Here is a 60,948-nt window from a genome sequence, read left to right as displayed (position 1 = left end):
AATTGTCAACTTGTTGCGTAATGGTTCACATATATTTCCCCGTATATTATATATATTTCACATGCGGATTTATACAGTATGCTTGAACATATTAATTGTGTCTTGGGTATATTTTTAGATGCAAGACATATGTAAAATCGAAAATTGGTACTGAGGGATTCTTTGACGAAGAAATTGAAATCATACGCGCATTCTCATTGGTTTGTCGTATTTTCGCACATAACATTCATCGATAGGGGGACGAGTCTTCTTGCAGGTTACGGAAAGGGGCGAGTAGTGACGAATGACTTTGAACCATAGAAATTGCATGTTAAGCTTTACAATGACAAATACATTACTGCATATGCATAACATTACGCCTGGGTTGCGCGTACAGAGATAGTTCTTATCAGTTCTACGTTCTTGTATCGGAGTTCAAAATCCAGGTCGCCTTGTTCAAGAACACTGCCATGTTGGTGTTATTACTGTTGTTCTCCCTGCTTCAATATGGCCGCACATTTGACCCTGGGTGCAGCTTCATGAACGGTCAGTGTGTGTACAGTATCACGCTCGGCCACGAGGGTCAGTGCGACGCTCAGACCACTGCCGCCACCACCGCCTCCACCTCCTGCTGTCGTGCTGTAGAAGGTGACGTCGCGCTGATGAAGGCGTCCATGGCGCTGATGACGAAGCAGATTACACAGCTTCAGAATGATGTAGGTTATGTTATGAGCCTGAACGTGACGTACGCTGCGCAGTTTCAGAATACCGTAGATTATATTATGAGACAATTCGTGACGTACGGTGCACATCTTATGGCAGGGGCGGTAGGGTAGCCTAGGGGTTAAAGCGTTCGCTCCTCATGCCAAAGACCCGGGTTCGATTCCAGAAAAGGGTACAATGTGTGAAGCCCGTTTCTGGTGTCCCCAGCCGTAATATTCAGGAATATTGCAAAAAGCTGCGTAAAACGATATTCACTCATATATATTCATATATAGTAGGTTATATCATGATATACATACACATCTGCAGAAAACGGGAGGTTAAGTTATGAGACAACACCTGGCCCATTCACGGGAACTCAGAGGTCAAGTCTATGTTAGGGTAAGACAAGTATTTATGTCAGTCAGTAAATGAGTTGGGTCCTATCCCTTATTTCCATGTTCATCTATGAGGAAATCCAGCGCTTCACATATTGTTTTCTCAGTAAATTTCAGACGATATTTGCTTCCATTTTTGACAAATTGTCCTGTACCTTTGAAGATAGTGATGTAAGACAGTCACGTGCACGAAATTAATTTCAATATGGATAACTGTCTGTGCGGCCGAGGCCCCAAGATTGGATTGATGAGATCCGAGTGTCTTATCAGACGGTAAGTCGGGGGCACGATTCGCTGTGCAGAGTTGCGTCCCATGGGTACGCCAGAAACCTATGATTGTGGGTCCGAATCCCGGTTCGCCCCGATGATGTTTCTAGGTTTGTCAGCACCATACCCGTGCTCGTGGGTTTCACCGAAGTGGTAAACGTCTGAGACCTGCATCACTTCGGGCTTTCCTCCCACATTAAGCTGACACCCCTGATATAACTGGAATGCTGTTAAAAGCGACGTTAAACCTAACTCACTCACTCACTAATAATCTAGACGGTAAGTCAATTATTAAACGATGTCGGACCTCAAATACCTGGGTCGGGTTTGATTCCCATATGTACTGTCTACTTTTTCACCTTCACACATATGCGCATAATTTCAGACTGATGTAAACTTGGCCTCTCACCATGGAATCTCCAGCACGGCTCAGCTCCAGCGAGCTCTGCTGGAGACGGAGTCTGAGCTTGACAACGTAACCAAGCAAGCAGTCGTTGAGATCACGCGTCTACGCCAGGAGCTGGACGCTTGTAGGAAGAGACCGGACTGCCCTGGCCGACCACGTACAACTACCACCACAACGCCAACTCCCGCAACTACCGCAACTATCGCAACTATGGCAACTACCACAACGACTACCACACCCGGTGGGTCTCACGAACTCCTCCTGTAGCCGATATCCTCTAGGTTTTCCTGGACAGAAGTAGCCAAGCGCTGGTTTGATTATTTACACCGCACTTTGCAGCTTTGATATTGCTGACTGGCATAAAACAAGATTCACTCATATTTTTGGAATTTCAGTTGAAGAGAAGTTATATATTTCGTATTTATTTTTCTTGTGTAATTAATTTTCAATGATATAATTCTTTAAGATGTCAACCCCAACCAAGCACCGCATTAACTACTTCCTGAAAGAGTAGACACGGGTAGCCTGTGGCCCAAGGCGGTACGACCGCCTCCCTGGTCTAGTGGTAGTGCTTCCGCCCGGAGAGCGGTTCGATCCCCGACCACGTCATACCAAAAGACGTCAAAAGGTGGTATTTGTTGTTACCCTGTCTGGCGCTCGGCATAAAGGAAAAAACAAGGACTGTTCGGCTCGGAGTATACTATGTGTGAATTGGATATTCATGTTAAACTGCGGCATGTTATCATAGTGGGCTTGCACTATAAAACCGTATTAGTCCGGACCAGTACTAGCAGCTACTCAGCCCCACACATACACGTGCATGCACGTCGCTATATAAGTGTAACAAGCTTGAACGCGACGTTGAGCCACAGGTCACCCCAGGTCACAATTATGCGTCCCTCAATCATGCCAGGTTCGCTGAACATGGGTTCGAATCGCTATGACTATTATACTTGGTTTGTGTACACCATAACCGTGGCCTCCGAAACAACTATGTTTTACTCCCTTGTTACTTGGGGGAAGCAGTCTGAGGCCCCGCGATTCCCTGCAGAGTTGCGTCCCTTGACGTCCAGAAACTTTCGCTCTGATTTAGATTTAAGGTTTGTCAGCACCACAATGGTAAATGTCTTAGACCTGCATCATATCGCCCCCCCCCCCCCCCCCCCCCCCCCCCCCTCCTGTCTACATGGGCGCTCAACCCAACTCACTCACTCACTCCGGAATGATAAACGAAGGATACATGCATGCGACTCCGCTCGAATATGAGCGCTTTAATACACAATTCACCTTTTCATGACAGTCATTATCAACTACCACACCACCTACTGCGACTTCGAGGACAACGACAACTGCGGGTACAACCAGTCCAGCCGAGGCGTGTCGAAATGGTACCGCGGGGAGGGCAAACTATCCTCTTTAACGGGGCCTGTGAGTGACCACACCCTAGGCACCCCTAGTGGTAAGAATGAGGGGATACGAGTACCTGGTTCTAAACACCTTGGGCGCGTCGCAAGCCACGAATCGCTTAGAGTAAGCAACTTAATCGCTCATCCCGGGGTCTGCAACAGTTCGAAGCCCTTGCGCACTCTTCCAAAATGTCGTGTGTGTGTGTGTGTGTGTGTGTGTGTGTGTGCGCGCGCGCGTGCGTGCGTGTGTGAGAGCCTATGTGTAAGACGCACATGTGTGTAAGGATGTGAGTGTGTGTGAGTATGTGTGTGTGTATGTATGTTAGTGCGTGTGTGTGTATGTGGATGTGTGTGTGTGTGCGCATGTGTGTGTATGTAAGTGCGTGTCTGTATAGGGCGCACGCGTGTGTGTATGTGGATGTGTGTGTCAGTTTGTGTGTGTGTATGTGTGAGTATGTCTCTGTGTGTCAGTATGTGCGTGTGTGAGTGCGTGAGTGCGTGTGTGTGTTTGTGTGTGTGTGTGTGTGTGTGTGTGTGTGTGTAGGGCGCACACGTGTGAATGTGTGTGAGTATGCGAGTATCTGTCAGTATGTGCGTGTGTTGGGCGCACGCATGCATTTGTCAGTATGTGTGTGTTTGTACGTGTGTGCGTGCGTGCGTGCGTGCGTGCGTGCGTGCGTGCGTGCGTGCGTGCGTGCGTGTGTATTGATGGAGGAATGGGGGAACGTGTATTTGGCACTGATGATAAGTGGTATTAGGTACAACAATATGCATTCCATAGCTGCCAGAAAAAGCATTGTCCTTGGTTTCCCTCACCTTACCTGTGCCCATTCCGCGATATGACCAATATATTGCCGAAAGTAGCCTTACACCCTTTACTGATGTCTATATTATATACATGGATTGTAAACCTGCTTTGTTGAAAACCCATGCTTTTCGTTAGAGGCGAATATCGGGATCGGGTGGTCAGGCTCGCTGACTTGGTTGATGTAGTCATCGATTCCCAATTGCGTAGATCGATGCTCATGATGTCAGTCACTGGATTGTCTCGTCCAGATTCGATTTTATACAGACCACCGTCATATACTGAAATATTTCTGATTGCGGCGTTAAACAACAAACAAACCAACAAATGTCGAAAACCGTGGTTAAATGGGTTTAGAACCCGGAAATCCTCTTGATATTTTACTGACTTTGGATAGTATGTTTTTTTTATCCTACCTGTGAACAACACAGTCAATCACATCCTACCGAAATACGGCGTTCTGACGAAAACTTAGAACTGAATTCGAAACGGTTATTTCTCATTATGACGAACGTCGTCACATTTCGTATGTAGTTTTCTAATGTAGTTTCCGTTTTCATATTTCCATACGTACATTACTGTTTAATTAAATGTATGTTCAAAATTATATTCCAGGCGTGTATATGTATATAGATGCTTATAAATCGGCCCAGTGGTATGCACCTCAGACGGTCAGTGCCCTGCTGGAGTCGCCTGTGTTCGCCCCCTCATCCAGCTACTGTCTCCGCTTCTGGTACAACATGTTTGGGGCGAACATAGAGGACCTCCACGTCTATGTCAAGGTAAGCATTGGGACTGGCCTTTAAGCTGACCATGGATACAGTTTCCTGTTTGGGGGAGGGGAAGTCCTTTGTGTCGGTACGTGTTCTGATGGGGGATGAGAATGCGTGAGGGAATTTGGGTGTAAGAGGTAAGAATAGGGGAAGGGGTAGGGTGGGGGAGTTTGGGTGTGTTTGAAGGCGCTGGGATGGGATAGGGGAATTCCGTTGTGTGTGTAGGCGCTGGGATGGGGCAGGGTTAGGGTTAGGGTTAGGGGAGTTTTGGAGTGTTTGTAGGCGCTGGGATGGGGCAGGGTTAGAGTTTTGGGAGTTTCAGTGTGTTTGTAGGCGCTGGGATGGGATAAGGGAATGTGTTTGTAGGCGCATGCTTTGTCCGAGTAAACGGAAGTCACGTCACAGAGCGCAAGCTAACCTCAGCTCAATCGAACAGCTATATTCTATCAATTTTGATTTTGTTTGAATTGCTTTACAAACTCATAATAAAGCATGTCTGTGAGATAAATTCGTTGTAACAGGATCACTCGGGGTACACATGGTTTTATACTTGGAGGCGAGTGGTATAAAACCTTACGAGGTACCTTTATAACCCCATGAACCCCTCGTGATCCTGCTACAACTTATAATAAATTCGAGGTTTTCTGAAAGGTTGGCGGTGGTCTTGGTAACCCAGTGTGGACGCGGTCCAAAGGCAACTCTATCATGTGGCTGATGGGACAGGTGGACCTAGACTCTGAATATACCTCTAGGCCGTTCCATGTACGTACATCCCAGCACGTTAAGATAATAGCGGAAGTGATTATTCTGCTTATTATCTGACATCAAGACTATCCATGTACGCACAACACAACGCGTTAAGCTAGGTGTGAAAGTGTATATTGTGTTTGCTCGCTCACATGAAGATCATTCCATGAATGAATGCGGGATCGGGTGGTCAGGCTCGCTGACTTGGTTGATGCATGTCATCGTATCCCAATTGCATGGATCGATGCTCATGATGTCTGCTCACTGGATTGTCTGGTCCAGACTCGATTATTTACAGACCGCCGTCATATAGCTGGAATATTGCTGAGTGCGGCGTTAAACAAACAAACAAACAAACAAACAAACATGAATGAATGAATGAATATCGTTATTTCTTCCAGATAAATCCGAATATTCTCAACATATGAAAATCAAGTAATCAAATAATTAAATAATAAGTAATGAAACATACTGAGGGCTATAAACAGTAAGAAATATTGGTAATATTAGTACACGTTGTTCAGGATATTTTTAATGATATATAAATACTTTGAGAATTCTATAATAGTGCCATCCCGTGTTATGTCATGAATGGCATTGTTATCTTCATCAAGAAAGAATGCCAAATGATCATGTTCCACCATAATCTCTATTTACCTAAGTGGTATGGACAAGCCGTGATATAACTGAATTACTGTTTTAAGCGGCAGCAGACCCAGATCACTCCCCGGGTCCAGACATAAAGAGCCGGGTCTAGCTGCTTAGAATGTTTGTGCAGGCATAATGTGACACAGTATTTCATGATTATATATTTCACTTCAACACAACAGCACCGACATCCTTGTGGTTTGCAGTGTTTAAAGCACAGTAAACAAGTGGTCGATAGCATGAACATCATTCCGAGTCGTCGAGTCCGGGTGATTGGCAATCAATCAACTGTCACATGCTGTCAAACATTGCCACATGGCTGAATATGTCATACAATGCACAGACAATATAGCGTTTGTTATTTTCACAAATATGCTCTCAGATAGTGTTTGAGGCAACATCACGAAGTTACATGACGAAGCCTACCAGCACATACAAATACGACCCCGTCTACCACGACACGAAAGGCGACATCGCCATCGACGACGTGCTCGCCTATAACACAACTTGTAAAAGTAAGATAAGTTTCATCATCCACTTGACCGACCCTAATCATTGATAATCGGAGCTTTTAAGTCTGAGTTGCAGGTTATATCACAGTGGAGAAATCTATGGGCAGTTACATCCATGATCTTAGTCATAAAGATTATCAGATATTATATAAAAGTATATTTCATAATGTCATTTCATGTTTAATTGTAGTTGTGAACGATGCAGTCGTTATTTCAACATGGGCGATGGATTTGAAAAGATTCAACACACAGCAAGGACGCAGACACAATACTGACACAGCCAGGACAAACGCTGCCACGACCAGGGCACTGACTAGACACTGACACAGCCTGGACACTGACTAGACACTGACACAGCCAGGGCACTGACTAGACACTGACACAGCCTGGACACTGACTAGACACTGGCGCAGCCTGGACACTGACTAGACACTGGCACAGCCTGGACACTGACTAGACACTGACACAGCCAGGGCACTGACTAGACACTGACACAGCCAGGGCACTGACTAGACACTGGCACAGCCTGGACACTGACTAGACACTGACACAGCCTGGACACTGACTAGACACTGGCGCAGCCTGGACACTGACTAGACACTGGCGCAGCCTGGACACTGACTAGACACTGGCGCAGCCTGGACACTGACTAGACACTGGCACAGCCTGGACACTGACTAGACACTGACACAGCCTGGACACTGACTAGACACTGACACAGCCTGGACACTGACTAGACACTGACACAACCTGAACACTGACTAGACACTGACACAACCTGAACACTGACTAGACACTGACACAGCCTGGACACTGACTAGACACTGACACAGCCTGGACACTGACTAGACACTGGCGCAGCCTGGACACTGACTAGACACTGGCGCAGCCTGGACACTGACTAGACACTGGCGCAGCCTGGACACTGACTAGACACTGGCGCAGCCTGGACACTGACTAGACACTGGCGCAGCCTGGACACTGACTAGACACTGGCGCAGCCTGGACACTGACTAGACACTGGCGCAGCCTGGACACTGACTAGACACTGACACAGCCTGGACACTGACTAGACACTGGCGCAGCCTGGACACTGACTAGACACTGGCGCAGCCTGGACACTGACTAGACACTGGCGCAGCCTGGACACTGACTAGACACTGGCACAGCCTGGACACTGACTAGACACTGGCACAGCCTGGACACTGACTAGACACTGACACAGCCTGGACACTGACTAGACACTGGCGCAGCCTGGACACTGACTAGACACTGACACTGGCAGGACACATACTATACACCGACAGACCAAAGGAGACTGTCACGACGCATGGTAGACACTGACTCAAATTGAAATTGACACAACCTGGACACTGCTTAGTTACTGACACAACCTGGACACTGCTTAGTTACTGACACAACCTGGACACTGGTTAGTTAATGACACAACCTGGACACTGGTTAGTTAATGACACAACCTGGACACGGGTTAGTTAATGACACAACCTGGACACTGCTTAGTTACTGACACAACCTGGACACTGCTTAGTTACTGACACAACCTGGACACTGGTTAGTTAATGACACAACCTGGACACTGCTTAGTTAATGACACAACCTGGACACTGCTTAGTTACTGACACAACCTGGACACTGGTTAGTTAATGACACAACCTGGACACTGCTTAGTTACTGACACAACCTGGACACTGGTTAGTTAATGACACAACCTGGACACTGGTTAGTTAATGACACAACCTGGACACTGGTTAGTTACTGACACAACCTGGACACTGGTTAGTTACTGACACAACCTGGACACTGGTTAGTTACTGACACAACCTGGACACAGCCTAGACACTGACACAACCTGGACACTGCTTAGTTACTGACACAACCTGGACACTGGTTAGTTAATGACAGAACCTGGACACGGGTTAGTTAATGACACAACCTGGACACTGGTTAGTTACTGACACAACCTGGACACTGCTTAGTTACTGACACAACCTGGACACTGGTTAGTTAATGACACAACCTGGACACTGGTTAGTTACTGACACAACCTGGACACTGGTTAGTTAATGACACAACCTGGACACGGGTTAGTTAATGACACAACCTGGACACGGGTTAGTTAATGACACAACCTGGACACTGCTTAGTTACTGACACAACCTGGACACTGCTTAGTTACTGACACAACCTGGACACTGGTTAGTTAATGACACAACCTGGACACTGCTTAGTTAATGACACAACCTGGACACTGCTTAGTTACTGACACAACCTGGACACTGGTTAGTTAATGACACAACCTGGACCCTGCTTAGTTACTGACACAACCGGGACACTGGTTAGTTAATGACACAACCTGGACACTGGTTAGTTAATGACACAACCAGGACACTGGTTAGTTACTGACACAACCTGGACACTGCTTAGTTACTGACACAACCTGGACACTGGTTAGTTAATGACACAACCTGGACACTGGTTAGTTACTGACACAACCTGGACACTTGTTAGTTAATGACACAACCTGGACACTGCTTAGTTACTGACACAACCTGGACACTGGTTAGTTAATGACACAACCTGGACACTGGTTAGTTACTGACACAACCTGGACACTGGTTAGTTAATGACACAACCTGGACACTGGTTAGTTACTGACACAACCTGGACACTGGTTAGTTAATGACACAACCTGGACACTGCTTAGTTACTGACACAACCTGGACACTGGTTAGTTAATGACACAACCTGGACACTGCTTAGTTACTGACACAACCTGGACACTGGTTAGTTAATGACACAACCTGGACACTGGTTAGTTACTGACACAACCTGGACACTGGTTAGTTAATGACACAACCTGGACACTGCTTAGTTACTGACACAACCTGGACACTGGTTAGTTAATGACACAACCTGGACACTGCTTAGTTACTGACACAACCTGGACACTGGTTAGTTAATGACACAACCTAGACACAGCCTAGACACTGACACAACCTGGACACTGCTTAGTTACTGACACAACCTGGATACTGGTTAGTTAATGACACAACCTAGACACAGACTAGACACTGACACAGCCTGGACACTGACTAGACACTGGCACAACCTGGACACTGTTTAGACACTGACACAATCTTGACACTGACTAGATAATGACACATCCTGTACACAGATTCGACACTGACACAGGCAGGACACTGACAAGACACTGACACAACCTGGACACCAACTAGGCACTCACACAGGCAGGACACAGAGCAGACCCCTACACAACAGGACACAGTATTGACATATCCAGGACACAGCCAAGACAATGACACAGCCAAAACACAGATTCGACACTGAAACAACCAGGAGACAAACTGTTCACGGAAACAGGAAGGACACAGATATAGTCAGGACACTAACACAGCAGGGACAAGCGGGAAAGTTTTCAGGAGCTATATCCTATTTTCAGACCTTCCCGAGTGCCCTCCTGGTTCCTTACTGCGGACGGGGAACGACAGCCGTTCTTGCTACACCTTCCACACATCGGCCGCGTTTTGGTTCAGAGGCCACGTGAAGTGTAAAGAAGAGAATGCCCGCTCCCATTTGGTTGCCATCAACTCTAAGGAGGAACAGGATTTCCTTGTCAACATCATCAAGAGAGATGCAGGTGTCGATAAATGACAAGAATGTGTTACTTTAGTCTGGGCCCTATGGGAATGCAGGTCAGAGTAGTCCCCATATACCTCACACTTGTAAGAGCTGATGTGCCGCCTCCGTGGTCTTGTGGTAGAGCGTCCGCCCGGAGAGCGGAAGGTCCGGGGTTCGATCCCCGGCCGCGTCATACCAAAAGACGTTAAAAGATGGTACTTGTTGTTACCCTGTCTGGCGCTCAAAATTAAGGGGCTAAAACAAGGACTGGTCGGCTCGGAGTCAGTATACTGTGTCTGAATGGGGTATTCATGTTAAACTGCGGCATGGTATCTCAGTGAGCTAGCACTATAAATCGGCATCAGTCCGGACTAGTACAAGCAGCCACACACACACACGTGCAAGCACGTCGCTATATAAGTGCAATAATCTTGGACGCGACGTTAAACCCAATTTCACCTCACCTGTAAGAGCTGATTGAATGGCAATCTGGTGGTCAGGCTTCGTGACTTCGCTGATCTTGCGTCACCGTGGACAGTGGATCGTTTCTACATCCCCACCACACACCATCACCGCCACAATAACAAGTGAATAGATACATGTTTTTCACTAAATGCCCTAAACACAGTTGTGTTGTGAGGCCCTAATTATAAGACGGTATTGGTATTGAAGCATTGCCCACACATGTTCTGAGAAACAGCGTTTGCGTGGATGACTAGAAAGACCTTACCAGTGTGTCATCACCCCAAATGCCGTGGACCAATGCTGTTTGTAATGGTTCAGAGATAATCCCAGCTTCGCTGTTGCTGTAACGGCTTAAAACTTCACTCACTTACTCTCTCCTTTCCAAAATAGCCCTGACGGCAGCCGGCACTGCCGGCTTCTTCACCTCGGGCAACGACGAAACGATGGAGAAGCATTTCCAATGGACGGGGGCGGAGATTTCCAACAACGCTACCTATACCAACTGGTATCCAGGGCAACCAAACAACGTGGGCGCCATGCAACATTGCTTACTGATGGAATATCCCAACGCGGACTATCAGTGGGGAGATGTTGAGTGTGACACCGCACACCCCTACATATGTGAAGTGGACCTGCCGAACGCCACGCACCAACCAGGGCCGTCTCTGTGACGTGTGGAATATCGATCCAAATAAAACAATAATTTCAATTTGTTAATTTTTAACTACGTTAGTGCATGTCCACGATGATCTTACTTACTGAACGGTATCAATATTGTTACTGGAATTATCATAATGACTGATATATACTCATGAGCATTAATTAAAGCACCACACGCTATTTTGTGAGTGAGTGAGTTGTGTTTAACGCCGCTTTTAACATTATTCCAGTTATATCACGGCGTGTCAGCTTAATATGGGAGGAAAGCCCGAAGTGATGCAGGTCTAAGACGTTTACCACTTCGGTGAAACCCACGAGCACGGGTATGGTGCTGACAAACCTAGAAACATAATTGGGGCGAACCGGGATTCGACTCACAATCATAGGTTTCTGGCGTGCCCAAGAGACGCAACTCTGCACAGCGAATCGCGGCGCCTTAGACGACTGGCCCGCTATTTTGGATATGTGACTCATTAAAAAATGACTAGTGTGATTCATCGTCGGGAACATGACTAAAGAGAAAGCCGGGCACTGCCATCACATTAGTAATGAAGCTGACACCGGCAATTATGCGAAGAAGTCTAGAAAAGGTGAGGTGAGGTGAAATTGGGTTTAACGTCGCGTCCAAGATTATTGCACTTATATGGCGACGTGCATGCACGTGTATGTGTGTGTGTGGCTGCTTGTACTAGTCCGAACTGATGCCGATTTATAGTGCTAGCTCACTGAGATACCATGCCGCAGTTTAACATGAATACCCCACTCAGACACAGTATACTGACTCCGAGCCGACCAGTCCTTGTTTTAGCCCCTTAATGTCGAGCGCCAGACAGGGTAACAACAAGTACAATCTTTTAACGTCTTTTTGTATGACGCGGCCCGGGATCGAACCCTGGACCTTCCGCTCTCCGGGCGGACGCTCTACCACAAGACCACGGAGGCGGTCTCTAGAAAAGGTAATTTCAACAACGTTAACGTTGAAAAGTATCAGCACCCAGTCCACACCACGAATCGGACTGTCACATTATGTTGTGAAATACGATGATTGTCAACCCAGGAATCACTGACTGCAATCGGCATCTGGAGTACCCTCCCTCTCACGGGTGACATTCGCCAGTCGTCTCCTCATGGTGCTGATCAGACGTCTGATATTCAACATTGGGATCCTCTGTCATTCCTGGTTCAGTGGCTTCGTCAGTTCGAAATTATTCCTGTTTTGAACTCGATAGTCCCTGGCTCTCACTAAGCGTCCAAGATAATCCCAAATGTGTTCAGTTAGGTTCAGATCAGGGTTTTGTCCTTATTTTTCGGAATTTGATTTTGAATCAGGTGGTGCTTAATTAATGATCGTGTGTATACATTCGGCTTTATCTATATCAGTATGTTCTGAGAAAACAGGACACAGACTGGACGAGACACCTGCCGAATCTAACCTTCACAACCACACCTTAAATGGAGCATTTGTCTTGTATCTTCATCCAGATGAAACATCATCATGGTGAGCCACGCAGTGATTCCAATGCCCAGTACACAATGCGTGTGGTAAGAACCGACTACAATCAACCTTATTAAAGAAGGTTTCAGAAGATCCGTGTTAGAATTGGTATTCAGTAACCGATGCTTGTAGTAAGAGGTGGTCAGGCTCATTGACTTGATTGATACATGTCATCGCATCCCAATTGCGTTATTCGATGCTCATGAGTGAGTGAGTATGGTTTTACGCCGCTTTTAGCAATATTCCAGCAATATCACGGCGGGGGACACCAGAAATGGGCTTCACACATTGTACCCATGTTGGGAATCGAACCCGGGTCTTCTGCGTGACGAGCGAACGCTTTAACCACTAGGCTACCCGACCGCCCCCGATGCTCATGATGCTAATCACTGGATCGTCTGGCTCAGATTCGATCATTTACACTATAATCCTGCGCCTCTACTGTTTATGTTTGAACGTCCCATTCTCTGATGTGCTGATATGAGCATTGGCCATTGCAATGAAACAAACCTTTAGTAGCTAGAGAAAGTGACGAATTATTAATATTAAAAGTGAAAGTTGACTGAATATATGTCATATCTCAGACTCTTCTGAAGTTGACCCATGCGTAAGTCTATATATAGCTCCCGTGTTAATGTCTATTTTTAACCTGGAAATCCCAGGTTATAGGGCTACTGCGTTCTTACATGATATATGTGTGTTGACGGAAGCATGGTTTACAGGAAACCGAACGAAGCAAATATTGTGAGTATCGTCTGTAATATTATAGTCCACGATAGCATTTTGTATTGCTGAATGGTCATTCAGACCGTGATTCGGGAAGAAGTTGGTACACGCACCTAGCATGATCACAGCCATGTTACTGCTGACAGCGGCGGTTAACCACACCGAACAACGAACACTGTGGGCCTGCGTCTCTACTGTTTGAACCTCCCCATTGTTTGATGTGCTGATGTCTGAATTACCCATGAGGAACTTTCGTTGCTGCTGAACGCGACGAATTATTAATATTAAAAAAGGAAATTACTTTATATATTTTCCTTTTGACATATGTGCATGCTGACGTGTGTACGTATTTCCGTTCTTGTTGAGTGTAGAAACTGCGAGAGTTTGACAACGTCGCTACAATTATTTTCCATTTGACATATGCTTCAGTAGTTGTGTATTTATACGCTAGATCAAATATGTTAAATGTGCCTGTTTGTTCAGGTCTTTGGAAAATTAAATATTATTTTTTAAAAATCAATTCAATCTTATAGTAAATCTTGTAATTTGGGATAATTCAAAACTGTACTTTGGAAACATGCAACATATATTCCATTTCAATTCATTTACTATTTTCAAAATTTCACAAGGAACTAATAATCATTACTAGACGTGAATTATCTGTTATCAAAACGTCTTTAGATTTTAATATTTACGATGTATTGAAGTCTCACATTCAGAAGTAAAATTTAAGGAAGAAAGAGACACTGACATTTATAAAGACGAAATTTTCCGAATGTAGTTTACACATACACACAAACACACAGACACACACGCAAACACACATACCTTCACATCTTATCTAACGACGCACGACGCATGTAGTTTACACACACGCGCACACAGACATACACACGCCACACACCAACACCACACACTCATACAACACACACACATCTTCACATCTTATCTAGTAACGCATGACGTATGTAGTTTACACACACACATCACACACATACCCACACACACACCACACATGCTCACTCACATACAGTCACACACAAACACACACACTCATACATACATACATACATACATACATACATACATACATACATACATACATACACACACACCCCACACACATGCATACACTCACACCACACATGCTCACACTCATACACACACTCATACATACACACACACACACTCTCGCACATCACACACACTCACACCACACACGCATACACTCTCACATACACCACACACATACACTCATACACACACTCACACATGTACATGTACATACACACCCACACACATACACCACCCACCACACACACAAACACACACACCCCACACCACACATACACTCTCACACACACTCACCACACACATACACACACTCATACATGTACATACACACCCACACACATACACCACACCCACACCACCCACCCACACACACCCCACACCACACATACACTCTCACACACACTCACACACACACATACACTCATTCATACATGTACATACACACCCACACACATACACCACCCCCACACCACACACCACCCCCACACAAACACTCCCCCCCCACACTCTCACACCCACTCACACACATACACACACCCCCCATCCACACACAAACACACCCCCCCCCCCCAAACACAACCCACACACCAACACACCCACAGCCCCCCAACACACCACACACCACCCCCACTCACACACATACACACCACACACCCACACACACCCACAACCCCCCCTCCTCCTCCCCCCCCCCCCCCCGGCGGGGGACACCAGAAATGGGCTTCACACATTGTACCTATGTTGGGAATCGAACCCGGGTCTTCGGCGTGACGAGCAAACGCTTTAACCACTAGGCTACCCGACCGCCCCCGATGCTCATGATGCTAATCACTGGATCGTCTGGCTCAGATTCGATCATTTACACTATAATCCTGCGCCTCTACTGTTTATATTTGAACGTCCCATTCTCTGATGTGCTGATGTGAGCATTGGCCATTGCAATGAAACAAACCTTTAGTAGCTAGAGAAAGTGACGAATTATTAATATTAAAAGTGAAAGTTGACTGAATATATGTCATATCTCAGACTCTTCTGAAGTTGACCCATGCGTAAGTCTATATATAGCTCCCGTGTTAATGTCTATTTTTAACCTGGAAATCCCAGGTTATAGGGCTACTGCGTTCTTACATGATATATGTGTGTTGACGGAAGCATGGTTTACAGGAAACCGAACGAAGCAAATATTGTGAGTATCGTCTGTAATATTATAGTCCACGATAGCATTTTGTATTGCTGAATGGTCATTCGGACCGTGATTCGGGAAGTAGTTGGTACACGCACCTAGCATGATCACAGCCATGTTACTGCTGACAGCGGCGGTTAACCACACCGAACAACGAACACTGTGGGCCTGCGTCTCTACTGTTTGAACCTCCCCATTGTTTGATGTGCTGATGTCTGAATTACCCATAAGGAACTTTCGTTGCTGCTGAACGCGACGAATTATTAATATTAAAAAAGGAAATTACTTTATATATTTTCCTTTTGCCACATATGTGCATGCTGACGTGTGTACGTATTTCCGTTCTTGTTGAGTGTAGAAACTGCGAGAGTTTGACAACGTCGCTACAATTATTTTCCATTTGACATATGCTTCAGTAGTTGTGTATTTATACGCTAGATCAAATATGTTAAATGTGCCTGTTTGTTCAGGTCTTTGGAAAATTAAATATTATTTTTTAAAAATCAATTCAATCTTATAGTAAATCTTGTAATTTGGGATAATTCAAAACTGTACTTTGGAAACATGCAACATATATTCCATTTCAATTCATTTACTATTTTCAAAATTTCACAAGGAACTAATAATCATTACTAGACGTGAATTATCTGTTATCAAAACGTCTTTAGATTTTAATATTTACGATGTATTGAAGTCTCACATTCAGAAGTAAAATTTAAGGAAGAAAGAGACACTGACATTTATAAAGACGAAATTTTCCGAATGGAGTTTACACATACACACAAACACACAGACACACACGCAAACACACATACCTTCACATCTTATCTAACGACGCACGACGCATGTAGTTTACACACACGCGCACACAGACATACACACGCCACACACCAACACCACACACTCATACAACACACACACATCTTCACATCTTATCTAGTAACGCATGACGTATGTAGTTTACACACACACATCACACACATACCCACACACACACCACACATGCTCACTCACATACACTCACATACAAACACACACACTCATACATACATACATACATACATACATACATACATACATACATACATACATACATACATACATACATACATACACACACACCCCACACACATGCATACACTCACACCACACATGCTCACACTCATACACACACTCATACATACACACACACACACACACTCTCGCACATCACACACACTCACACCACACACGCATACACTCTCACACACACCACACACATACACTCATACACACACTCACACATGTACATGTACATACACACCCACACACATACACCACCCACCACACACACAAACACACACACCCCACACCACACATACACTCTCACACACACTCACCACACACACACACACACTCATACATGTACATACACACCCACACACATACACCACACCCACACCACCCACACACACACACCCCACACCACACATACACTCTCACACACACTCACACACACACATACACTCATTCATACATGTACATACACACCAACAAACATACACCACCCCCACACCACCCCCACCCCCACACAAACACCCCCCCACACACACACTCTCACACCCACTCACACACATACACACCACACCCATCCACACACAAACACCCCCCCCCCCCCCCCCAAACACAACCCACACACCAACACACCCACAGCCCCCCAACACACCACACACCACCCCCACTCACACACACACACACCGCACGCACACCCCCCACAGCCTCCCCCTCATCCCATCCCCCCGGCGGGGGACACCAGAAATGGGCTTCACACATTGTACCCATGTCGCGAATCGAACCCGGGTCTTCGGCGTGACGAGCAAACGCTTTAACCACTAGGCTACCCGACCGCCCCCGATGCTCATGATGCTAATCACTGGATCGTCTGGCTCAGATTCGATCATTTACACTATAATCCTGCGCCTCTACTGTTTATGTTTGAACGTCCCATTCTCTGATGTGCTGATGTGAGCATTGGCCATTGCAATGAAACAAACCTTTAGTAGCTAGAGAAAGTGACGAATTATTAATATTAAAAGTGAAAGTTGACTGAATATATGTCATATCTCAGACTCTTCTGAAGTTGACCCATGCGTAAGTCTATATATAGCTCCCGTGTTAATGTCTATTTTTAACCTGGAAATCCCAGGTTATAGGGCTACTGCGTTCTTACATGATATATGTGTGTTGACGGAAGCATGGTTTACAGGAAACCGAACGAAGCAAATATTGTGAGTATCGTCTGTAATATTATAGTCCACGATAGCATTTTGTATTGCTGAATGGTCATTCAGACCGTGATTCGGGAAGTAGTTGGTACACGCACCTAGCATGATCACAGCCATGTTACTGCTGACAGCGGCGGTTAACCACACCGAACAACGAACACTGTGGGCCTGCGTCTCTACTGTTTGAACCTCCCCATTGTTTGATGTGCTGATGTCTGAATTACCCATAAGGAACTTTCGTTGCTGCTGAACGCGACGAATTATTAATATTAAAAAAGGAAATTACTTTATATATTTTCCTTTTGACATATGTGCATGCTGACGTGTGTACGTATTTCCGTTCTTGTTGAGTGTAGAAACTGCGAGAGTTTGACAACGTCGCTACAATTATTTTCCATTTGACATATGCTTCAGTAGTTGTGTATTTATACGCTAGATCAAATATGTTAAATGTGCCTGTTTGTTCAGGTCTTTGGAAAATTAAATATTATTTTTTAAAAATCAATTCAATCTTATAGTAAATCTTGTAATTTGGGATAATTCAAAACTGTACTTTGGAAACATGCAACATATATTCCATTTCAATTCATTTACTATTTTCAAAATTTCACAAGGAACTAATAATCATTACTAGACGTGAATTATCTGTTATCAAAACGTCTTTAGATTTTAATATTTACGATGTATTAAATTCTCACATTCAGAAGTAAAATTTAAGGAAGAAAGAGACACTGACATTTATAAAGACGAAATTTTCCGAATGTAGTTTACACACACACATACACACAGAGACACAAACACAGACACACACACACACGCAAACACACACACCTTCACATCTTGTCTAACGACGCACGACGCATGTAGTTTACACACACGCGCACACAGACATACACACGCCACACACCAACACCACACACTGATACAACACACACACATCTTCACATCTTATCTAGTAACGCATGACGTATGTAGTTTACACACATCACACACACTCACACCACACACACATACCCCCACACACACCACACATGCTCACTCACATACACTCACACACATACACATACACTCATACACACACTCATACAAGTACATACACACACACCCCACATACACTCTCACACACACTCACACACACACCACACACATACACACACTCATACATATACATACACCCCCACACACATACACCACCCCCACACATCACACCACCCCCACACAAACACCCCCCACACACCACACATACACTCTCATCCCCACTCACACACATACACACCACACCCACCCACACAAACACCCCCAGCCCCACCCCCACCCCCACCCTCAGCTCCCCCCACACCACCCACCACCCCCACTCACACACATACACACCCACACAGACGAAATTTTCCGAATGTAGTTTACACACAGACATACACACAGAGACACAAACACAGACACACACACACACACGCAAACACACACACCTTCACATCTTATCTAACGACGCACGACGCATGTAGTTTACACACAGGCGCACACAGACATACACACGCCACACACCAACACCACACACTCATACAACACACACACATCTTCACATCTTATCTAGTAACGCATGACGTATGTAGTTTACACACACACATCACACACATACCCACACACACACCACACATGCTCACTCACATACACTCACACACATACACATACACACACACTCATACATACATACATACATACATACATACATACATACATACATACATACATACATACATACATACATACATACATACATACATACATACACACCCCACACACATGCATACACTCACACCACACATGCTCACACTCATACACACACTCATACATACACACACAAACACACACACACACTCTCTCTCTCACACACACTCTCGCACATCACACACACTAACACCACACACACATACCCCCACACACACCACACATGCTCACTCACATACACTCACACACATACACATACACTCATACACACACTCATACAAGTACATACACACACACCCCACATACACTCTCACACACACTCACACACACACCACACACATACACACACTCATACATGTACATACACCCCCACACACATACACCACCCCCACACATCACACCACCCTCACACAAACACCCCCCACACACCACACATACACTCTCATCCCCACTCACACACATACACACCACCCCCACCCACACAAACACCCCCACCCCCACCCCCACCCACAGCTCCCCCCACACCACCCACCACCCCCACTCACACACATACACACCCACACCCACACACACACCCCACATCCCCCCCCCTCCCTCCCCCCCCCCCCCCCCCCCACACACACACACACACCTCTCTTATCTACCATAACGCAGAACTCACCTTTGGTATTACATTTAAGGTGCAAACTCAAGAAGGTATAACTTACATATTCCATTTTGTATTTATCCAGTAAAACAAGCCAAGAAACACTATTCATCTCATATGATGCACATACACACGTGATCACACAGTGATATAAACTGAGACACCCACTGTAGGACGCTATCTCACCATATGACGTGAACAACCACAGCCAGTGATAACCTGGATAAGTCACTGCAGTAAAGTATCTTAATCTGTGATATCGTGAAACACGAAGCACGACCAACCGTCTCCAGCATAATCTATGCTTCTCAGTAGCCATTACTGTATATATCTTAAGAGAAATCACAGTATGATTATGCACAAAGTTGTCGTTTAGAGACGTGTTATATGTTTAAATGGTATCCATGAAGTGAAGAAGTGGGGGACTATTGATTAAGAATATTTACGGTAGTACAAATGTCAAGTTGCCCTCATTTCACAGATCAAAGTTGAGCTGTCATTTCAAATCGTTAGGTTTTCTCGGAGAAAGTGCATGGGCTCCCGAGGAATGATTCGGGCTAGACTTACTCTCAGTCTAAGGGACATGAGTCATACAAATAACAATAAAATAACAAAATAATACCTGAAACATTGTTATTATAATACTTTTGAATCAAAGTTTCTTTACCTCTATGAAATCGGCAAAGGGTCATCGGAGCATCCCTCTTTCGGGGTTATTAAAAGGGCATATATACACGTTCCACTATTTCTAAGTATTCAATAAACATGAGGACTCAGGAGGACTTTGGGAGGGTATGAATATAACATTTTATAAATAAGCCGATTTGACATTTAACTATTTTTGTACAAGTTCAGTTATTTGAAATACACATAACGTGAGTGAGTGAGTGAGTGAGTGAGTGAGTATTCCAGTTATATCGCGGCGTGTCAGTTTAATGTGGGAGGAAAGCCCGAAGTGATGCAGGTCTCAGACGTTTATCACTTCGGTGAAACCCACGAGCACGGGTATGGTGCTGACAAACTTAGAAACATAATCGGGGCGAACCGGGATTCGAACCCACAATCATAGGTTTCTGGGGTGCCCAAGGGACGCAACTCTGCTCAGCGAATAGACGACTGGGCCACCCATGCCCCCAGTAGCAGTAGGAGTAGTAGTAGTAGTAGCCAGTAGCCAGTAGCCCCATGCACATAACGTGTTATACGAACGTAATCTCGACTACAACTGTTCAACTATTAATATTCTATACATATAAACGTGCTTGCAGGTGACCGTACCTCTATATAAATATGTCTGTCTTGGTACATATATTTATGCATACCATATTATTCGTGAAAAAACCCCAGCCTTTGGCTGAGCCAATTTATTTTTTCTTTTGACAAGGACTTTTAGAAAGTATTAAATTTTATTTTTAAATTTTCATTTATATTTGCTTTCAGATAGAAATGTCTACTCAATTTAAGTGTTACCAGGACCTCTGTAAGCAAGGTGCTCAGTATTGCTCTGAGACCAGAAGACGATGCTATTGGTGTGACGACGCATCCAGTGAATGCTGGACACAGAACATGCCAAGCCAGTGCAACGATTACTGTGAAGGTAAAATCCATAAATGCTTTCATTAACGCTTTTCGCGAACACGTGGTATCATCACTTTTAATAGTGACTGTTTTACACATGCTCATGATATAGCTGGAATAATATAATCGAGAGATTTCTAACGAATATGGAAAGGGTTCTGTTCAAAAATATGATGTTGGTTTATTGTTTCAGATTTACGACAACAATTAATGAACGAATCATATAGGAGAGGTTATACAGACGGACTTTCAGCTAATAAAGGTATATCATGGACATTGTTAAATATGAATATCCTTCCATTTGTAGCATTGTATTGAGTGGTCAATCTATATAGGTTACTGTAGTCGTCATCGAGCGCCCAGAGCAAGAGCTGCGTGATACCCAACGAGGCTTACATTTTCGCACTATCTATTGGGCGCGGTTGTTTTCCTACCCGTGGGGCACTGCAATTCCATTGTGACACATGTAGGTCGCGTGTTACTTGAGGTCTTCCAGCTGTGGGTATCGCATTATGTCTACCTTCAAGTATCAGTGTGGCGGTCGGGTAGCCTAGTGGTTAAAACGTTCGCTCGTCACGCTAAATACCCGGGTTCGATACACGACATGGGTACAATGTGTGAAGCCCATTTCTGGTGTCCCCCGCCGTGATATTGCTGGAATATTGCTAAAAGCGGCGTAAAACCAAACTCAGTCAGTTAAGTATCAGTTTCAAATATGTACATGCATCGTTAACATGTTTCCTGTTTCTTCCTCCTCAGGACCAGAGTATCCCTTCATCATATCAACTTCAGCTGTCGTCCTCTTGGTATTACTATGTGGATTCCTTGTTCTGAGAATTTGGAAGTTAATGAAAAGAATCAAGACATCACGTGCAGAACATAGAAGCTTTTCGGGTACAACAGATTCCTAACTTCAGTGTCTCATGCACAATGAGCAGTTTAAAGTTCATAGTAGGATATCCCCATGTGGATTCCTGGTTAGAGTGAGTGAGTATGGTTTGACGCCGCTTTTAGCAATATTCCAGCAATATCACGGCTTAGGACACCAGAAATGGGCTTCACCAATTGTACCCATGTCGGGAATCGAACCCGGGTCTTCGGCGTGACGGGCGACAGCTTCAACCACTAGGCTACCCGACCATCGGGTTAGAATAGATCCCCAGCAACCCATACTGGTCGAAGAAGCGACTAGATGGATCGGGTTGTTAATTGCCCGCCATCGTACCAAAGGGTGGATTGTTGCTCACAATTACAATCACGGGATTGTCTGGTCCAGATTCGACTATTTATAGGACACCGTCATGTAGCTGTAATATTGCTGAGTGCGGCTTTAAACAACAAACAAACAAACACATATTAACACTGTGAATTAAATATTTCCAGTTCACGATCAAGAAACTCCAGAAACAACCCCATTGACACAGCCAGGCGACGAGGTGATCGACATGGACATCACAGAACCTACAGATGATGGCAGTTCAACAAACACACCAGGCCGCCATGCCAGTGTTGATTCGGGACTTGATAATAGAGACAGCATGCACTCATCCATCACGCCATGTCCATGTAATCGCGATGGAAATGCACCGGAAGTATGCATTCGTGGCACGGGTCTGAAGCAGCTGCCCCCACGAAATGACGATGGTAGTCTGAAAACCGCAATCCTGTGTGGCTGAAAATGCTACAAAAAGGAAGTACCTTCAAGAAGTTGGAGTACTTATTTAGGCTAAGATATAGTGATGAACAACTTACAATAAGAACCACGTTTCGGTTTAGGTTCATCACTTGCTTGATAACGGTGTTAGAACCTACACCGAAACGTCGCTCTTAATTGTAATAAAGAAGTTGTTCATCCATATATCGTAACCCTATTTACTTACATATAGGAATGCCGTGGGGATTCGGAATAGAATAGGTCCCCAGTACTCCATGCTTGTCGTACAAGGCGACTAAAATGGAATTAAATTACTATGGCTGTTGAGCTTGCATGGATTCGTGTCAAGTTCAGTATGGCTGTACTTTGTCGATCTGCCTTTTGTCATTCAATCCATGCATGGTATATAGAGAATCTCACCTGAGTGTCTTTTGATATCAAATATATCAACACGAGTTGATAAAAGTGGAAAAATTCCGAGGCTTGCCGAGGATTTTTGCCACTTTTATCAACGAGTGTTGATATATTTGATATCAAAAGACACAAGGGTGAGATTTTATTTATCATCCAACATCATCTTTCAACTTTTTCAATTTGTAGACAGTAATTAGCAGTGTCTTCAGTGTAAAAAGTACTGCAAACAACGTCAGTAGCAGAGCCATTAGTGATGTCATTTGATTGTGACGTCATGGTAACCAGTGATGTCACAATGGTCTGCAAAGCATTGTGATGTAATTTTATTGCAGCGATATTTACAGTGTAGATATCGCTTGATCTCATAAAAGCGATATCTCCTGTGGGAGACAGTTTTGGATGATAAACAGTATTCATTACAGTGTGGTTTCTCCTAAAACCGTACCCATGAAACGAACAATTGTAATATTTATGTCTTTTGTTATTTGTGCTGAGAAAGTCCGCTCGTCATCGTGCATGTGATATCCCGCTTATTGTGTTTTTGTAAGATTTTATTTATGTTGTGTATTAAATCACAAGCAATAGATATTAGAAATAAATTCTGAAAAAATATCCATTGTTCGATTCCGAATTTATCATAAGCATGTGTTTATGACTCGCAATCACATAGTGAGGATACCCGGTGTCCACGACAAGGTGAGCGTATCCTGCTCATGGTAAAGTTAAAACTAGGAATGTCATATTGTATCAAATAAATGTAAAATGATTGAAAAAAAAAAAAAAAAAAAAAAAATATAATAAATAAAACTAGGTATGGGACGTCATTTAGGTAACTGAAACTTCAAAATTGGAAATGTCTCCACACGTCTACCATAAAGCTGTCTACTTTTGAAAGCTGAAATGACAAAGGGTTTGAATGCTGTAACCTTGTTCAAAAAACTTTTTTGCAAGAGTCGTATGACGCACTTTGAAATCTTCGCGGAGAGATCATGCTCGATTGTACTCTAATCCGTGTGAAATGTTGACACCAAAGTCTGGGGCTGCTGGATTTTTGGTCCAAATAAAGCGAATGTTGACTATTTGAAAGTTACAGAACAGCGATGCCGATGTTGACCTTCCCTCCCCACAGAGCAGGAAACAGCACGGGGTCATTCACTCCCTCACTACCCCACCCGTGAAGATCCGGGTTAGAATAGGTCTTCAGCAACTCTTGTCGTAAGAGGCGGCTAACGAGATCGGATGGCCAGGATCGCTCTCGGTTGATAAAGCATGTCATCGTATCCCAATTGCGGAGATCGATGCTCATGATGTCAATCACTGGATTGTCTGGTCCAGACTCGATAATTTACAGACCACCGTCATATAGCTGGAATATTGCTGAGTGCGGCGTTAAACAACAAAAAATTTTTTTGTAATTTAGTGAAACAAAACAGCTGTAGAACTATTTTGTATCATTTATTTTTAAAATACAGGTCCAATTGATAAACACTTTGTTTGCGTTTTCATGAAATTGGCAGTTTGAATGAAACAGTCATGAATGTAATATATGAAATCAAATCAGCCAATCAAATTACATGAAGGTGTTATGACACATATGCACCATAACAATGTGTTATGTTACCCCTTTACACAGTACATGTGGATAATAAAAACAGGTACTATGCTAACGATCATTATACTGTCGGATGAAAAACCTGACCGCTCAAGTATTTTTAAATACGTATAAATACAATTTTCAAATGCAGCAGTCTCCACAGCATTGGACTGCACACCTAACGAAATGACCAGCGTGACGTTCACGTAAGTCTTATAAATAGATTTATTGGGTTTTCCAGTATTAAAATAGCAAGGGCTGGCTAAATCCCAAAAGAAACTGGTTTATCATCGTGAATCAACAAGATTTAGAAGAAAAACAGAGACTGTGTGTAAGAGTACTCCGACGGCAGTACACACAATGCTCACAATAATAATCTCGGGTTTACCTGGTCCAGATTCGAATCTGTACAGACCGCGGTGACATAGATGAACCGTTAGTGCGATTTTAAACACCAAACAAGAAACAAAACAATATACCTGCTGTATGGAAAATGATGTCTACATTTCGTCACTTGTTCAACGAAGAAACTTGGTGGTTCTCATTGTTGTGCAAAAATAGAAGGAATATACGTTGTATATATTTGGCTTTTTACAGTATACAGCTTCGTATCATATTTGTATAGTGTTGTCGATGCCATAAGCCTGTCTAAAAACGTGGTATAATTTGCGATAATGTTAAGGTAATGCGTTTCAGATGTGTTGTGTCTGTAAGTAGTAATGGCAGTATGTCATTTATCACAATATGAGTGAGTGAGTGAGTTGGGTTCAACGCCGCTTTTAACAGTTTTACAGTTATTTCACGGCGTGTCAGCTTAATGTGTGATGAAAGCCCGAAGTGATGCAGGTCTCAGACGTTTACCACTTTGGTGAAACCCACGAGCACGGGTACGGTGCTGACAAACCTAGAAACATAACCGGAATTCGAACCCACAATCATAGGTTTCTGGCGTGCCTAAGGGACGCACAGCGAATCGCGGCGCCTTAGACGACTGGGCCCGCGTGCCCCCTAGCACAATATGAAACGTAATGTACTCTAGCATTAAACTAAAACTGTGGCCCATCTCATAATGTTTACTCGGGGTAAAGGCTTGTCATGTGGTATAGGCTGCTATACTGTAGCTCAAAGTGGCATTGTGAGAATTAAAATGAATTGTTCGTTAACGCTGGACATGTATAAGTATAATGTGTTGTGAAAAACATTAAACTGCTTGGCATTAAAATGCGGCAGCGACGGCCTATGAATATTGGGATGATTTAGAAAGTATGTTTACCATACACTTATAAACATGAAATGGGTCTTTGATTGAGTATTTCTTTAAAAACAGAATTTGTTCTAGAAAAATAGCAAATTGGCCTAAGGTGTTACTCCAAAGCAAGTATTGCTTTGATGTGTGAAAATTATGTCGTACATTAATTTGCTTTCGCACAAAAAATGCTGCTTCGACGTCAATAAAGAAAAAAATTTGGTATCATCATTAATAATAAACACATGCTTAATGATAGTATAGTCGGAATCGCACAATGGAGCAGATTTCTTATGATTAATGGAGTATGTTTTGTAGCTTTTATTGTTAAACTAAAACTACTATGTGGTAGGATGTCGGGATAGTCGATTTGGTTGGTTTGTTGTTTTACACCGCACTCAGCAATATTCCAGCTATATGACGGCGGTCTGTAAATAATCGAGTCTGGACCAGACAATTCAGTGATTGATATCATGAGCATCAATCTACTCAATTGGGATCGATGACATGCTTCAACCAAGTCAGCAAGCCTGACCACCCGATCCCGTTAGTCGCCTCTTACGACAAGCATCGTCGCCTTTAGAATGGGTTGCTGAAGACTTATGCTACCCCGGATCTTCACGGGATAGTCGAGTTGCACTAGCGTGCGATGAAGGAGTACATGTTTAAGCGGTTTGATGACCTCGCTGATGTGAGGCAAACCCGCATGCCATGATCCAGTATGAATCATTGTACAACTTTCGACAGGTTGAGGCCTGGGTGACACACCCATGGGACTACCCGCTTCATATAAATAGCCACAACACTCTGAATCCAATGTGCATGGAAACTGGAAAGTACAAAATATATATGTTGTCTACTTTGAAATACGTTACATAAAGCGTCGGCATAGTTATAACATGCGAGGGGCGCTCGTTCAATGGCATTGGCAAACACAACATTGTTATTGTGTTCTGGGTTTTCCCAAGCCTATGAAAGGAGAATGTCACCGTGACCTAAAGGACATTCTGTATCGTTGGGACATGCTGTACATGTATGCGTGCATAATTAAGTTTTATTCATATCTCTGTAAAGGCCACGCATGAATATCATCTAATTTCAACTATGTACTTGTGTATGAATACAATAGACTAAGTATACACAGCGTGTATACGGCTGTAAATGTATGTGGGATAACGGCTGACTAAATGGAGCGCTTGTATTATTTATAGACGCGTTTAAAAAACGTATCTAGGAAATGGTATTAATGCGGAAGTGTACACACGTTTTTGACCCACATGTACGGAAATCCCCTCTTTATGCAGAAAATGAACGACTCATCCATATACTGCCCTTCTCGTTTGAACATTCTCAGGTGGGTAGTCGCACAATTTACCTCTCGTACATAGAATAGGTTTAGGTTACCTTACCGTTATTTTCAGGTTACGATGTGTTCCTATTTAATAATCTCTATGGCAAATAACTGGCTTGAAAATTCTGTGTCCTTTATGTCAGGAATCTTATATTTATAGGAATATATTTATGAACAATAAGTGAACTTGGACTCATGTTTTTTATAAATTATTATATACTAGATCGACATCGATACATAATGCCCAAAATTGCGAAGCGAGGTTTGGGGAGATCTGGGGAATCTCAAGTTCGTCCCCCGAAGAAGAAAGATTCTTCCCCCCGGCGGATTGATGAGCCGCAGAGAGGGGGTGAGGGTAGGAACCTGACCCCTACTCCTATGAGAGATCAAGGTAAGTGTAACACACCATTCAATACTACAAACTAAACAATCTAATATTTAGTGAAACGCACTATTCATCCTTGTATGAAAAATGATATTTATTTTACATTTCTACGTATAAGTATACAAATACAGATAGTAGTTTATTAAAACAGTCTATAAATACAGAATAAGGTAAATACAGATGATTAGCTGAATAATAGTTCCCAAAACTGATCTCTATCACCAGTGTTTTGCGAAAAAGTCTTTGGTTTCTTTTACGCATGCAGGGGTGGCCCACTTGTACCAGGCGGCACAATTCATTGTGCAGAGTTGCGCGCGCCAGAAGCCTATGATTGTGGGTTCGAATCCCGGTTCACCCTGATTATGTTTCTAGGTTTGTCAGCGCCATATCCGTGCTCGTGGGTTTCACCAAAGTGGTAAACGTCTGAGACCTGCATCACATCGGGCTTTCCTTCTACTGAAAGTAGTTATATGACTGGAATATTGTTCAAAGAGGCGTTAAACCGCACTTACTGCATGCGTAGATCGATGCTCATGAAAGCAATTACTGGTCTGATCCATACTCTGTTATTTACAGACCGCCTTCATAAATATGGAATATTGCTCAGTGCGGCGTAAAACAACGAACAAACATACAAAAAAAACAAAAATTCCCTCACGCATGTACATGTATGTCTTTATTAATCTGTCTGTCTGTCTCTCTCTCTCTCTCCCTCTCTCTCTCTCTCATTAGTGTTTTAATACGCACATCACTTAGTAAATTGAGTCATGCTCTCTCTGTGTCTGTCTTTCGCCCCCCCCCCCCCCCCCTCTCATCGTTATACTTAATTGTATGTAAACGTGTCAGTTGTTAATCCTATAAGGTAGCTAGCTCCTGCAATATATTTTAGTTTAGTTTAATTAACATCTCTCAAACATTATCCTTTCCATCTGATCCATCTTACATCATATGAATTTGGCGCGAAAGTTTTTGTATACACAAAGAATATATGAGTATTTCAAAACAGTTCTGGTTCAAGTTCTGGTTACAGTTATCACACCAGTATGGGGGATGTTTTATCGAAGATTCTTCTTCCAACTGAACTACATGCATGGCCGCCCTTACACGCTGTTTTTATGATTTTATTTCTTTTTGGAGTACACAAACAATATGTTTACAGAATATAGTTCACGTGCAATCTTAAATACATACAAGTTACAAAGTATATCTATAGATGATAACAAACAAAAACTATTCCAGTGTCATATTGTTGGATTGTGCAAGTTCGTGGTTTTAAGCGAATAGGTGGTGACAGACAGACCAACATGTCATGAACTGTGTGTATTTACATTGTGAATATGATATATTTCTGTCGATGTAATATGAATCGGTTATTTCTTGTTTGATGTGTGGGAAATTTGGTATGGAGTCAGAAATCTTTGATTTGAATATGTTTTGCTTTGTTACAGTTATAATATGATTTAATACATCATTTCGTTTTTGTTGATATCCTTATAAAAATGTCTATTTTGAAAATTCTAGTTCTATTCCAGTTTTGTCTTTGATGCATTTTGTAAGGTTGTTCCAGATATTTTTTACAATTTTGCACTCAACATGTACACTAAGGTTTGTTTTTCTCGATCACAAAAATTGCAAAGAAATGATTCTCTATATCCCATTTTGTACAATAACTCGTTTGTTGGTATAATTCTATGAATAATACTGTATTGGAACCATTTTTCTTTTGAGGACACATTATATCTACGATTAATCGTTTGCCAATCCTTTTCCGTCATGTGAAGGCCAAGATCAGTTCCCATTTTTGAATGTATTTCTGGGATATCAATTTGTTGGATACTTTATTTAATATATCACACGCTGTTAGTGTTTTAAAACTTGTGCCTTCTCACATATTGAATAATTATAATTATATGGAAACTGTTAAGTCGTATAATAGTATAGTGCTTAAGAAACATAAACCTTTAGTTGTATGTATGACAGATTCAAACAGAATTCTTACAAATACCTGTAGTTATTCATTACATGTGAACGACATCTGTGTACGTTGCGCAGGCCCGATGTTAGCTTTCTGTCGTGTATGTTTCTCAAAATTGAGCGACATGTATGACACGCCCTTACACGCAGTGTGTGTTTTAAATACTATCATTATATGGAAGCTGTTGAATAGAATACTCAAGAAACATAAAACTTGTTTTGTTATGTAGGATAGATTAAAGACTACTCACAATGTCCGAATACTCATCTGTATCTGTAGGCCGGTGTCGGATATTTGACACAATCCTCCTGCTCATGAACACATTAATAACCTTACAATCTCAAAGTCCAATCACTTATAATTATTCATAACATGTGTACAATAGGCCCGATCTGCATTCTCAAATATTTGACAGTGGTACAATCTTTCTGCTCGTGTACACAGTAATAACCCTACAATCAGTTTTGCCTGGGGATAAATAAGTTCTTTATTTGTCTTCCAGTAAGTCCAAACCCGGACATCCGCTTGACAAGGTCTCAGACCCGGAAGGACAGAGAGCCTGACCAACTGAAGGACAGTCAGGAGAGGAGCGAGCAGATGGCCAAGTAAAGCTCTTGAACAAAGAACATGTTGTTCTGACCACTATAATAAACAGGTCATCTCTGAACAGTTGTTCTTCATTTTGTTAAAACCATCCCTGAAATACTAAATACACTTTGCAATATTCTAGGTTAATAGATCACCATATATATTACAGGATACGCTCACCTTTTCGCGAACACCTGCTATCATTACGTGTTGATAGTAATGCAAAAACACATGCTCATGATATAGTCGGAATCGACAATCGATTCTGCGTTTGGCAGATATTTCTATGAATATGTCGCTTTTTATACGGTAGATACATGTCATTGGTTGTTATTTTCAGACAATGTAGGTCGTACGAGGTGCTTTAATGGATCGGGTTACGTCACAGAACGATCGTTTCCTCTTGCCATGAGTGTGCCGAGTGTTGTGAATATCCATTATCTGTGTCGATAACTCATGGTTAAATATACATGTAGAAGGAAAAACCAGGTTTGAAGACTATGTAATGCAACATTTGTCACCTTTCCTTGAAACGAATTTCGTTTTGTACCGGAACAATACGAGAATACTCTGATCGTCGCGTGCATACACGTAGATCAACATTCGACTTTAAGTTATTTTACAGTTTGTGTATCATTAGATGAAACAGTTTCAGATGCTGATGTACAATGTATGTATTTATTAATTTGAATAGTCAAACCAAATTAAGCTAGGAATATTTTTTAAGTTGTCATTGTAATTAAGGACCCGTGAAGATCCGGGGTAGAATAGGTCTTCAGCAACCCATGCTTGTCCTAATAGGCGACTGTACTTGTCGTAAGAGGCGACTAATGGGATCGGGTCGTCAGGCTCGCTGACTTGGTTGATGCATGTCATCGATCCAAATTGCGTAGTTCGATGCTCATGATATTAATCACTGGAATGTCTGTTCCAGACTCGATTATATACAGACCGACGTCATATAGCTGGAATATTACTGTGTGCGACGTTAAACAACAAACCAACCCACCAAGCAACCAACCAATGGAATTAAAATCAGATCTATTCCACTATATCCTTCTTATGATATGTAGGTATATACTAGTATTCCAGCTATATGACGACGGCCTACAAATCATCGAGTCTGAACAAGACAATCCAGTGATTGATATTATGAGCAACGATTCACTCTGTCAGGGTACAATGCCACACAATAATCCAAATCACCTACCCTGAACATCAGATTATATGGGCACCCTCGCACGACAAGCAGGGTGTAAGAGAGCTATTTGAACCCTGAATCCAAGCGGGGCGTAGTTACAAAATACTTACATATACGTGTACCAGTATAGCAGTAATCTCACATCCAGAAATAAGTCCGTCAGTATGTCCATTTCTTTCCAAACCACATTCCATAATGCGTAAACCTACATCCTACATTCAAATACTCGCTAGTCCCAAATAAACAAAATCACTTCCAAACAAGAAGCAGTATGGTCTAAATATTCACCAGGTGTTCAGGCAATATATCATTGATGTAAACCATCCACAAACTGAATCACTGTCGTCAAATGGAGATTTGCCGTTGTGACCATCCTTATCATAGATAAATGTTAGCCTGAATATTTGATTACTACATACATATTTTTAGATCTAATTACATATTGAAAACAGGACTTAACAAAGCCGTATACAAACTGAACCTTATTAATACGAAATATAATAACATGTAATCAATCGGATAATCAAAACGTATAATGCATTATTCCTTATTTGCGCCGTTTGCACTCACGATATTAAATTTCTTTAAACGAAAGTGCAACTATGCTTGTCGTAAAAGGCGACTAACGAGATCGGGTGGTCAGACTCGCTGACTTGGCTGATGCATGTCATCGATCCCAATGGCGTTGATCGCAGGTTCATGATGTCAATCGCTGGATTGTCTGTTCCAGACTCGATTATTTACAGACCGCCGTCATATAGCTTGAATATTGCTGAGTGCGCCGTAAAACAACAAACAAAGAAATTAAACGAAAGTGTTGCTCAATAAGACAAAATAACCTTCTGTTAAGAGGCACATCTTACCTTTCCAAACTTTACCGTAGTGATATCGACTGTCGCAACCTGCAGTGTTGTAAACACCACGCTACACAATTCCATAGAAACATCATTCCTCGAGAAGCGTGTTTCATTCCTGGGGAATACGCAGTTCGCCTCACAGCTGCAGGGTAGCTGCACTTGCAGCGGTATTGTGACTTGTATTATACACAACAATATCTTATCGGGACACGCATTATCACACACCCTATTTCATCTCGTCAAACATATCGGGGGCGGTCGGGTAACCTAGTGGTTAAAGCGTTCGCTCGTCACGCTGAAGACCCGGGTTCGATTCCCGACATGGGTACAATGTGTGAAGCCCATTTCTGGTGTCCCCCCGCCGTGATATTGCTGGAATATTGCTAAAAGCGGCGTAAAACCATACTCACTCACTCACTCAAACATATCGAGTTCATGAAGTAGAAAATTGAAATATATTTTTTTATAATTGAATTATAAACTGAAAGAGGACGCTACATAAAATTATACATGTAGAATTTTTTGTTTATTTGAAGCTGCACTCAGCAATGTTACAGCTATATGACGACAGCTTGTAAATAATACAGTCCGGACCAGACAGTCCATGGCCAGTGAAAGAACTCATGTCAATTAAAATGAACAGCATTACATTCTAACACATATTGTAACACTGGCTACCAAGTATGCCAGGGTTTGCATAATAAGACAATTAGGTGTATCCCGGGGTTAGGTATTTGGTGAGTTCCTGTTATAAACTATTCCTTGTTAATAACATACTATTCAAGGGGGCCTCGCGTGTGAAGATGAACACACGGATTGCATCATTTCAGTAATTATTTTGTGTGTGCTGCATGCAGGTTATAATGACCATATTTAAAACCTCAAGTGATGCCATTCCATTGCCCTGTCATAGACGGTCTTTATATTTCATAAAATTGTGCGATATGGATGAAATGCCCCTTATTTCACACACAAAATACGGTGGATTTTATATTTCCGTGGATCGAACGAGCAACCTTCGTATCTTCAGCCCAGGGATAAAACCATTAGGTTAAAGAGGCACTGCTACACCACAATGCCTCTAAGACTCCCCTTTTGAAGTACCTGTTCGCCAACAAGAGATATTTTAACCTGTTCCCTAAGGTTCATGGAAAGTGTGTTTAAAACATAAAATCAATGATAAATGTTGTTTCAGACTTTGTTTATAATTAAGACAAAACACTTCGCTCGGATTTACATGAGACTTAAAACCTGATAACTCCTTAAAACACTCCGACGATTCTTATTCTAAACAAACACATTTTCAAGCATGACGTTGCAGTTTTCCGACGGCCAGTCCTTTGTGGGTGTATTGTTATGGGGTGAGGTGAGGTGAGGTGAGGTGAGGTGAGGTGAGGTGAGGTGAGGTGAAATTGGGTTTAACGTCGCGTCCAAGATTATTGCACTTATATAGCGACGTGCATGCACGTGTGTGTGTGGCTGCTTGTACTAGTCCGGACTGATGCCGATTTATAGTGCTAGCTCACTGAGATACCATGCCGCAGTTTAACATGAATACCCCACTCAGACACAGTATACTGACTCCGAGCCGACCAGTCCTTGTTTTAGCCCCTTAATGTCGAGCGCCAGACATGATAACAACAAGTACCATCTTTTAACGTCTTTTGGTATGACGCGGCCTGGGGATCGAACCCCGGACCTTCCGCTCTCCGGGCGTACGCTCTACGTATTGTTATGAAGGAGGAAGGGGTGACCCAGTCATCTGAGGTCCCGCCATTCATTGTACAGAGTTGCTTCCCTTAGGGATGTCAAATAGCTGAGGAAGCTGGTTCAAATCCCATTTTGGCTCTGATTATGATTCTTTGTTATCAGTATCACACCAAAACTCGGGGGTACCAACCTCCACCTCCCCTGAATCCCCAATACCATCTGAAGTTTCCCTCTGAATCTCACAACTCATCCCGGAATATAGCTGAACACAAATCTCAAAAGCATTGAGGGTGTGATTAGAAGTTAAATTACTGAAACAACACAGAAAAAATAAAGTATTGCAAAGGAAACTTTTACGTACACCATTAAGCTTTTGAAAATGTTGAATCTGCGAACCAAATATATTTATAGGTGCGTCCCGAGTACCAAACTGCCGAGTCCCGAATACCCTCCAAATGGACCCCCGAATCCCGCGTACCAAGACGGAAGTTGCAGTCTCATGTTCGTGGACCTCCATCAACTTCCAATTACCTAACATTAACTTGACATGCTCTGATACAACTGAAACACTGTTCATGTACAAATATATGTAAACCCTGCTGAAGAATAATTTCAAGGGTTCCAGTTTTTATGAGAAGAAACATCGCGTATTATATAGACTAACTGATAGAAAACGAAAGCGAAAGCCTGACGACCTATACCAACTATCCTATTTAATATTAGGCAGTCATCCTAAATATGTATCACGCAACACCCATGATCACGCCCTTATCATCAATATGATTTACATTATCTTCAATTCTCACATACAGGATTCTGTGAAAAATCCACACAAATACTCTTAAAACAGGAATCACTATCCATGCATGGGCGGATACAGCTTTTTTTAAAAGGGGTGTGTGTGCACAATTAAGAGACTATTTTTTGTCTTTGGTGGTAATTTATACAGAAATAAAGATTTTTTTCGAAATAAAAAGGGGGGATGCGCACCCCCCCCCCCCCCCCCCCCCCCCCCCCCCACGTGTAACCGGCTGTACAAACGATTGAATTGATTTCCTGTCAGTCTATACATCATTAGTATTGCCTTGTGAATGTAAAGACCGCTCCATGAATCGCATGAATATGTTATCATTTTCAACTCAATCTGAAGTTTACAACGCAACATGTATATTACCAGCCACATCGAGCTCAGCGCTAATTATAACCTCGTTTCACTGAAATGTCCTGAACTGGAACAATTGTTCTATTTATAGGCCTTTCAAACGGAAACCTAAACATTATTTTCCCCTGTAGGAATCTCCCATTCATGTAGCAATAATCATGCCTTATATTATATATCCACCCCCTTCTCGTTCTGAAGGACTCAGGTGGGTAGTCGCACATTTTATTGCTCAAGCACATTATTATAAAACAACTTGTAAACTTGCTATTTCATAGTTACAAACGTTCCTTTAAAGTGACTTTTCTATTAGGTAACGATTTGTCCCTAAATATTTCTGGCGAATCACTAGATTAAAGGTTCAGTGTATATCCATGCGCCTTTAAAATGAATGTTACGAATGTTTGAAAACATTTAGGAAAATACATTATGTGAAATTGGATTCATGGTTTTGTGTGTATTCTATTATTTACTAGAATCTTTCAAACGACATGCGGAGAGTGGCGAAGCGAGGTTTGGGGGGATCTCCACCTAGACCCCCTAAGAAGAAGAAAGATTCTTCCCCCAAGCGGATTGTTGAGCCGCAGAGAGAGCTCGAGGGTGAGGGTAGGAATCTGACCCCTACTCTTGTGAGAGATCAAGGTTAGTGTAACACACCATTCAATACTATAAAGTTCCCTAAACTGACATATCTTTCATCTAGGAGATAACATATTGTGTTTTCAATGATTTAACCGTGCTAAATTGAATTTAAAACGGAACACGCAACTTCTGGTTTCAAATGTTTAATTTAGCGCAGTTAAACAGTATGTTTATCTCCATTCTACCGTGACTAAATAAAACGCGAGCTCTTTGGTGTTAACAAATACATTGAGTGAAGCGGCATGGGTTAAGTCCAGCGTTGAGTGGGTTGTCATGGGAATATACGGAATCGCCGACACCAGCCTTTATACAAAATATCGCGCTCTATATGCTCAAGCAGTTTGTTCACACTGTAATACTTCACCCGAACATGAGATGGGCATCCTTATAGAAAACTTAGCAAACCTTATAAAGGTTTCGTCCTACACCGTACGTCACTATAATGACGTCATATCGATTAATGTGACGCAAAACTTAAGACTTCACAGTCGTATATAGAAAAACGTCAATTAATAGCAACCTCTCTCCTGTCCTCACAACTTGAAATACATTATCAGTGTAGATTTCTATCGTGTTTTCTGCAGGTATTGTATTGCCACACATCCTTTGAATATTATAGTAACCGCAACTTTGCATTTTGTAGTCTATGATTGTACATATGATTTTAAAAGAAATGCCTACCGACACTGGCTGTAAAAGAAGTACTTTTCTTAAAGTATAACCTTCCGCGGTGATGCGGTCGTATAATCGATTGTTTCAATCAGGGGTTTATTGTAATTTGATACCTCTGATTGACCAATCAAAATCAAGTATTATCGAAATTCATGGTAAAATAGTGTTTTACCAACAAATGTTTTAAAAAAAATATTAATCACTCATGAACGTCCTAATCAGCATTATTTGACTTTTGCCAAGTCATAATTGAAAGTGATTGTCCTCTCTAAAATTATATTCCGACAATAACACTTTCGTATTTTCGTACTTCAAGCACATCGATCACTTAATAAAACCCTCGCTCATCGTAATAATTAATTTGTGTCAGTTGTTAATCCTATAAGATAACTCATATAGAATAGTTTAGTTTATATTATATTTCTCTATATATTTTCCATCTGACCCACTTGCACAATGTGAATTAAGCGCGACATGTTTTATACACACTATGTGCAAAAGTACGTCACAGTCGAATAAGCGGTAAGCTTAAGGTCGCTTCGTGTGAGTATGCCTGAGTATTTCAATCTATTTCGAAACAATTAGAAAGCTCTGGTTACAGTTATCACACCAGTATTAGAGAAGTTTTATCGTGTATGTTTCTCAAAATTGAGCGACATGTATGACACGCCCTTACACGCAGTGTGTGTTTTAAATACTATCATTATATGGAAGCTGTTGAATAGAATACTCAAGAAACATAAAACTTGTTTTGTTATGTAGGATAGAATAAAGACTACTCACAATGTCCGAATACTTATCTTTATCTGTAGGCCGGTGTTTGCTTTGTCAAATATTTGGCACAATCCTTATGCTCGTGAACACACTAATAACCTTACAATCTCAAAGTCCAATCACTTATAATTATTCATAACATGTGTACAATAGGCCCGATCTGCATTCTCAAATATTTGACAGTGGTACAATCTTTCTGCTCGTGAACACACTAATAACCTTACAATCACAAAGTCCAATCACTTATAATTATTCATAACATGTGTACAATAGGCCCGATCTGCATTCTCAAATATTTGACAGTGGTACAATCTTTCTGCTCGTGAACACACTAATAACCTTACAATCACAAAGTCCAATCACTTATAATTATTCATAACATGTGTACAATAGGCCCGATCTGCATTCTCAAATATTTGACAGTGGTACAATCTTTCTGCTCGTGTACAAAGTAATAACCTTACAACCAGTTTTGGTAGGGAATAAATGAGTTCTTTATTTGTCTTCCAGTAAGTCCAAACCCGGACATCCGCTTGACCAGGTCTCAGACCCGGAAGGACAGAGAGCCTGACCAACTGAAGGACAGTCAGGAGAAGAGCGAGCAGATGGCCAAGTGAAGCTCCTGAACAAAGAACATGTAGTTCTGACCAATAAATAAACAGGTCATCTCTGAACAGTGGTGCCTCATTTTGTTAAAACCATCCCTGAAATATACAGTACAGTATGCAATATTCCAAGATAATATTCTCTCTCCACCAGATGCATTAATATTTGTTCGCCTTGCGACCTGTGAATATTCGGGTAGAATAGGTCTTCAGCAACCCGTGCAACCGACTGTGCTTGTCGTAAGAAGCGACTAACGGGGTCGGGTGGCCAGGCACGCTGATGCACGTCATTGTATCCCAGTTGCGTAGATTGATGCTCATGATATTAATCACTGGTTTGTATGTTGCAGACTCGATTATTTACAGACCGCCGAAATATACAGTCAAGTCTCGTTAATCCGACACTCGTTTATCCGACAATCGGCTTTATCCGACACTAATGATGGGGACCGATTTAATGAGTGCTATTTAGACCCGTTAATCTGACAGTCTCGCACTCCGTCTCTGACATACCTAATTTGCAACGAATTGCTGAAATCACTCATTAATCAGTGTCGTTAGTCCGACACAGTGATCAGCGTACTCCGTGGTCATCTGCCCGCGAGTACACAGCCCCGTGTTTTGATGCGAGACGAGTCGGCGAGTAGCTGCATATTTAAACGGCTGAAGAGATAAACTTGCTTAACATTAAACAATTACTGCTTTAAATAAACAAAACAGGATAAATCACATGCCTCGATTGCCTCAATCTCATTAAAATCGGATACAAGTTCTCGCCCGCTACCACCGAGGACAACCTTTCGTGAACTTTGACCGACCAATGACATTACAAACAGGTAGCCACTAAAAAAGCAGCTTTCTTAAGCATTGCGGCACTAGTTTCAAATTAGCGACTTCCAGTCCAATCTATGCTTTAAAAAGTATTTTGAATCAGTCATACAATCCGTAATAGCTGGAATATTGCGGCGTAAAACAACAAACACACAAAAACAACGTCGCCTCGCAGGAAAAGTTGTTTGAATCTAAACGGGGCTAGGTTATGGCACACAATACGTGCATATACCAGTATATCAGTAATCTCACAAGCACAAGCACGTGTGAGCTTATTACTTCAATATATCCTTTCTTTTCAAAGGCTATTCGAATATGTTGAAATCAACATACTGCACTCCAATACCCGCGTTTCCGCAAAGAATTATCACGTTCAAACCAGGAGCAGAACCGTGGTCTATATATTCACTGTCGCATCCTGCAGTGTTGTAAATACCCTGTTACATAATTCCCTTGACACATCATTTTCGGGAAGCCTGTTTCATTCCTGAGGTGACCCGTGAAGATCCGGGTAAGAATAGGTCTTCAGCAAACCATGCTTGTCGTAAGAGGCGACTAACAGGATCGGGTGGTCAGGCTCGCTGACTTGGTTGATGCATATCATCGTATCCCAATTACTAAGATCGATGCTCTTGATATCAACCACTTGATTGTCAGCAGGAGAGACTTCATTTTTTGACCGACCGCCGTCATACAGCTGGAATATTGCTGAGGGCGGCGTTAAAAAACAAACAAACATGTATCATTAGTATAATTATATTTCCTCCTGTATTTGAGCACAATAATGTTTTTCTATACTAGCCACATAAAAAAACTGTGCACGGAGAAACTATATTCTGGATTGAAATACAACACAGCAAGAACAAAATGATGCAGACGCTGTAGCAGCTGAATGATCAGACCATAAGAAAATGTCAACGGGGCCTGAACAACATCTGTTACGATGACGTCAGAAGATCCAAATGGAGTAGGGGGTCAAACCACAAAGTCACAAAGTCAATAACGGGTATGACCATCCTGTGCGTGAATCACAGCAGTGCATCGGCGACGCATGGAGTCCACCAAATGGGCATGGAAGGCCCTGGGAATGGCCTGCCATATCCTCCTCAAATCCTGTGCCAAGTCACGGACGTTATCTGGAGGATGTGGAAGACGACGCAGACGGCGCTCCATTTCATCCCACACATGCTCTATTGGGGAGAGATCTGGAGAATTTGCAGGCCATGGCAGTAACATGACATTGTTATGGTGAAGGGAATCCATTGCGACCCTAGCCGTGTGAGGACGAGCGTTGTCCTGTTGAAATGTCAATCCCGGGCCATGACGTTGCAGGAAAGGAATGACCACAGGCCTCAGAATCTGATCTCTGTAGCCAACACCGGTGAGATTGCCCTGAACAACCACCAAAGGGGTTCGGTGCCGTGCTGTTATCCCATCCCAAATCATCACAGAGCCACCTCCAAAACGATTCTTCTCCACAATACAGTTGCGTGCATAACGTTCTCCCAAACGCCGGTAGACACGTTGGCGCCCGTCACTGTGGGAAATGTTGAACCTCGATTCATCTGTAAAGACAACATTTCTCCACCATGTTCGAGGTTGGCGAACATTATTTCGACACCATCTTAGACGGTTGACTCGATGACGGTGTGTCAGGATGGGACGTATGGCAGGGCGTCGTGGTCGAATCCCGTACTGACGTATACGATTCCTGACAGTGTTGGGATGGATACGGCGCAGTCCAGGAATTGTCTGGGACGTCGTTTATGCGTTTGGAACCTGTGTCGGAGATGTGTAACTCGAATCCATCTGTCCTGTCTTGGCGTCGTTACTCGGGGACGTCCTGAACGTGAGTGGTCGGCAACGTCATTTGTGTTCTGATAACGCCTCACGAATGCCGATATCGTGTTACAATGGCATTGGAAATGTGTTGCCACCTGTTGTTGCCTCATTCCCGCTCGGATCATTCCAATGGCTTCATGACGCTGTGCAGCTGTCAATCCTGGCATGATTTGCTTGTGATATGCTTGTGTCTGCGCCTGAGAAGTTTTGAATTTTTGAATGACCACAGATCATGCTTTCCAAAGTGACAGCGAATTTTGAGTTGCACATGCTGTGTACAGCTGCACAGGATGCACGTGCAGTAACACACTGCACGTCCATAGGCCCCCATCAATGACGTCATATCGCATGGCACGTGCATGAGCGTTTGAATGTCTCCAATAATTGCTGTGTTCAAACCTATATTTCATATATGGACGGTGTGCCCTTATATCTCTATTTTCTCCTTTTTCAGTGATCCTTATTCTTTCACTGAATTTTAGATGATAACGATTTGCAATCAGCACCACTTGATCTATCGTAAAAATTACAGAGAAAGCAAATAGAACTGTGCTGATGAGTCAGATAATGAGAAACTACTTTCTAACTAATAAAATATTCAGTAAGTCCCATTTATTCAAATGAAGTCACCACAAACACACATATATTTTGTTCTCTGATATCATTCATCACCATTTAAAAACTACTTTGAAATACAGTCGATTGTATTGAAATGGGGTATCAGATTTTAATGTGCAACTTCATCCCAGAAAATGAAGACTGACCTGTTGTAATAGGAAATAAATGTAAAAGGCCCATGGACCTGGATGAAACAAATCCCATAAGAACTGGCGTATGTTCTTGTTGCTGATCATTGCTCCGCGCGTGTGTTTGAAGATGGTTCTACTTCTTCTTTCGTTGATCTACCTCAGCAGTGGGGTGGGGGGCGTCCTTTTGGGGACGGGTGGGTGCTGCTCGAATATCTGGAGTCTGATTTCCCTGCGATGGCTATCTCCTGCTGTCTTGAGCAAGAGGGGCAAAGGTGGCCCAGTCGTCTAAGGCGACGCGATTCGCTAGCAGGGTTGCGTCCCTTGGGCACGCCAGAAACCCATGCTTGTGGGTTCGAATCCCGGTTCGCCCCGATTATGTTTCTAGGTTTGTCAGCACCATACCCGTGCTCGTGGGATTAACCGAAGTGGTAAACGTCTAAGACCTGCATCACTTCAGGCTTTCCTCCCACATTAAGCTGACACGCCGTGATTTAACTGTAATACTGTTAAAAGCGGCGTTAAACCCAACTCACTCACTCACTTGATCCAGAGGGTCCACAGAGATCCAAATGGTCTATTTGTCGAATTGCGTCCTATTAGGGGTGCTGCAAACCTCTGATCCTGGGTTTCACTCCCAGTGCGCCCTGACTTCCAGTTCGCTCAGGCATGTCAACACCATACCGTTCTCGTGTGTTTCACCAAGGAGGTACGCGTCTAAGACTCGCTGGATTCTGGATTTCCTCCCACATCAAGCTGACACAACATTGTTGAAGTGAAATGGTGTTCAGCGTTACACCAAACTCACTCTGGTGAAGAGGAACACTACACCGGCGTGTAGGGGGCAGATATAGCTCAGTCGTCTAATGAACCGTAATTTGTCGTCGCTTCCCTATCCAAGGATCCTGGGTTCAAATCCCATAATCGTCCTTATTTTCCACAGAGGCACCCCGTTGATCGCCTGTTGGAATCCGGGATTCAGGTCATAATTCTTGGTTCGGCACAAATCCTTTTGTCGTAGGTTTAAAAGGAAATTCCGAAGTAAATGCATGCCACATGCCACTTTGAGATTTGTTTTCAGTAAATACAAACTTTAAAAAACCAGGGCTTGTGTATGCCAATACAACAGAATGTTTAATTGATACTGAGCTTGAATACGAAAGTTTAAAAAATTGATGCAATTGTTTCCTTGCAGCTAATACAAAACCATGGGGATACAGTCTGTTCGACAGAGGACGTTTCTGTGAAGGCAAGAAAAGGGATTTGGCGCTGTGTCCCCGCCGATCAAGCTAGGCATGTATATAGAAGTATTCCAGCAATGAAGGCCGAGGAGACATCGTTGTCCCTATCGTGTTGCCAAATTAACATAACACGTAAGTCTAATTCTAGATAACTTATAACCCCCCAAACTGTATTGTTATGTATGCTGGGCCCCGATGCACAAAGCGATCATAGCGCAAAGACGATCATAACTCCCATACCTAACCATAGAATTACGACTGTCGTAGCGCTAAGATCGCTTTGTGGAACAGGGCCCTGGATACCCAAAAAAGTTGTATATGAACTATTAAACATATATACTGAGTCAAATTAAAAACTTCTTATTTTTAAAAGTAATCCCATATATGATATACAACGGACAAATGTATCAGACAAGGTAATTTTTAATCATTAATGTCCAAAGAAGGATTTTCATTAACGGTGGTAACCATAATTTGTTCCAAGCACCTACGGTATTCGGTAATAACGTCAGCAGTTTAAATCATAAGTCCCAAGCACGAGAATCTGATGGCACACAAGTTCAGTAGCGTGTATGGCCACCATGTGCGTTAACAACTGCCACACAACGCCTCCGCATGGACCTTGTGATGCTTGTGAACACATTATTGGGAAGACGACGCCATTGTTGCTGCAAAATGGTGCCAAGATCTTGCAAAATCTGTGGTTGGTTCTGGAGAGTGCGCAGACATCTGCCAAGAGCATCCCAGACGTGTTCGATGGGATTGAGGTCGGGAGACCTTGACGGCCAGTCCATGACGTTGACTCCCGCATTCTGAAGGAAATTCCTTGTCAAAATTGCTGTGTGGGGTCTGGCATTGTCGTGTTGGAAGATCGAACCGGGTCCATGTGCTGCCATAAAAGGCAGAAGTTCTGGTGCCAGTACCTGGTCGCGGTAAGCAGCAGCGTTGAGGTTGCCACGGATGACAAGAAGCCTGGAACGTGCATTGCCACAGAAAGCACCCCACACCATGACACTTCAACCTAGAAATCTATCAACTTCCTGTACACAACACTGGACGTAACGTTAATGACGGCGCCTCCACACCCTCGCCCTACCATCAGCAAATCGAAGATTAAATCGGGATTCATCACTGAAGACGACTTGAGTCCACCGTAAGTGTCGCTGTGCCCACAATTGACGTTGACGTCTGTGTAATTGAGTCAGAATCGGCCCGCAGTATGGCCGTCGTGCTTGAAGGTGAGCAGTTCTCAGACTGTTTCGAACAGTTTGCGCACTCAGTCTACCCCTAAACAGTTCGTTTCTGGTTGATGTAGCCGTGAAAAATCGTTTACGGAGTTGACGTAAGACAATCTGACGATCCCCTGCATGTGACGTCACACGTGGTCGACCTGGCCGAGGCACAGCAAAAAAAATGCAGTTTCCGGTATCCGGATACCTGCCGGATACCACCGGACACTTACCCAAAACGCGTCCGGGTATCCGGTGGCAGATACCTTGCCGGATACCAGATCTGTGGTATCCGGCATGGACACCTCACCGGAAAGTATGCCACCTGGAATCCGGGTATCCGGCACCGGATACCTCACCGGATACCTCAATCTGGGTGTCCAGGGATCCGGCACCGGATACCTCATTCTGAGTTTCCAAAAACATGTCACAATTTGGGGGGTGCATTTTGTTCAATTAAGTGTAAAACACCTAAAAATATATTGGAAACTAACCATGAAAATTGAACATTGCTGAAGGTATCCGGCAGGAATCCGGCAGGTATCCGGATGCAATTTTTCGAGATGTCTTTCTCCTAGTAAATAATGTTAGCCTGGGCATAGCAGATAACTGTAGTAATATTCTGTGCTATTTTAGTTGTAAATATCCCCTTAAAGTTGAGATCTGTGGGCATGTACTTTTGGTGAAAACATTTTTCAAGTTCATATATATTTCAATTTAGATGTTAATCGTATTAAATGAAAAGCATTCAGTCCTGGTATGATGGTATCCTTACATTTCATCTTCATATTCCCAGTTTGTTCTAGCCTAGTGGTTGAAGCGTTCGATTCACCACATCGGTACATTGCTTGGTGTCACCCATCATGATATTGTTGGAATTTTGTAAAGTGGCATAACACCATACTCACTCTGACAAAAAAAATGAGAGTCATTGGCTATGTGCTCACTTGGGCCTTTGTTCCTGGTGAGATTAAAAGATTATTTTGGAACTGTATCAGTACTTGTTACATCTTGAGAGACGAGTTTCGTTGAAGTTTGAAACAGAATATCATTAACCCAAATGGGTGCATAAGACTAATGGCATCCACAGAAAACACCTAATAAAGTACTGGTACATAAAAATATCAATGTAATTTTTCTACTGACATGGAACTAAAAACTTCGTTCAGTGAGCTGTATTAATTGTAGGAAAACATTCAGGGCATTAGTATATTTGATATATGTTAGCACCTTTGTTATGAATGATCAATATCATATTTCTTTAAAGAAGCAAAACAAAACAATTGTTCAGATAAAAAATCATATTTATTGATTTTATGACATTTCATTGGTTCAGTAACCAGAGGTGCAAGAACATTCAAAATCTGAAACAGATGCTTCAATGCCATTTTCTAAATAAACAAATTAGTCAAATCTCAGAAGAATTTCAAGGTAGAAGAATATCTAAAGTCAATTATGTTTGTGCAGTAAACCACAAAAGACATTCAGATTTGTATAGTCAGCGTCAGTGTACACCACATAAACATAGTCTCACTGCTGTGGTATTAATTCCTTTAGACTTGATTAATGTCGTAATAAAACAACCTACAGAATCACACTGATGTGGCATTATTCATTCAGAATCATCACTTTCTGAGGTGAACCTGTTAGTTGTTCTGGGGAGGATTATTCATCATCCGGAGAGTCCTTTGTATGGCTTGTCTGATCTGGTGTCATTGTGAAATCCAGGTGCCTGAAACAATTTATAACATCTTTAAAAGCTTGTTATTAAAAATATAAGAAACACACATATATTGACAAAGGGTAAAAAGAGTAAGGTAATGACAATTTATCAAGCAACTGTTAACCAAACCATGTTAACCAATGTAAAAAAGCCATAGCAAACAGTAAATTTTACAGAAAATACAAAATTGTAATTGATCTTCTGAAAACAATTCCTGTAGTGCCATTAGGCAGGCTCACCTGAATTTTTCTCAAATGTTTGCATTACATCAAAACATAAGGAAGGGTAAACAAGGCAATGCAAATTGCATAAAATAGGTTCTTATACATAAAAACAGAACTACCGTATTTGACGTAATAAGCGCCTCGCTCTAATAAGCGCCCACGGGAATATTTGCTAATATATTGGCTAGTGAAGAATCCCAATTAGCACCCTTTCCCATTGATCAATGTATACAAGACTTATTTATTTGTGTATAATACACACTTGTGTGTGATATGCACCCTTAATTATGGGGAATTTCATTCTGGAAAAATATATTTGTCATACATAAACATTTCAGGCTGCCAGCATAAACCATGAAATTTTTAGAGCGTCCTGGACGCTTATTACGTCGAATACGGTATTCATAACTATCAAAACTTTCAGTCACACAAGTCATGTAAGTGATATCAAAATACTATAAAATGAGTGTGCAAGTTAGTATAGTTCCGCACAGCTTTTAGCAATATTCCAGCAATATATCTGCGGGGACACCAGAAATGGGCTTTTCACACAGTACCCATGTGGGGAACAGAACCCAGTGCTTCGGAGAATGCATTACCCACTAGGCTACCAAATACAAATATCATCTCAAATACAAAAGTAAGTAACATTAGGATTTCATACAACAGATATTTTCACCAAATATCAAGTCACTATACAACTGATTGAATTACTGATTAGAGGAGCAAATACATTTCAATGTAGCAGCTGAATCAGGCTTAATTTGAATCGTTCCTTGCTTTAGTTGCAATGGGAGCCACACTGAAAATAATTATCTCACTTATTATTGATATTTAATATCTACCATTAATTGGTAGGCCAAAATAGACACTGATACAAAAAATCAAATGAAAAGAACCCTCTGAACAATCGACTAAAAACTATGTATATTACATTTAAGGGACCTTAATTCGGCTGCTGGCAATAGTATGGGCGGATACAGAGGGGGGTGGGGGTGGGGGGGCTGGGTGCGCACCCCCCTTTTTATTTCGAAAAAAATCTTTATTTCTGTATAAATTACCACCAAAGACAATAAATAGATCTTAATTGTGCACCCCCACTTTTAAAAAAAGCTGTATCGGCCCATGAATAGTCATGAGTAAAATCATTATCATATTTTTATCATTTATCCTATCGTTAATTAAGATTAACAATAACAGGAAAAACTGCCAAATATATTGGTCAAGTGTAATCATAATATAAGTACTTCTATTTGGTTATGGAACTTTTCAAGGGTAATTGTTAATATATGTGTATTCCTATTTGAATACTCATTTGATTGTTATAAAGTTACACAGTATTGCATCTATCGTCTGTTTCTAAATACAGTGGAACCCATCTTTGACTTGTGTGACATAATTGAATCATACCCCAAGTTCATTATGCATTGTTATGCATCTGCACAGAGTGGTCAAAGTCCTTGTCACACACATAGTTTGCAAAAAGGCAGAATCCAATAAGTACAGCTGAGACATCAGGTTGTATCCAGACAAACTGTCTGATAGTCTCAAGTATGGTCTTGGTAGCATCAAGGGATGTAGCTAATCCTAAATAAACATTAAACAAGTGACATAATCTCTTCAACAGAACACTTGATCAAAGCCTGCCCCAACTTTGATGTTTATCATCTCGTTACGCTCACAACAGCTCATTAGCAAGATGAACCCAATGTCAACTCATGGTGGATTAGGGATTAACAGGGCAATTAGTGTCAGGTGGGTATTATCACTTGCAATTGTCTGTTAATTACTTAATTGAGTAGTGACGGCTTAATTAGTTTCCAACCACACTGACTGTTATGCTACTTATCAAGTCAGTTTACTGGTAACATGTGTCTGTGGACCAAGGAAATGTATCATGCCAGATACTTAAAAAGTTCTACTCATAAGTAATAAAATAATGACAGTTTTGATATGCAATTCTCCCTACAAAGAATTTAACATTTGATATACATAAACTGTCTGTTGAAACTATGATGATGCTAATATACAAGTCGCATTAAACAACCTATTCATATACTGGTACCTAGCCAAACAAACATAATTTTTTTTATGTGTATGCACATGCTTGTACACATATACCTCTACTGGCATATCACACATACAAACAATCATTAGATGGATGTAATCGTTCAAAAATATTTTACATACAAAAACAAGTGAACAGATTCTGTAATAGCATGGTTAATATTGGGAGATGTTTTAGCATTTCCATTTTCACAGAATCGAAGGCATATCCTTTCATGACTCAGATCAGCTTGTAGTGATTTAAATTCACATAAAACTGATTCATGTCAAATGACCTATCCCGCATGTGTGGGACCTGTTATAAAAATACCATTCATTACTTATTTGTGTGTCCAAATTATGCTATTATTAGAAATAATAGGTATTATTATACAGCATGGATATGATATAAGAAAGCTTTATATGGAATTGTTGAAAATTATGTACAGGAAAACATTGAAATAAATCAATCAATACGTGCATATATCTCAGAATCTGGTAGATTTAATCAATATGGACTTCTCCTTCATTATCTACTTATAATCAGATGATTACATTATTGCTCAACTGATAGTTTGCAATAGTATAGAATTAGTATTTTATTAATACTTATTTTGTATTTCAGCATCATTTAGATAAGCCATCGGCTTGTTTGCAAATCCAGTTCACTATAAAAAAAATATATGTTTAAAACACATGTAGTAGAACATATTGCAATAGTTAAGACCCGAAAAGAAGTTATGTGTAGGATCTTCAAAATGGTATCCACAAGAGCAGGTTGTAGAATCATGTTGGTGTTTGTTGTTTAACTCTGCACTCAGCCATATTCCAGCTATATGACGGCGGTCTGTAAATAATCAAGTCTGGACCAGTCTATCCAGTGATTGACATCATGAGCATCGATCCACACAATTGGGATACAATGACATGGATCAACCAAGTCAGGGAGCCTGATCACCCGATCCATTAAGTTATCTCTCACAACTAGCATAGGTTGATCATGTTGATGGGGACTAACTTCAACCTGGAATCCCCACGTGAGTAAGTATGCGGCTGTTAGCTTTGTTTGATGTTTAACGCCACACTCAGCAATATCGCAGCTATGTGGCAGGAATCAAACCTGGGTCTTCAGCACGAAGAGTGAACGCTTCAACCGTTAGGCTACCCCACCACCAAAAATTCCCCCATGATAAAGTTGTCATCATGGTTATTGTTCAACTAGTTCAAGTGAAAATGTTCATACCCTTAAAATGTCTTTTCTTCCACTTCACGATGATCTCTGATGCAAAACTTCCCTGTTATTAAAGCTGTTCTTGATTCTTCACATCTGGAAAAATATGTTGAGGCTATTAATCATTCTCACAGAGTACAGGGAGTATATGAAATAAGACAGTGAGTCACATTAGCATACAAATTATCCAGTTAAAGTAAACATATTTCTACATTATATACATAAGCAAATACTAACATATGATAGACAGGCTACTTGTCATATAAAAATATAATTATATCCTTGCGTAACATAAGTTCGATCACATAAGCAATCCCGCGCCGTACTAGCGGGAAACAAAGCAAACATAAAGAAAACGAAAGCTCACCTTAATTACTGTTTATTAGCGTCCATATTGGCAAAGTTCCAGTGAAATCCACTGTCAGATCGATCGCTACTTCGCCCGCCATGTTTGAAGTAAACAAACATGCGGACCGTCTATATACACGATATCGTGCAAATAGTGGACCAATGCCGTGCTATATACACGACTGGAAAACTCCCTTCTCCGCCGTGAGACGCGAACGCTGATTGGTCTATTAATTTCCTACACACAAACCTGGTTCCCGGTCTCAGTTGCGCTACGCTACATTGTACATTACTCCCCAAAATGTTAACTCTACACTATAGTGCGGACATCGTTTCTAAAGAAATATATCAAAGATAATAAAAATTATTTACTTGTTGTTAAAATTGTAATTTCTTCTCTAAACATCTGTGAAGATATAAAGGTTTGCTGAGGTAGATAAACCAGGTATCACAGTTAGTTAAAAGTTTTGCAGTCGTACAGACATGTTGTGAATATAGAGATCATAAATATTTGGAGTAAACATACTTTACCAAATGAGATACTAGTTTAACGAATCAGAATATTTATAGTTTAGTTCTGTTGAACCAATTAAAATCAAAACATAATTTCCCCTCTTAAAATACTACGAACCTTCTGGTAAAACAAAATTTACGAACTTTCTGTAAAAGAGCAAGCAATCTGAAGCAAGCATCTATTTTCATATGATTGGTTTGCATTTGAACAACCATGTAAAACTTTAGTATGCGTGGATGTTTGACGGCCAAATATTGTTTCATTCAAAGCAGAGATATATCTTGGATAATGTGTTGGTTCCTGGAAACACAGATCGCGAAACATGAGTGCGCTTTGATCATACTCAAATACTGCATGCTGTAACCAGATTTTGTTAGAATCGTTTTATTAACGAAACTAATGAAACTGATATTGTTTTCAAAGACGTCATCACACGCGCAGAGGTGAAAATTATGCATTTTAACACAGCGTTAAACGAGTTATAAAAATGTATTGAAAAGCGCCTTGCCATCGAAAATCTGGGAGATATAAAGACAAATCAAAGATAAAACTATAAGAAGATGTTGATACGATAAGAAAGAATCACCACTCTTGATCCTTATACCTTATGGCTGGAAAACTACCCTTGCGACGTCAAAGTTTGTGCATTTCACTCTACAATATGATATATGTGTATATTTGGTGTGTTCATGTGTGTAGTTATGCAGATCACACATGTATTACAGAAATGCATTATGCGTGATTGGGTGCATGTATGTATTCATGTATATATATATTATCAAATATTATTGTGGTGTGGTTGTGTATACATTCAACCTCATGTATGCTCTGTAATCACCCTGCGTGATTTTCTTTCGAGCAATAAACTTCTGTTCTGTTCTGTTTTTATTCCCGCAGGACACGTAAGCAGATATCTTTCCTCAATGTCGGGAAAGAATGTAACAGCAAAAGACATCCAGAACCTGAAAAACACCGGGGAACCAGAGCAAGTGAGACTAGCAAACGTTCTGAACCAAATTTTGGAAACCGACGAAGGAACTGTCATTACCATGACTCTGGATAAAGATGACACAATCAATTTTATCTACATCCAGTCCTCAGCCATGAAATCAAACTTTGCACGATTTCCGGAAGTTTTAGTGATGGACACCACGTACAAAGTGAACAATAAGAACATGCACCTGGCAACTTTGATGTCCATCGACGGCAATGGAAACGGTGTCATTGCAGCCCATGCCTTGGTGTCATCAGAGAGTAAGGAATTGATGGTCAAGTTCCTGACTACATTCGTACAGTACAATTCTGTTGCATCGACAAAGACCGAGGTTGTTCTGGTCGACAAGGATTTCAGCGAAATAGGCGCCATTGCGGAAACCATGCCATCTGTCTCCATACATTTGTGTATGTGGCATGTATTATGTGCCATGAGGCGTCGATTGTGCCAGGAGAAATTAGAAGATGAACATCAAAATAATGTAAGGAAAATTCTTCAGGAACTAGCGTATGCTCACTCCCAAAAGTGTTATGACAATGCCAAGAAGATGCTGGAAATACAAACAACAGGAATTCCCAAGTTTTATAAGTATTTCCTTGACAATTGGGATGACTGTAAGGAGAAATGGGCATACTTCATGCGGCAAGACGTCACCACCTTTGGAAATCGGACAACTAACTACATCGAGTCCTTCCATCAGAAAATTAAACGGAGACTTACGAAAACCACCTGCTTAGATGGTTGCATCAAAGTCCTTTTCGACCATAGCCAGTCTAAATTTGAAGAAATTGCCAGATCTGAGAGTTTAAATAGAAATGTGATCAGGTACAACCTGAAAGAAGAATCTCCCATCGCGCAACAGCTATACTCACTTTCCACGGAGTATGCAGCAAACACCATGATTCGTCAGATGCAGGCAGCCAAGAAATCTTCTTTTTTGGACATACATTCAACTGACAACAATCACTACAACGTTAAAGACAACAAACAGGAATTCAGAGTTACACTCAGCAAGGACGTTTATAAGTGTTCCTGCCACTTCTTTCAGACAATGCGCATGCTTTGCAAACATGCATTCATGTGCATTTTGAAGCACAACCTAGCGATAAATGAGCAATGGATTTCTCATAGATGGCAACTCCATGGGGAAACAGGCGAGAACTTGTCAGCTTCTTCTTCGCGCAAGATAAAACGGACTGTACCTTTCAAGGCAAACAAGAAGTTTCAAGTTGCCATGGGAGTCTTGAAAGAGATTGCAGGAGCTTGCTCCTGTTCGTCGAGTGAAGACTTTCAACACAAGCTGACACAGTTGGAGCAATTGAAGGATGCATGGAATAGAGGTTCAAATGTTACAATAACAATCCTGCCTACGACATCAAATTCAGGTAACAATGAAGAAGTTACAGTAGACGTACAAGAACTTGAAACTGAACACACCGACATATCTGCAACTGCCAACTTTACAGCTACCAAGGACAAATCACCGCCTTTCAACGTATTCAACACTGACATCAAATATCTTGCCTGCCCGACAGACAGCGATGACACCAAAGATGTTACTTGCGAAATCAGTGAAACTGCAATTTCAACAGCTGATGTCATTTCCGGGCCAACACCAAACAAGAACCCGAAAGCCGAATCTGAGCCGCATCACAGACCTTTATCAAGCAAGGTCATAATACGAGACCATTCAGGCGTTGAAAAGAAGGGAATAGATCTGAAACTGAAAGTAAAGGCCACACTGAACAAACAGCCACCTGAAAGAAGAAATGCTGTAGGACTCAAACGAAAAGTGGAGAGTGTCAGTCAAAAGAAGGCTAAAAAGAGCAAGTCTGATACTAAAGACCACGTGTTTGCTGCATCACCTCTCTCTGCTTATGTGCAAAGGGCAAACGAAGGACAATTGCTACATTTGCTGCAGACGGCAGACGCAGTTGAATACATCACCTCCACAGAGATACTCACAGATCCTGGTGTAATTGCGACTGACCCAGTCAGGTCTTTAGAACGAGAACTTGAAGTGGCTGGTTACTCAGGGCACATTGAGGATGCCGTGGTAGATATAACAAGCAGACTGAAGACTCCGCTGGCCAGGTTTGGAGATCTCAGTAAGAGAACAGACCTGGTTCATGTGATGGCGATTTTGATAACCTTTGCCTACTCAACTGGGCTGAGCATCAAAGATGCTGTTCCAACAATCCTGCCGCTACCAATTGATGAAACGCCGAAAAACTTTGAAATGACGTGGCCAAGACTCAACAGAGGAATTAAACATGCTGACAGGAAATACAGGCTGGGAAACAACACAGTGACACTTGACGACCTACAGATCCTTCCAAACGGTGCATGGCTGAATGATAGGGTGAGTATCTACAACATTTACTACATATTTTTCTTCTTGTCACCGACCAACATTGATTTAGCCTTACCCTTGGTATGTAATTCGTTTGCATATGTCCAGAGTATCAATGGGAATACATGAAATATTTTACAAAATAATGTTTTGGTTGTAAAAGAAATCAATAATATAACTTTTTGTTGGCCTCAAATGTATCTATAAGACTTCATTGAACTCTGAAAAACTAGTTCATTGTACTTGTAAGGATTGTGGTCTTGACCTAAAGACGAAAGACAACTGAGGTGGATTGTACAGATTTATTATTAATATCATATGGACAAATTAATAATTATTTATGCAAGTTTTCTTACAATTGCATATTATTCAATAATTACAATATTCACACATGTACAAATTAATAGTATTATAATTTGTAATTTTTGTACATGTGTGAATATTGTAAATATTGAATAATATGCACTGTCGCACTGTCATTTTAATTTCAATTTAAAAGTTCAGTTTCTTGGCTCCATAAGATGCCTTAACATTCTTTTCTAAATATTTGAGACAGCCCTTAGATGTAGGGTAAGTATGCAGTCTTACTCAACCTTAAACCTGACATACTAAGATCCCATACTGAAAACATTTCTTTGTTATAAAGATGATCAAGAATGTTCTTTGCTAAAAGAACATAAAACGCACATCCAAAACAACTAAAATATACAGTAGCATGAAATAACAAAACTTCTTTACAAAAATAATGCAGCAGTGTTCTTAGTCATTTTGCAAAATAACTCACAAAAATATCATTTCATCATAATCTGACCCCCCCCCCCCCCCCCCCCCCCCCCACACACACACACACACCCAATGATAACATGTACTTGTATATAATGTTCGTAATCGCTGCTGATAGATCAAATAATATAACCCGTGATAACATAACGTGTGAGTATCGTGTGCTGTTATTCCCACGATTTCGTGCATATTATGGTAAATGTTTCATTATTTACACGATATATCGTGTTAAAGTTCTGTTATTTACACGATGTCGTGCATATTGTGAGAAATTGTCTGTTATTTACACGATGTCGTGCATATTGTGAGAAATTGTCTGTTATTTACACGATATCGTGCATATTACGAGAAATTGTCTCTTATTTACACGATATCGTGCATATTGGGAGAAATTGTCTGTTATTTACACGATATCGTGTACATTGTGGAATATGTTCTCCTTATGTACACGATATCGTGCGAATAGACACAGCCTCATGACCTAGAAACAACGTCACATAAGTTCGGTCACCTGATTGGTTGGCTCGCTCTCCCGCATACAGTGGAATGTATGGAGTCCTATCCGTGTCACAGTACATCACACAATGCCACGTTGTCGGATTTATCGTTTTTCTTGTAATGTTTAGAGAAAATCCCACACAAATGTTAAAATTTGAAGAAAACATGAAAATTAACATATTTACACAAGATACAGTCTGGATATTATTCTTCTTTTTCGTTATGACAAGGGCACCAGAATTCTGAGTTTCTTCTGACTACACGCACTGAAGTGCAATAACGAAGGTGTACCCAATGCTGACAGGTTGGATGAGTGCATTGAGCCCAGCTAGTGTAAAGTTCTGAATAACAGTTGCCAATTGCCTGTGGCTCACGTTTGCTGCAAACACAACACACTTCATTATCTGCCTCTCTGTCGCTGTCAGAAGACCAATCCAAAAGATCGCTATCGTTGATAGATACAGGAGAATTATTTGCCGCTTTGCTTGTTGACGGTCGGGGCGATGCCTGGGTGCATTTCTTCTTCTTCGAAATTGGTTTGGAGGTTTTAGGTGGTTGAGATTTCCTCTTTGGCACATATGTCTTAGCCTGATGTGAAACTATTTTATCCAGAATTGAAGACTCTGTTATCGGCTTACCACCAACAACGGCACTGAGAACGTTTCTTTTCTTGGTAGGCACTGCCTTCTTGCTTAAAACATCTTCTTTGTCTTGAAAGAAAGTTGTAACATCTGTCAAGGAACTAGTTTGATCGCCGTCATCGTTTTCGCCATTCGACTTTGAAGCTTGTTTAAAGACTGTAGACGGGGCAAAGTTGATTTTGGTAGTAGTTGACTTGTCGAATGGATAGATTCCACATTTTCGGAAAGAAGACTGTAGATTAGAAGTAGTGAGTGAGAGATTATAGGCCTTGCATGCTAATTCACAAATCGAGTGTTTGTCAATTGATGATGAAGCATTCTCACGCATGGACTTGTGACGAAGGTTGTTGTAAACCTTAGAAAAGGGTCCAAAACAACCAACATCCATCGGCTGTAAAACATGTGAAGTATGAGCTGGAAGCACAAATAGAACAATATTATTTTCACGCGCCCAGGTAATAAGTGGAATGGAAATATGGGACTTGTGACCGTCGTACAAGACCAACAACGGAAACTCTTCAGAAGCGGCGACAGCGTGTTTCTTGAAATGAGATTGTAGATAATGCTGGAAAACTTCCGTGTTTGACCATCCAGTCTCCGTAACAGTTCCAGTCGATCCTGGTGTACAACCTGACAAAAGCTCCTCTCGCATTCTTTGTCCCTTAAAGACGAAAAACGGGGGAATAGCATTTCCTGACGCATTACCACATCCGATGACAGTTGTCGTGCTTGACCTCGGTGCTACAACAGCTGTTGGCACTTGTTGACTTGAAACTATGGAAGGTGGAACGTGATTTTCTACAAGTCCCTTTTCATCTACATTATAGATTCTCTGTGGACTGTCCTCCAACCTATATTTCTTCAAAATGCTGCCGAGTTCATCAAAGTAATGGGTAATGGTTTCCTCGGATGTTGCCTTGGCTCTTTGAAGATCTAAAGATCGGGGCTTCTTAACACGAAGATCAGGCCATCTCTTAACAAAACCGTAAAACCACTGCATAGAAAGAGGTGGATCATCTTTACTTCTTTTTCCAAGATGGATCGCAAGATCAGTGGCAATAGCGGTAACCTCTGCCCTGGAGTAACCATATCCAAAGTTAGCCATGACGTCGATGTGGTCAACTAATAACTTTTCTTCCTCAAGTGAAAGAAGAGGCTCCCTTCCAGTTGTGACACAGTCAACTGACACTTTCCCGCTAATCCGATCATGTAAAGTTGAAAACGGTACACAAAATTTCTCAGAAGCTCTCCTTATAGCCATCCCATCAATAACAGCTTCATATGCCTTGTCTAGTGCGTTTGACATATATTGACGGTACTGGCCCCTCCCTGTTGGTTCTCCATCGAAGATGGCCTAAAATATTAAATTCATTCTTTGAAATAACTTGCATACACTTTAAAACCCCTAATATAAAAAGTTCACGTCGACCAAAAAGCTTTAAATTACGTGGAAATCGAAATAAGATATGGCCCAGTGAAGCTTCCATATATTTTTAATCTGGCGAGGGCGTGACCTATTGTGTCATGTGACTTCCATTGACCAGATAGTAAACAAAGCAGACGACGTTTTCTCTGACATTTACGATGGCTCATTTCTTTAATATTAAGATGTTTTGTTTGTGGAAAAAGTGAGTTAAGGAATCCTTGGTTAAAAGTACATTTTTTTATAATAATTTGGATTAAACTTACGTTGTGCATTTTCACACGAAGCATATTTAGTCCAGTCGAAGCGAAAGGCTGCCCCTCTCGATGAAAGCTCCAGGTACCGCAAAATCTCGTACAACAACGCGAGAGTAAGTGATGAAAATGGCTGATCGAACTTATGTTATGATCGAACTTATGTTACGGAAGGATACATTTACTTACATGTTGGCTATAAAAGTTAATGTGTCACATGTGACAGGCTTACATGTGGTAAATTACTTTAATACGTGATCATTGTAATATTCACATATTCCTTACCTTAATGTGTCACTTCAGCTGCCAGCATGACCTCAGCTGCAATCTCAATATTTGGCCAGTTTTGACGAAATGACCGATCGATCGTGTTCAGTGTATAAGCTGGGCCTCGTCTCTAATATAACTTGGCGCAAGTTGACGACGCGCATAGAGAGCCGGGAACCAGCTTATGTCGTGTTAACCTGGTTCCCGGCTCCCTATGCGCGTCGTCAACTTGCGCCAAACAATAATGTGATATTAGAGACGGGGCCCAGCTTAGTGTTAACCCGGAACAAGCCATTTTACCCATATTCCCCTACGGTCCAGGGCGCCATTTTAGAACATGGATGTAAACAAACCTCGTGTATCGATATACACTGTGATTCTTGATTACGATAAGCTTACCTCGTGTATCGATACATTGTTCTCATTCACCTCCACCACGGAAATGCCGGCCGAAGTTCCTCTCAGCCATCCACAACGCGGAAGTCAACAGTATTTGGAAAGGCGATTGGCATTGCCAGGTACGTAGCAGGGCTTCGAGGCCTTATGATTTCTGTGCAGAGATCTTATGGAACGGATTGATGTAGATATTTTCCTGCTCTACATACTTTACCGTAAACGCCAAGGGTCCTTTTTTTAGTATTATGGTCAACTGTTTGTTAGCATAAGAGGCGTAATGGATTTGTGGTCAAAACAAGATGATCCAAATTAGATCCGCTTTTTTATAGATAATGAAGAAAAGTACCAAGATCTAGGAACGATTTTTAACTCTTAACTTTCGTGGGATGCTAATACAGATTATAATTTACAATAATGGCCACCAAAGACTTTATATTTTTTACGCTTAGGATATTGTTATAATTACACTGTTATGTCCTTGTTTTGTATAAGCTTCATAACTTAATCATTCAATATTTCATGGAATGACTCTGACCTTGGCGAGGATCTTTTTTGCAACAAGTGATTCCTTATGTAAAGTGTATGTTGAATGACCCTGGCTTTGTTGTCAAATAATTGTTTGACAGTTGTTAAATATGGGGTTATGTTTTATCTCTGAATGTTTGGGATGAAATATTTTAATAAGGACAGTTCTAAGTTGGAAACTCAACTGGGGCCTTTTCAATTGAATTCAATGTACAGCATGTACAGTTTGGACATTTCTCTAATGTGAATGCTACTTATGTTTGCAGAATGTCTGGATGAATGAATGAGTCAGTCATCTGCACAGCATCAATGGAAAAAGGGAAGCAATGAGGAACAAGAGAAGAGTAGCAGTGAGTGGTAAATATTTGAAATTATTCTGTTTGGTTCATCATGTTCATGTAGCTATTCTGCAAATATTTCTTCAGTTTGCTTGTTCTTTATCACCTGTTGGCATGGATGGCCTAATTATCAAAGGCACTACAACTTGCTGTGCATAGTTGCATCTCTTGGGCTTGACAGAAACCGATGGTCGTGGGTTTGAATCGAGGGTAGCATCATACACTTGCTTGTGGGTTTCATCAAAGTGGTAAACATGTAAGATCTGCATCACTTCGGGCTTTCTTCCCACATCAAGCTTACATGCCGTGATATAACTGGAATACTGTTCAAAGAGGCGTTAAACCCAATTCACTCATTTAACACCACATCCAGCAATAGTTCGGCTAAATGACAAGGATTATAAATTAATCAAATCTCAAATCTCAACTAGACAAACCAGAGATTAATGTTATGAGCTCGATCCAGACGCACCGATGATGACTGTTATGGACAACATCCCATGTTATTGGGTACGATTACGAGCTTTCAATGAGCCCACTTGCTACCTCATCTATTACTTTGGCTTGTATGGCAAGCATAGGTTGCTAGGAACATTTTTAAGAGATGTCAGTTAATGATTGTTTCAACTCATCAGCATGGAACAATATATATCTCAAATGTTTGGTATATAACAAAACTCAAAGATGATAAATTAAGTGAATTTGCTGCCTTTTATCTGTAAGTACATGTTGCAACAATTCTTTTCTTTTGCTACAATCTTTATACATAATTTTGCAGAAACTGAAGTCCAGCTTGAGATACCCGGATGACAGGTTGACAGTCTGGAAGGACCCTTCCAGATATCCGAAGTGATTGGCAGACAGCGATGAGGAGAGTCCTGTTATTTCAATGGGAGCCTACCGAGAAGTTATATGCCAATTGACACTGGGACACACTCACAAAGGGTGGTCAGGCAAATGTGAGAAGACCAACCAATGCCAAGTCGGAGTGGGATCCTTCAAGGACCTTGAAGAAATTATTGTCTTTGGCCATGTGGTAATCACTTGAAAGGAATGATGTTTGCGACTACTTGTCTATAAATGTGGACCCAAACACCAAATAGAATGTTCACAATTCTACTAACACAATGCAACAGGGATAGAGCCCATCTGGCCTCCCCTCAACCTGGTTCCTGTTTTTCCATGGCAATATAGAAGGAAAAGGATGTTTGAGGGCAAGTAACTCTGAACTGGTGAGCATGGTCTGCTGATGCTTTCAAGCGAACAGTTATCCCGCTCTGTTATGAGTATTGAAGAATAGGAGGAAAGTGCATACTGCATCAGGAACCATTACATGAACACTGTTCAATGTGTGATATATGCATATAAATAAAAGAAATTGATAATTTGTTTGTTGTTTGTTTCTTTAGCCCGCTGTGTAAATGGGGATTTTCCAATATTTTGCCTCAGTTTGATAGCCACAGTTATCGTATAAAACCATGCATTGCTTGGACATCTTTGGAATAACACATTGATCTGCTATGTCAAAGGTCAATGTCACAGCCAGACAAAAAAATTG

General features: G+C 41.7%; 3 protein-coding genes across 6 annotated transcripts; 2 read left to right on the top strand and 1 right to left on the bottom strand.

Moving 5' to 3' along the window:
• The first annotated feature begins 1,714 nt into the window (after positions 1 to 1,714).
• On the top strand, positions 1,715 to 11,485 carry LOC124114681 (MAM and LDL-receptor class A domain-containing protein 1-like). Its single transcript, XM_046475365.2, has 7 exons — positions 1,715 to 1,993; positions 3,053 to 3,211; positions 4,579 to 4,745; positions 5,388 to 5,498; positions 6,514 to 6,646; positions 10,125 to 10,322; positions 11,159 to 11,485. Exons 1-7 carry the CDS (start codon positions 1,963 to 1,965, stop codon positions 11,437 to 11,439), a joined length of 1,080 nt encoding a protein of 359 aa, XP_046331321.2. The 5' UTR covers positions 1,715 to 1,962; the 3' UTR covers positions 11,440 to 11,485.
• A 2,087-nt stretch (positions 11,486 to 13,572) lies between these two features.
• Positions 13,573 to 24,273, top strand: LOC124114668. Of its 4 annotated transcripts, none has more exons than XM_048388046.1 (5): positions 13,573 to 13,942; positions 21,979 to 22,135; positions 22,310 to 22,378; positions 22,876 to 23,010; positions 23,500 to 24,272. In XM_048388046.1, exons 2-5 carry the CDS (start codon positions 21,985 to 21,987, stop codon positions 23,790 to 23,792), a joined length of 648 nt encoding a protein of 215 aa, XP_048244003.1. In that variant the 5' UTR covers positions 13,573 to 13,942; positions 21,979 to 21,984; the 3' UTR covers positions 23,793 to 24,272. The 4 variants fall into 4 exon arrangements, with proteins under 4 accessions (XP_048244003.1, XP_046331305.2, XP_048244002.1 ...); XM_046475349.2 differs by lacking the exon at positions 13,573 to 13,942 and adding an exon at positions 18,070 to 18,173; XM_048388045.1 differs by lacking the exon at positions 13,573 to 13,942 and adding an exon at positions 18,206 to 18,448.
• A 31,256-nt stretch (positions 24,274 to 55,529) lies between these two features.
• On the bottom strand, positions 55,530 to 58,037 carry LOC124129098 (MFS-type transporter clz9-like). The gene is made up of 2 exons (XM_046492582.2): positions 57,877 to 58,037; positions 55,530 to 57,541 (listed from the first exon to the last, which is right to left on the bottom strand). The coding sequence occupies exons 1-2, from the start codon at positions 57,898 to 57,900 to the stop codon at positions 55,751 to 55,753; spliced, it is 1,815 nt and encodes a 604-aa protein (XP_046348538.2). The 5' UTR covers positions 57,901 to 58,037; the 3' UTR covers positions 55,530 to 55,750.
• Positions 58,038 to 60,948: the final 2,911 nt, after the last annotated feature.

The sequence above is a fragment of the Haliotis rufescens genome, unplaced genomic scaffold, assembly GCF_023055435.1.
Source record: "Haliotis rufescens isolate VD_foot unplaced genomic scaffold, xgHalRufe1.0.p SCAF_7, whole genome shotgun sequence".
NCBI lineage: Eukaryota > Metazoa > Mollusca > Gastropoda > Lepetellida > Haliotidae > Haliotis > Haliotis rufescens.
The sequence above is the reverse complement of the archived record's forward strand: the minus strand, read 5'-3'. Positions and strand labels throughout refer to the sequence as shown.

Coding starts and splice junctions, on each gene's coding strand:
- LOC124129098 (XM_046492582.2), bottom strand. CDS start 57,900: ATGCTTCGTGTGAAAATGCACAAC. Junction 57,542..57,876: donor TTCGTGTGAAAATGCACAAC/GTAAGTTTAATC, acceptor TTAATATTTTAG/GCCATCTTCGATGGAGAACC.
- LOC124114668 (XM_046475349.2), top strand. CDS start 18,123: ATGTGTGTTGACGGAAGCATGGTTTACAGGAAACCGAACGAAGCAAAT. Junction 22,136..22,309: donor GTGCAACGATTACTGTGAAG/GTAAAATCCATA, acceptor TTATTGTTTCAG/ATTTACGACAACAATTAATG. Junction 23,011..23,499: donor AGAACATAGAAGCTTTTCGG/GTACAACAGATT, acceptor AAATATTTCCAG/TTCACGATCAAGAAACTCCA.
- LOC124114681 (XM_046475365.2), top strand. CDS start 1,963: ATGGCAACTACCACAACGACTACCACACCCG. Junction 3,212..4,578: donor CACCCTAGGCACCCCTAGTG/GTAAGAATGAGG, acceptor ATTATATTCCAG/GCGTGTATATGTATATAGAT. Junction 5,499..6,513: donor ATACCTCTAGGCCGTTCCAT/GTACGTACATCC, acceptor ATATGCTCTCAG/ATAGTGTTTGAGGCAACATC.